The following is a 72,089-nucleotide window of genomic DNA, read 5'->3' on the forward strand; positions in this document are numbered from 1 at the left end:
GTACCGCACGGTGCAAGGAAGCTTGGACGTGGGCAAGACCTTTGGTGGTCATAATTTGCAATTTCATGAAGTTTGATATGTCACATGATATGCTTCCTTGCATACTCCGGAATTGTCCCCCAGTGGCCAGCGGCAACTGGTTCCAGCGTAACCAGGCTGGGTCACAGGATAGCGGCATGACCTTAGATGGTCATTATTTGCTATTTCATGAAGTTTGATATTGTCATACTCTGGCAACACTGTGCGCCGGGAGTGTCACCACCAGTTTGACACCACCTTGACGGTGCGCTCCGCGACCGAGTTGCCGCGCTGACAAACGTCATTCTCACAACAACCACAAGCAGAGCAACAACGTGGAATTTACTCTTTATACTTAAACCTAGTTTAATAAATGTATTAATAGTTAGTTGCTTGTTAATCTTTGCTGCCATCCGTCCCGCCTTGCCTCCGCCACCCTCGGATACAACAGATATGTCGCATGATTTGCTTCCCTGCATACTCAGGAAGTGTCCCCCAGTGGCCACCGGTAACCGATTCCGGCGTGACCAGGTTGGGTCATAGGATATCGGCATGACCTCAGATGGTCGTAATTTTCAATTTCATGAAGTTTGATATGTCGCATGATATGCTTCCTGCATACTCCGGAAGTGTCCCCCGTGGCCACCGGTAACCGGTTCCGGCGTGAACAGGTTGGGTCAGAGGATAGCGGCATGACATTAGATGGTCATAATTTTCAATTGCATGAAGTTTGATACGTCGCATGGTAGGGTTCTTTGCATACTCCGGAAGTGTCCCCACTGGCCACTGGTAACCGCTTCCGGTGTAACCAGGTTGGGTCAGAGGATATCGGCATGACCTTAGATGGTCATAATTTTCAATTTCATGAAGTTTGATATGCAACATGATGGGTTTCTAGCGATACCATTATTGGAACCGTTTTGGTGGTACCCTGGAACCGGTTCCGGATTGGCCACAGTTGGCCGGAACGATCCCAAACAGTCAGGGTAGTTTGTTGTGTACGTATGTAATAATTTACAAAAAATCCGGTTGAAAAAAATTACTAATGTGTTGATTTTATAACAAAAGCTGTAAAAATCATGTTTTTCGGATGTTCCGGGTTAACGGAACCGGTGTCCACTTTTGACAAATCATCTCTACGGGAGCTTAAAGTTGAGGTTATTACCCGTCAAATGCAACTGGAAGCAACCCGCTATGTGTTATCGTTCCGGAGATACAGGTCCTCAAAGTCGGGGCCACAAAAAGGACTTTTTTCGGTTGTAGCAGGTTCCCGGTAGCCACAGTGCCCAAAAACGGTTCTGCCAGTCGGAATCGCAAAGTAGACGTTCTAACCTTTCATTTGCGGCCAAGACATCCAAAATCGGTCAAGATTCCGAATATTGGCAGCCAAAAACATTTCTGGGTCATAGAAATCTGGAACGATCTGGAATCTGGAAGCAAACTCGCGTTTCACGTCCAAGATGGCATTCGTCACAAATCTGCTCCGGTCGGAGCAAACTCTAACGTTGCGGCCAGTACCGGTCCCGACCGCCGTACCTCCAGATGTTTTCGTCGGCGTACGTACCCCACCTCTGCGGTCCTTCATTCTGCGCTGCGTGGCCGTTATTGTGTTCAACTCGCTGCGTGATTTGAAAACACGGAAGTGCCCTGCCAGGTGAGAAGTTGAATCCGCTGCGGCCGGTTCAAAATAGCTGCTTATTCCACCTCATCCTGTTGGTTCCAGGAGCTGGGGCCACCGAAGTCACGCACGGACAATTCAAACTGCATATTCCGTCGAACCAAGTAATATTTTTCCGCCGGAACACTTCAATCCGCAATCACCGACAAAACCCGAAAAATCAAGCCAAACTCTATCTAGTTTGTTTTGAACTTTGACAGTTCAAAGTTTTAGTTGCGTTGCTAGCGTGTTGCCAAATATGGTAACTCGCTCCCAACCGAGGCGTTACGTTTTAGTTTAGCAACGCATTTGGCAACGACCGGTGTGCGAGCAAAGTTACTATCACGCGTTACAAAACCTTAAAACCTGCCTAATACTCACGCTGGTAAGGTTGCTCTAAGACACGGGGAAGTGTATGGGAATGTTAGCCGATACTTGAGTGATGGGACCGCCAAATCGACTGCGTCTCCGACAAAGTATCACATGAGTTTTGAGGGGTTAGTAAGATGGGTATGAGGTCAGGATTCACTGTGGTAGGTGATGCGACCATGAGCAATTTGTTTATCGGTTGAAATTTTAAAAATCTTAGGCAGCTGGCTGCGGAAAGATACCTATCAAGGGATTTAAATATAGTATTAATTCGACCGCGATTCTCCAGAAATTCTCCGTCGGCGTGCCTTCCGATCAACGGTGATGTAGGAAGGGCTTCATTCATTAAAATTATTTTATATCATAAGCCTTAAAACAGATCCGTCGACGTGCCTTCCGATCCTCGATGATATGGAAAGGACTTAATCCAGCAATACGACTTGCTTGTCTCAAAAATCGGATCGTTTCTATCGAAAACTATATAAAGAGAACAAAAATAAAATTCATCGGCCAACGAACGCGCGAACAAAAAATAAATGAAAAAAGAAGAAGAAGAAATCCAATCACCCCATGTACACAAATAGCGCCACAAAAGAGACGAAAAAAAAACGAAAAAAAAACAGGACTGCGCGTCCACACAGGCACCGCACTACTGATGCCATTATTTAATTATAATGACCAATCACCCCATGTACTCGAACAGCGACACAAAAGAGACGGAAAAAACACGAAAAAACAGGACTGAGCGTCCACACAGGCACCGCACTACTGATGCCATTATTTAATTATAATGACCAATCACCCCATGCACTCGAACAGCGACACAAAAGAGACAGAAAATAACACGAAAAAAACAGGACTGAGCGTCCACACAGGCACCGCACTACTGATGCCATTGTTTAATTATAATGACCAATCACCCCATGCACTCGAACAGCGACACAAAAGAGACGGAAAATAACACGAAAAAACAGGACTGAGCGACCACACAGGCACCGCACTACTGATGCCATTGTTTAATTATAATGACCAATCACCCCATGCACTCGAACAGCGACACAAAAGAGACGGAAAATAACACGAAAAAACAGGACTGAGCGACCACACAGGCACCGCACTACTGATGCCATTATTTAATTATAATGACCAATCACCCCATGCACTCGAACAGCGACACAAAAGAGACGGAAAATAACACGAAAAACAGGACTGACTACTGATTCTAAAATTCTAAAATTCTAAAATTCTAAAATTCTAAAATTCTAAAATTCTAAAATTCTAAAATTCTAAAATTCTAAAATTCTAAAATTCTAAAATTCTAAAATTCTAAAATTCTAAAATTCTAAAATTCTAAAATTCTAAAATTTAAAATTCTAAAATTTAAAATTCTAAAATTCTAAAATTCTAAAATTCTAAAATTCTAAAATTCTAAAATTCTAAAATTCTAAAATTCTAAAATTTAAAATTCTAAAATTCTAAAATTCTAAAATTTAAAATTCTAAAATTCTAAAATTCTAAAATTCTAAAATTTAAAATTAAAATTCTAAAATTCTAAAATTCTAAAATTCTAAAATTCTAAAATTTAAAATTCTAAAATTCTAAAATTCTAAAATTCTAAAATTCTAAAATTCTAAAATTCTAAAATTTAAAATTCTAAAATTTAAAATTTAAAATAAAATTCTAAAATTCTAAAATTCTAAAATTCTAAAATTCTAAAATTCTAAAATTTAAAATTCTAAAATTCTAAAATTCTAAAATTCTAAAATTCTAAAATTCTAAAATTTAAAATTTCTAAAATTCTAAAATTCTAAAATTTAAAATTCTAAAATTCTAAAATTCTAAAATTTAAAATTCTAAAATTCTAAAATTCTAAAATTCTAAAATTTAAAATTCTAAAATTTAAAATTTAAAATTCTAAAATTCTAAAATTCTAAAATTTAAAATTCTAAAATTCTAAAATTCTAAAATTCTAAAATTTAAAATTTAAAATTTAAAATTTAAAATTCTAAAATTCTAAAATTCTAAAATTCTAAAATTTAAAATTCTAAAATTCTAAAATAAAATTTAAAATTCTAAAATTCTAAAATTCTAAAATTCTAAAATTCTAAAATTCTAAAATTTAAAATTCTAAAATTTAAAATTTAAAATTCTAAAATTCTAAAATTTAAAATTCTAAAATTCTAAAATTCTAAAATTCTAAAATTCTCTAAAATTTAAAATTCTAAAATTCTAAAATTCTAAAATTCTAAAATTCTAAAATTCTAAAATTTAAAATTCTAAAATTTAAAATTCTAAAATTTAAAATTCTAAAATTCTAAAATTCTAAAATTCTAAAATTCTAAAATTTAAAAAATTCTAAAATTCTAAAATTCTAAAATTCTAAAATTTAAAATTCTAAAATTCTAAAATTCTAAAATTCAAAATTTAAAATTCTAAAATTCTAAAATTCTAAAATTTAAAATTCTAAAATTCTAAAATTCTAAAATTCTAAAATTCTAAAATTCTAAAATTTAAAATTCTAAAATTCTAAAATTTAAAATTTAAAATTCTAAAATTTAAAATTCTAAAATTCTAAAATTCTAAAATTCTAAAATTTAAAATTCTAAAATTCTAAAATTCTAAAATTCTAAAATTCTAAAATTCTAAAATTCTAAAATTCTAAAATTCTAAAATTTAAAATTCTAAAATTCTAAAATTCTAAAATTTAAAATTCTAAAATTCTAAAATTCTAAAATTCTAAAATTCTTCTAAAATTCTAAAATTCTAAAATTCTAAAATTTAAAATTCTAAAATTCTAAAATTCTAAAATTCTAAAATTCTAAAATTCTAAAATTCTAAAATTCTAAAATTAAAATTCTAAAATTCTAAAATTCTAAAAAAAATTCTAAAATTCTAAAATTCTAAAATTCTAAAATTTAAAATTCTAAAATTCTAAAATTCTAAAATTCTAAAATTCTAAAATTTAAAATTCTAAAATTCTAAAATTCTTTAAAAATTCTAAAATTCTAAAATTCTAAAATTCTAAAATTCTAAAATTTAAAATTTAAAATTCTAAAATTCTAAAATTTAAAATTCTAAAATTCTAAAATTCTAAAATTCTAAAATTCTAAAATTCTAAAATTTAAAATTCTAAAATTCTAAAATTCTAAAATTCTAAAATTTAAAATTCTAAAATTCTAAAATTCTAAAATTCTAAAATTCTAAAATTTAAAATTCTAAAATTCTAAAATTTAAAATTTAAAATTCTAAAATTTAAAATTTAAAATTCTAAAATTTAAAATTTAAAATTCTAAAATTAAAATTTAAAATTCTAAAATTCTAAAATTCTAAAATTCTAAAATTCTAAAATTCTAAAATTCTAAAATTCAAAAATTCTAAAATTCTAAAATTCTAAAATTCTAAAATTCTAAAATTCTAAAATTCTAAAATTCTAAAATTCTAAAATTCTAAAATTCTAAAATTCTAAAATTCTAAAATTCTAAAATTCTAAAATTCTAAAATTCTAAAATTCTAAAATTCTAAAATTCTAAAATTCTAAAATTCTAAAATTCTAAAATTCTAAAATTCTAAAATTTAAAATTCTAAAATTCTAAAATTCTAAAATTTAAAATTTAAATTCTAAAATTCTAAAATTCTAAAATTCTAAAATTCTAAAATTCTAAAATTCTAAAATTCTAAAATTTAAAATTCTAAAATTCTAAAATTTAAAATTCTAAAATTCTAAAATTCTAAAATTCTAAAATTCTAAAATTCTAAAATTCTAAAATTAAAATTAAAATTCTAAAATTCTAAAATTCTAAAATTCTAAAATTCTAAAATTCTAAAATTCTAAAATTCTAAAATTCTAAAATTTAAAATTTAAAAATTCTAAAATTCTAAAATTCTAAAATTCTAAAATTCTAAAATTCTAAAATTCTAAAATTTAAAATTCTAAAATTCTAAAATTTAAAATTCTAAAATTCTAAAATTTAAAATTCTAAAATTCTAAAATTCTAAAATTCTAAAATTCTAAAATTTAAAATTCTAAAATTCTAAAATTTAAAATTCTAAAATTTAAAATTCTAAAATTCTAAAATTTAAAATTCTAAAATTCTAAAATTCTAAAATTTAAAATTCTAAAATTCTAAAATTCTAAAATTCTAAAATTCTAAAATTTAAAATTCTAAAATTCTAAAATTCTAAAATTCTAAAATTCTAAAATTCTAAAATTCTAAAATTCTAAAATTCTAAAATTCTAAAATTCTAAAATTCTAAAATTCTAAAATTCTAAAATTCTAAAATTCTAAAATTCTAAAATTCTAAAATTCTAAAATTCTAAAATTCTAAAATTCTAAAATTCTAAAATTCTAAAATTCTAAAATTCTAAAATTCTAAAATTCTAAAATTCTAAAATTCTAAAATTCTAAAATTCTAAAATTCTAAAATTCTAAAATTCTAAAATTCTAAAATTCTAAAATTCTAAAATTCTAAAATTCTAAAATTCTAAAATTCTAAAATTCTAAAATTCTAAAATTCTAAAATTCTAAAATTCTAAAATCATTCAACGCAGTTCGCGTTATTTTTGAAATTTCTAATATTTGACATAGCAAATTTCAAAATTTTAACATTGTATAATCCTTAAAATACTGCTAAAGTTAATAGTTCTTAAAGTTATTCAAAGATTTCTGGAGTTTTAAGAAGTCTTAAAATTTTTAGAATTCTAGAATTTTTAGACTTTTGAATATTTCTAATTTTATAATTAATAGAATTTTTCGAATTTCCAAAATATAAATCTTAAAAAAAATTGATTGTAATATTATTTTAGAATTTTTAGAATTTTAAGCTCATAATTTTAGAATTTTTGAATTCTAAACTCTAATTCAAAATATGACGAACGACATTTAGATTTTTTTTATTTCAGGAATTTTGGGAATATAAGAATTTTAATAATGTTAGAATTTAACAATTTTAGTATTTTAGAATTAAAGAATTTCAGTATTTGAGGTTTTTTCGTGGGTTTTTTTCAATTTCCAGATTTAAATATTTAAGAGTTTCAGATTTTTTAGTGAAATGTTTTGAGAACTTTAAGACCTCGAAAATTTTATGAATTATTAAATTCTATAATTTAAGAATATTATCAATTTACAATATTCCATGAATTTAAAGAAATTTTTAGTATTCGAATTCTTGCATTCAGTAATTTTGAAAAACTAGTGTTTGAAAATTAATAATGAAAAACTTTAGAATTTTACAGTTTTAGTGTTTAAGATTTTTTAAATTTTAGTAATTTATATTTTTCTTTAGTTTAGAATTATTGGGTAAAAACGTGGATTAGATAACAATTTTGATGTTTTGAGGTTTTGAATTTAATACAATACAAACACACACTTCGTTTCTAAAACATGACTCACAAGTTTCATCAGGTATGTGCCGCAACCTCCCGCGGAAAGTAAAACACAAACCGCTACCTCGATCGCAAACCGTTTCCTTCCCGTCCCGTCTTCTGGAATGAGAAGACACTAAGAAAGACACTTTGATTCGGTCACTCGCGCACCCCGGCCGGAACATTTCGGCAGCAAAAATATCACAATCTAGAACTAAATTTACCTATTATCCGTCGAAAATCGTCCAAAATCTTCTCAGCTCCTAAACCAAATACCAAAAGTAACGACAGCTGGATCGATTCGGTTGCAATCAAGTCCGAACAAGATCAACTGAAGAGAACTGTCAAACTGTTTGCGTCGACGATAATCGACGTCAAATTGAAGGAAAATCGATCGAAAAAACTATGTCGAGCATGTCAAGTGTTTGTCGTCCGTTTGTCGTTCTTTCGACGAATCTATGACATTTCCCCGAAACCCACATTCCCGAAAAGACATTTCCCCGAATGCCACGTCTCCGAAAAGACACTTTCCCGAAATTTCATTTACCCGAAAATCATTTCCCCGAACAATCCATTTCCCCGAACGGCCACATCCCCGAATGGCGACTTCCCCTTAAAAACCATTTTCCCGAATGACCACTTCCCCTAATTTTCCATATCCCTGAAAATCATTTTCCCGAATTATCATATCCCCGAACGGCCATTTCCCCGAACGCCACGTCCCCGAACCTGGTCAGTCGGCGCGCGCGGTTCAGGGCAACGGCCATACCCGCCTGACCAGGTTCGGGGAAGTAGCGATCAATAAAGTATCATGTCCACAATGGAACGTTCGAAAAATTCCGAGCTTCACTTGAATTTTGAATATTCAAATTGATGTAAGTGCGACAACTGGCCAAATGGATTTAAGGTCAAAACGTGTTTGACACGTTCAGGCCCGACTACCGCAAAAATTTGTAATTGTTCCTCGGGACCTTGGCAACTAAAATCAACCAAACTTCGGGACAATGCACAGAATGGTCAACCAAACAAAACGTGTTTGGCTCTATTTTTCGTTTATTCAAGGCCAAACATTAAAACGCGTTTTTCTCGGAACGTCAAAAAGCGACAAACGACAGGACAAAACAACAACGTCGATTTGATACATTGATCATTTCGCAAAAAATGCTTTTAGTTGAAAATCAAAATACAGTCCAGACTCGATTATCCGAAGGCCTTGTCAAAAGTTCACTACGGATAATCAAATAATACAAAAAAAATAAGTCGTCTTTTTTTTTTTGGCTGTCGAGCCCCTAAACTACTTTAAAGTGATCAAGTAATTTTAAATCTAAAATGGCGGTGATGAAATATTCAAAAAATGCATTTTGTAATTCAATAATCAACTATTTAGATTTGATTGAAAGGGTTGGTCGCGGAACTCGAATTGGACGTAAAAAAATAAAAAAAAAATGTTCATAGCCATATGCCAAAATTGATTAAGACAAATCAGTTCTGTTAAACAAAATCTAGAACAAACTGAATCCTGCGCATCGAGTCGTCGCATAAAGCCGTTGCTATTTAATCCTTACCACGTAGATACCGTTTTGGAAAATTGTCCTTTGCTGAAAATTGCCGCTACAAAAAAAATCTTTATTTTATGGAACGTGGATGATCTCAATAACCCGCACTCTTGAAGCGTCCGCGTGTTTTATGGATGGCCTTCTACGGTTATTTGTTTTTTTTTTCAATCTAAAAAAACACGTAGGAGAATTTAATATTTACGTCATACTTAAAAAAAAATATCCCTAAATAACAATATAGTTTATATCAAGGTTATCATTCGGGAAAATTGATTTTCGGTGAAGTAACCATTCGGGTGTATGTAAATTCGGGAAAACGACAGTTCGGTAAAATGGCCATTCAGGTAAATGACATTCGGGGATATGGAATTTTCGGGAAAATGATTTTCGGGGATGTGGAATTTTCGGGAAAATGAATTTCGGGGATGTGGAATTTTCGGGAAAATGATTTTCGGGGAAGTGGCACTTTCGGGGAAATGATTTTCGGGGATGTGGAATTTTCGGGGAAATGATTTTCGGGGATATGGGATTCGGGAAAGTGGGATTCGGGGATAAGGGATAAAACCCAGGGCAGGGACACTGCATTTGCGAGGGGTGCTTTGTTTACCTTAAATTGCACCCTGGAACACTAAAGACGTTATAGTTCCAACATCTCCCCGCCAAAAACGAATGTTTTTGAATTTACCGAAACGCTCTTTCACTAACGCAAGTTCCGGTGAAGACCATCCTTGTCACGGCACCAATGTTCGGCCAGGGGCCGACTCCGCTGAGGCCAGAACCACCAGCATACCGATTCTTTCCAGGTTCTACTGCAGCAAACGAAGCGAAAGATGACCAGCGGATAAAACTTACAGGGCTCGGAAACGGGTGAAATAAAACACCGAGCTTGAGTACTCCGCCAGGCGACTTGCCTGGTCGGAGGTTTGATGAGAAAAAGAACGTTTATTTGCACGAATCTTAACTCTACACTTTTCACAGGTCATAAAAGTATCACAGATAAAATGTAAACAAATAACAATACTACCCTACAATCAGATATTCACCACACTGCATTGGCAAAAGGTGCTTTGTTTACCTTAAATTGCACCCTGGAACAGCAAAACTGGCAGTGTTGCAAGCGCAAAACATACGTTGCCAGTGCCGATTTATTTTGCATCGACCAATCTGTTTCCTTTGACAATCTGTAATCCTAACAGGTATAGATCGTTAATATATGTTACCAACCTTAATTTCCAACAGCGTATTAACGTTTTGTTTTTCATCCTTCAATATTTTAATTCTGCTATTAAGAGCTTCTGTTTCCTTCAGATTTTTCTTTTCTTTTTTTTCTAGTTGCTCTATGTGGTTCTTTGCATCCAAAAGATTTTTCTCCACTATTGCAAATCTCATCACGATGATTTCTTTATCTTTAACTGCGGACTGGTGCTCTTTCTGCAACTGTACAAGTATGTGGAATATTAGTAATTTCATTGAAAACCTGTATCTGAATGAATGTATATAAAAATAATTAATCCACCCTTAGGTGGTTGGCGCCTTCCTCACATTTAAAGGGTGCCATCCAAAATGCAAAAATTGCGTAAATAACACTTAAGTGCTTATAACTTTTGATAGGGTTGTCAGATCTTCAATGTTTTGGACACGTTAGAAAGTTCTTTTGAATACCCATCCTACGATAGGTCGCATGATAGATCCGGACAATGTTTTCATCAAAATATCTGTCCAAAAAGCGTATAAATAACCCTTAAGTGCTTATAATTTTTGATAGATTTGTCAGATCTTCAATGTCTTCGACGCGTTGGAAAGGTCTTTTAAATTCCTTTCTGAAAATGTATAGCATGGCGGGTTTTCTTAAAAAATCCACCCTTTTTACAATCTTCCGGACTTTTGTTAAAATCGATTTTTTAGCATAACTTTTGAAGTACTTGACTAAACTACATAATTTTTAATAGCGACTTATGGGATCCCAAGACGGATCGAATGACGCCAAAACGGACAAAATCGGTTCAGCCAATGTCGAGATAATCGAGTGACAATTTTTTGATCAACATCCCACCACACACACAGACATTTGCTCAGAATTTGATTCTGAGTCGATAGGTATACATGAAGGTGGGTCTAGGAAGTCTAATTGAGAAGTTCATTTTTCGAGTGATTTTATAGCCATTCCTCAGTAACGTGAGGAAGGCAAAACGTTACTTAATTCACCATTAGGTGGTTGGTTGCGTTGGAAATTACGAAAATTTTGATACCAAAACATCTATAGGTCATCGCTGAAATTTTAAAGTTATCGCAGTTTTAGTGAAAAAAGTTGATTTTTTGCCGATTTCGTCATTTTCCCGTTTTTGCGCGTGAAGCGTCGAAAAACTCAGTTTTTATTTTCAAAAAATCATATCTCCGAAACGGAGTCGTGTGGTGTTCGTTGGATCGATCGGAGAGTGAATCGACGCGCGCGAATCCGCGGGAAAGTGGTAGAAAGTTCTCGAAATCATTGAAAAAGGGGTCGCGGTTTGCCCAGAGATGTTGGGCCTTCAGTCGTGTGGTGTTCGTTGGATCGATCGGAGAGTGAATCGACGCGCGCGAATCCGCGGGAAAGTGGTAGAAAGTTCTCGAAATCATTGAAAAAGGGGTCGCGGTTTGCCCAGAGATGTTGGGCCATCAGTCGTGTGGTGTTCGTTGGATCGATCGGAGAGTGAATCGACGCGCGCGAATCCGCGGGAAAGTGGTAGAAAGTTCTCGAAATCATTGAAAAGGGGGTCGAAGTGTGCCCAGAGAAGATGGGCCATCAGTCGTGTGGTGTTCGTTGGATCGATCGGAGAGTGAATCGACGCGCGCGAATCCGCGGGAAAGTGGTAGAAAGTTCTCGAAATCATTGAAAAAGGGGTCGCGGTTTGCCCAGAGATGTTGGGCCATCAGTCGTGTGGTGTTCGTTGGATCGATCGGAGAGTGAATCGACGCGCGCGAATCCGCGGGAAAGTGGTAGAAAGTTCTCGAAATCATTGAAAAAGGGGTCGCGCTTTGCCCAGAGATGTTGGGCCATCAGTCGTGTGGTGTTCGTTGGATCGATCGGAGAGTGAATCGACGCGCGCGAATCCGCGGGAAAGTGGTAGAAAGTTCTCGAAATCATTGAAAAAGGGGTCGCGGTTTGCCCAGAGATGTTGGGCCATCAGTCGTGTGGTGTTCGTTGGATCGATCGGAGAGTGAATCGACGCGCGCGAATCCGCGGGAAAGTGGTAGAAAGTTCTCGAAATCATTGAAAAAGGGGTCGCGGTTTGCCCAGAGAAGTTGGGCCATCAGTCGTGTGGTGTTCGTCGGATCGATCGGAGAGTGAATCGACGCGCGCGAACCCGCGGGAAAGTGGTAGAAAGATCTCGAAATCATTGAAAAGGGGTCGCGGTTTGCCCAGAGAAGTTGAGCCATCAGTCGTGTGGTGTTCGTCGGATCGATCGGAGAGTGAATCGACGCGCGCGAACCCGCGGGAAAGTGGTAGAAAGTTCTCGAAATCATTGAAAAGGGGGTCGAAGTGTGCCCAGAGAAGTTGGGCCATCAGTCGTGTGGTGTTCGTTGGATCGATCGGAGAGTGAACCGACGCGCGCGAATCCGCGGGAAAGTGGTAGAAAGTTCTCGAAATCATTGAAAAAGGGGTCGCGGTTTGCCCAGAGATGTTGGGCCATCAGTCGTGTGGTGTTCGTTGGATCGATCGGAGAGTGAATCGACGCGCGCGAATCCGTGGGAAAGTGGTAGAAAGTTCTCGAAATCATTGAAAAAGGGGTCGCGGTTTGCCCAGAGATGTTGGGCCATCAGTCGTGTGGTGTTCGTTGGATCGATCGGAGAGTGAATCGACGCGCGCGAATCCGCGGGAAAGTGGTAGAAAGTTCTCGAAATCATTGAAAAAGGGGTCGCGGTTTGCCCAGAGAAGTTGGGCTATCATTCGTGTGGTGTTCGTCGGATCGATCGGAGAGTGAATCGACGCGCGCGAACCCGCGGGAAAGTGGTAGAAAGTTCTCGAAATCATTGAAAAGGGGGTCGAAGTGTGCCCAGAGAAGTTGGGCCATCAGTCGTGTGGTGTTCGTTGGATCGATCGGAGAGTGAATCGACGCGCGCGAATCCGCGGGAAAGTGGTAGAAAGTTCTCGAAATCATTGAAAAAGGGGTCGCGGTTTGCCCAGAGATGTTGGGCCATCAGTCGTGTGGTGTTCGTTGGATCGATCGGAGAGTGAACCGACGCGCGCGAATCCGCGGGAAAGTGGTAGAAAGTTCTCGAAATCATTGAAAAAGGGGTCGCGGTTTGCCCAGAGAAGTTGGGCCATCAGTCGTGTGGTGTTCGTCGGATCGATCGGAGAGTGAATCGACGCGCGCGAACCCGCGGGAAAGTGGTAGAAAGTTCTCGAAATCATTGAAAAAGGGGTCGCGGTTTGCCCAGAGATGTTGGGCCATCAGTCGTGTGGTGTTCGTTGGATCGATCGGAGAGTGAATCGACGCGCGCGAATCCGTGGGAAAGTGGTAGAAAGTTCTCGAAATCATTGAAAAAGGGGTCGCGGTTTGCCCAGAGATGTTGGGCCATCAGTCGTGTGGTGTTCGTTGGATCGATCGGAGAGTGAATCGACGCGCGCGAACCCGCGGGAAAGTGGTAGAAAGTTCTCGAAATCATTGAAAAAGGGGTCGCGGTTTGCCCAGAGAAGTTGGGCTATCAGTCGTGTGGTGTTCGTCGGATCGATCGGAGAGTGAATCGACGCGCGCGAACCCGCGGGAAAGTGGTAGAAAGTTCTCGAAATCATTGAAAAGGGGGTCGAAGTGTGCCCAGAGAAGTTGGGCCATCAGTCGTGTGGTGTTCGTTGGATCGATCGGAGAGTGAATCGACGCGCGCGAATCCGCGGGAAAGTGGTAGAAAGTTCTCGAAATCATTGAAAAAGGGGTCGCGGTTTGCCCAGAGATGTTGGGCCATCAGTCGTGTGGTGTTCGTTGGATCGATCGGAGAGTGAATCGACGCGCGCGAATCCGCGGGAAAGTGGTAGAAAGTTCTCGAAATCATTGAAAAAGGGGTCGCGGTTTGCCCAGAGATGTTGGGCCATCAGTCGTGTGGTGTTCGTTGGATCGATCGGAGAGTGAATCGACGCGCGCGAATCCGCGGGAAAGTGGTAGAAAGTTCTCGAAATCATTGAAAAAGGGGTCGCGGTTTGCCCAGAGATGTTGGGCCATCAGTCGTGTGGTGTTCGTTGGATCGATCGGAGAGTGAATCGACGCGCGCGAATCCGCGGGAAAGTGGTAGAAAGTTCTCGAAATCATTGAAAAAGGGGTCGAAGTGTGCCCAGAGAAGTTGGGCCATCAGTCGTGTGGTGTTCGTTGGATCGATCGGAGAGTGAATCGACGCGCGCGAATCCGCGGGAAAGTGGTAGAAAGTTCTCGAAATCATTGAAAAAGGGGTCGCGGTTTGCCCAGAGAAGTTGGGCCATCAGTCGTGTAGTGTTCGTTGGATCGATCGGAGAGTGAATCGACGCGCGCGAACCTGCGAGAAGTAGATCGGAAAAGAATTGAAATAGAGATTCGCATCGTTGAATTATATATTATATTTTCATTTCGTTTTGAAAGCCCATCCCATAGCATCGTTGCTCGGATGGCACGCCGGCGGTAAGAAGTTAAACATAAAAATTGTACATCACGGAATAATACGTTAATTCAAAATTCATTTCGTTTTGAAAGCCCTTCCCAAAGCATCGTTGCTCGGATGGCACGCCGGCGGTAAGAAGTAAAAATACGCAATTGATAAGTCCTTCTCACAGCGTCGTAGCTCAGAAGGCAACGATTGTTTCACTCTCTGGTCATATCATCTACCAAGATGAATCCTGACCTTCCCTTTCCTTCCCCAACTAACACAATTCCCCCACTTCCCGTGATGCTTGAAGGAGATGCTTTGGATTCAACGGTCGCATGCGGTGTCAACAGGTATAGAGCGACAAACTCTGTGTCTGATGAGTCTGCAACTTCAACTATCGGACTAACATTCCTACCTTTGTTGAACTGCATCTCCTTGGGGGGGCGCCGGTATTGACTCAAAGCAGAGATCTTCAGGGGTTATACAGTGAGGATGATTAGCTCCCACTACTCATCTGTTGGTTCATTGTGTAACTTCAGCTGATCCGTCAATAACGGAGTAGCAGCTCATTGGCAGTCAACCATGCTCATGCTCATGCTCATGCTCAAAATCATATCTCCGAAACGTACGGTTCGATATCGCCAGTTTTTTTATATGTTATGTGAAATTTTTCGAGGAATCCGATAAAAATATTTTCAGACATAGGCTCTTTTGGCCAGACACGGCCAAAACGCCATTTTAAGTTTTCATGCGACTTTTTCAAATGGTAAGCTAGATTTTTGAAACTTCCTACTATTTTCACAAATAGCCAAACTCATTGTAGGGTCTGATCATAGAATAGGTATAGGTAGAATTACCACTCGTTGCTTGCCCTATATAGTCGCTTGGCGACACTGCCGACAGCGCCATCATCAGGTCAAATGGGGAACTAAAAAGTCTGCAAACTAAATGAGGTGCGCATTTTTTGGCACGCTGACATTTCTCGGGTTATTTTTCAAAAGGTCCTTAGCGCCAGTTGTTAACAAAGCGGTTTTTTAATCGGTTCTCAATCAATTTACGAATAATCAAAATCAAAAATGCTTTGAATTATTCATCTGCACTTCCTTTAAATGCTGTTTACTGAAAAGATAAATAAAAGTTGATTTGTTTTAATTGCGGAAGCTGAGTGCTACGGAGATTCAGAGCCGGAAGAGCTTATCGGGATTTCTCGCCGGATAAAAGGCTAGTACAGAGTTCGGAAGGAAAGGGGTCAAGAAACAGCATTACGAACAGCAGAACAAAGGAGAGGGAGCGATTTCTTGGAGCATTTCTTCCCCCTTCTGGCTTGCTCTCGCCGCCGCTGCTGCCCATTTGATTTTTTTCTTGACCGGTTCCTTCCGAAGTGCATATACAGCTAAAAGATTTTCAATTTTTTGTTTTCGTTGGGGAAAACCTCTGCTCGGTGGCTATCCCTAAACACGTGGCATTTCCCCTTTTTGTCATCGGTTCTTTTCGGTCATTCCCCAGAAACGCACCACAGCTAATAATTTGACAGTTGGAGAACCTAAAAGCTTTCCTGTTGCCAAGTGTGTGTGCCGGCGAAAAAATCGTTCCTGTAGCTGAATTTGTGTGCTGGCGAATAACCGATCCAAAGAACTTCGTAAGTTCTTGCAAACAGAAAAAAAGCTCTTGCAATTTTAAACCACCGGAACTTACGGAACGCTAAAGTTTGCATTTGCAAACATTTGCAAGAAATTTGAAAAATAATATTCAATGCCCACCTAACTACGATCATCTTGTATCTTGAATGCGCAGGGTAGGTTAGTTCCCCGTTTCGCCACCATCTCAATTAGGCAGCACTGTTTTGTCTCCCGGTTAGATGAATGAGTGGCAATTCTACCTATAGGGGAGAGTGGGGAGACTTGATCCCCTTTTTTTGTATCGCACATAACTCTGTCAATTTCTTACAAAACTATAAACTTTTTGCATGAATTGAAAGCTTAAACATTCATCTATGTTTGGTTAATAAGGGTATTTCATCAGATAAACTCTTCGAATCATTCCAAGCGTTTTAAAAAAATATTTTAAACCGGCATTTTAAAAATGTTAGGTGTAACTTGATCCCCCTTTCGACATTTTGGAGAAATCTTAAGCAAAATGTTTCTTATTCATCCAAACTTTTAATTTTCTATAAGTTACAGCAATTTCACATAAAACCTGTACGTTTGTGTTCAAAATATAACAAGTTTAGTATGTAAAATATTTAAAAACTTAAAATATTATTTGTTAGATAAAAATTAAGCATGTTTACAAAAGCTGGAAATTTTTGTTTACAAAACTTTTGAAAAAAGGTTCAAACTGCAGTAAGTTATGTACAACTATACTAAAGGAAACTATGTATGAAAACCCAGCCCAATTGATTAATCTTGATGCTGATTCCAGTGGCTGTAAAAATGCAGGGATCAAGTCTCCCTAAACGCACTTTTTAAAACAATTGATTGTAAAAATAGTATGACGATAAATTTAACATTAAATGCGTAAGGGTTTTGGAGTTGATAAGTTTATCAAACAATTCATGTATAAAAAATATTTTTTTGAATAATTTTTGAGTGTATAGAAACATGTATAGAAACATATCAAAACAAAGAAAAAAAGATCTCTTGGAAGTTTTTTGCAGCACGTTTTAGAAAAATGTGTGTAACTCAATCTAAACATTTTTTTTAATTTTTTTCTTTGTTTTCTTCAATGAGTTGTAGTTAATTTCGCACAACTTTCTAGAGCAAAGTTAATTGTTTTACCCACATGCTGACGAGATACAGGCTTGGGATCAAGTGTCCCCGGGGATCAAGTATCCCCACTCTCCCCTACCTATTCTATGATTATATTCAACAAAAAAATTGTTGAATCAAACCTCGTACAGGCTGATTCTACAAAATATTTTTCTGCGTGTAGGATTACAATGATGTTGACGTAGATATTCGACGCAGGATGACAATAGGTCTATTCCCGTACTTGCAGAATTGCAGAATTTCTGCAGCTTCTGCAGAATTCTGCAGCCAGCATAAGTCACTTTTTTGCAGCACGTTCCCGTACTTTTCAGCTCGCTCTCTTCATCTCTCTCTTTTGCAGAAGTTCTGCAAGGAGAGAAGCCGCAAAACTTTTGCCTGGTCCTGACTGAAAAGTTCGTCGGACATCCGTCGTTTGTCGTCCGTGCAATCGTACGACGTCGCACGACAATGTCGTGCGACTTTCGCGCGAATGTCATACGTTTTTGCACCAAAATGTCGTATTTGTCGTGCGATCGATGATCGAAATTGTACGACATTGTCGTACGACATTCGACCGACGTCGCACGGTTTTGTTATTTAGGATGTCGTGCCTTTGTCGTGTGATGTCATTTCGGGTTTTTAGGTTATGTTGCAGTAAAAAATAGATATTTTTTTTATTTTTATTTATTTTTAGATGTATTTTTTTGTAAATTTCACTTTTTCACTCGATTTAAAATACATTCATTAATTTTACTTGTGTGTCGCGATCTCCACGTAGTTTTTGGCGTTGTCTTCCAGTTGGTCTTTCAGCTCATCGCTCGGCATCTTGGCCGGAAGTTTTTGGCGTTGTCTTCCGGGTCCGGAATTTGCCAGCCATCATTTCGAGCCGACCGCCACCGTTTATGTCCCATGGATTGATGGCCACCGGAGTACGGGACAATGTCGGTTTACGTACTTCCGGAGCAGATGTTTATGCGGTCGTTACAGCTTCCGTTCAACAAACTGCGTGGGACAACACAAAGACGCTGGTTTGTTAGCAGGATCAGATTGGAAAATTTTTGGTTACCTGAAAAAAGATAACGTCATTCGGCTGAATCATCATATCCAAATCATACCTAGAGTTTTGTTGTTGAAACAAAGGGAATCTCATGACAGATATTATACTCAAAAAATCTGTGAAAATTCATAAAATAATTAATTGTGGAATATTCAAAAATTTAACTTTCAATGTAAAATTTTGAAAAAAAATTAAAAAAGCAGTTAATTAAAACTTATAATTTTTTTAGAAAATAAAGATAAAAGAAAGTTTAAGACAACAAAAAATTCTAACATTCTAAATTTCAAATTAAAAATCAACATCAACGCATGGGTTTTCTCCAAAGTTTTATGGAGAAAACCCATCTGGACCTGTTTAAATATTTTTGATTTTTTTAAATTTAAAGTGCATGTGTTTCTGAAGACCCCATAGTCTATGCTTTGAGGATGCTAAGAACTTAAAAGACTTTAAACAATTTTAAAATGTTCGAATGTTTAAATTAATCGTAAAAATTTAAAATATCTGAATAATTTAAAAAAGAAAATTAATCTTTGGCATTTTTGAAATTTGCAAATATCAAGAATTATAAGAATACACTCAAAAACCCGATGGTTTGACACCAACTGTTGTCAAACGAAAGGGGTCACTTTTTAGTTTGACACCCATTTTACAAACGAAAAAGTGACCAATCACCGGGGGCTGAGTGTAATACAATATAAAAATTTAAGAGATTAAAAATTGTGGAACCTAAATATTTCAAAATTATAAAATTTTTAGAATTTAGAGTTTTAGAACTTTAAAATTAAGAAAAACTCAAAAATCAAACCATCCACATAAACGACCCCCGGGTCTTTTGTGGTCTCTATTGCAAGTTTCTGCTCGAACCTAGGAGTCCGAAGGCTTGAATGGGGAGAGCACCCAAACCTCTTTTACTCCAAGGAACCTTCCACCCCAGTGTTTGAACTGACGACCTTTGGATTGTGAGTCCAACCGCCGCCAGCGATTCCACCGGAGTAGGCTTGGTTTGGTGTGTTGTTTGTACTTATGGCATGGAGACGACTCCTACACCTGGAATGACTTAACGGCCTAACAACCAAGGCCGGGACCGACATTTTACTTCCTCATCCGATGGAAGGTTGCAGCAGATGGGAATCGAACCCAGAATCATCCGCTTACAAAGCGGACAGCGTAACCATTCGGCCACGCACTGCCACTAAAATTCTTAAATTCTATAAATCTTTAAGTCTAAAATTTTAAAATCCTAAAATTCTAAAATTCAAAAAAAATATTTTTAAATCCTAAAATTATAAAAAATGCTAAAATTTAAAATTTGATAATTTTAGAATTTGAGAATTTGGGAATTTGAGAATTTGAGAATTTTAGAATTTTAGAATTTTAGAATTTTAGAATTTTAGAATTTTAGAATTTTAGAATTTTAGAATTTTAGAATTTTAGAATTTTAGAATTTTAGAATTTTAGAATTTTAGAATTTTAGAATTTTAGAATTTTAGAATTTTAGAATTTTAGAATTTTAAATTTTAGAATTTTAGAATTTTAGAATTTTAAATTTTAGAATTTTAAATTTTAAATTTTAAATTTTAGAATTTTAAATTTTAGAATTTTAAATTTTAGAATTTTAGAATTTTAGAATTTTAGAATTTTAGAATTTTAAATTTTAGAATTTTAGAATTTTAGAATTTTAGAATTTTAAATTTTAAATTTTAAATTTTAGAATTTTAAATTTTAAATTTTAGAATTTTAGAATTTTAAATTTTAGAATTTTAGAATTTTAAATTTTAGAATTTTAAATTTTAGAATTTTAAATTTTAAATTTTAGAATTTTAGAATTTTAAATTTTAGAATTTTAGAATTTTAGAATTTTAGAATTTTAGAATTTTAGAATTTTAAATTTTAGAATTTTAATTTTAGAATTTTAGAATTTTAAATTTTAGAATTTTAGAATTTTAGAATTTTAGAATTTTAAATTTTAGAATTTTAATTTTAGAATTTTAGAATTTTAGAATTTTAGAATTTTAAATTTTAGAATTTTAGAATTTTAGAATTTTAAATTTTAGAATTTTAAATTTTAGAATTTTAAATTTTAGAATTTTAAATTTTAAATTTTAAATTTTAGAATTTTAAATTTTAAATTTTAGAATTTTAGAATTTTAAATTTTAAATTTTAGAATTTTAGAATTTTAGAATTTTAAATTTTAAATTTTAGAATTTTAAATTTTAGAATTTTAGAATTTTAGAATTTTAGAATTTTAGAATTTTAAATTTTAGAATTTTAAATTTTAGAATTTTAAATTTTAGAATTTTAGAATTTTAGAATTTTAAATTTTAAATTTTAGAATTTTAAATTTTAATTTTAGAATTTTAGAATTTTAGAATTTTAGAATTTTAAATTTTAGAATTTTAAATTTTAGAATTTTAAATTTTAAATTTTAATTTTAAATTTTAAATTTTAATTTTAAATTTTAAATTTTAGAATTTTAAATTTTAAATTTTAGAATTTTAAATTTTAGAATTTTAAATTTTAAATTTTAAATTTTAGAATTTTAGAATTTTAGAATTTTAAATTTTAAATTTTAGAATTTTAGAATTTTAAATTTTAGAATTTTAAATTTTAATTTTAGAATTTTAAATTTTAGAATTTTAGAATTTTAGAATTTTAAATTTTAGAATTTTAAATTTTAAATTTTAGAATTTTAAATTTTAGAATTTTAGAATTTTAGAATTTTAGAATTTTAAATTTTAAATTTTAAATTTTAAATTTTAGAATTTTAAATTTTAGAATTTTAAATTTTAAATTTTAAATTTTAAATTTTAGAATTTTAGAATTTTAAATTTTAAATTTTAGAATTTTAGAATTTTAAATTTTAGAATTTTAGAATTTTAGAATTTTAGAATTTTAAATTTTAGAATTTTAAATTTTAATTTTAGAATTTTAAATTTTAAATTTTAAATTTTAGAATTTTAAATTTTAGAATTTTAAATTTTAAATTTTAGAATTTTAGAATTTTAGAATTTTAGAATTTTAAATTTTAAATTTTAGAATTTTAGAATTTTAAATTTTAATTTTAGAATTTTAGAATTTTAAATTTTAAATTTTAAATTTTAGAATTTTAAATTTTAAATTTTAAATTTTAGAATTTTAGAATTTTAAATTTTAGAATTTTAGAATTTTAGAATTTTAAATTTTAGAATTTTAGAATTTTAGAATTTTAGAATTTTAAATTTTAAATTTTAATTTTAGAATTTTAGAATTTTAAATTTTAAATTTTAAATTTTAATTTTAAATTTTAGAATTTTAAATTTTAGAATTTTAGAATTTTAAATTTTAGAATTTTAGAATTTTAAATTTTAAATTTTAAATTTTAGAATTTTAGAATTTTAGAATTTTAAATTTTAGAATTTTAAATTTTAGAATTTTAGAATTTTAGAATTTTAGAATTTTAAATTTTAATTTTAGAATTTTAGAATTTTAAATTTTAAATTTTAGAATTTTAAATTTTAAATTTTAAATTTTAGAATTTTAAATTTTAGAATTTTAAATTTTAGAATTTTAGAATTTTAAATTTTAAATTTTAGAATTTTAAATTTTAAATTTTAGAATTTTAAATTTTAGAATTTTAAATTTTAAATTTTAAATTTTAAATTTTAAATTTTAGAATTTTAGAATTTTAAATTTTAAATTTTAGAATTTTAGAATTTTAGAATTTTAGAATTTTAAATTTTAGAATTTTAGAATTTTAGAATTTTAGAATTTTAGAATTTTAAATTTTAGAATTTTAGAATTTTAAATTTTAGAATTTTAGAATTTTAGAATTTTAAATTTTAGAATTTTAGAATTTTAGAATTTTAGAATTTTAAATTTTAGAATTTTAAATTTTTAGAATTTTAGAATTTTAAATTTTAAATTTTAAATTTTAGAATTTTAAATTTTAGAATTTTAGAATTTTAGAATTTTAGAATTTTAGAATTTTAGAATTTTAGAATTTTAGAATTTTAGAATTTTAGAATTTTAGAATTTTAGAATTTTAAATTTTAGAATTTTAAATTTTAGAATTTTGAATTTTGAATTTTGAATTTTGAATTTTAGAATTTTAGAATTTTAGAATTTTAGAATTTTAGAATTTTAGAATTTTAGAATTTTGAATTTTGAATTTTGAATTTTAGAATTTTAGAATTTTAGAATTTTAGAATTTTAGAATTTTAGAATTTTAAATTTTAAATTTTAGAATTTTAAATTTTAAATTTTAGAATTTTAAATTTTAGAATTTTAGAATTTTAAATTTTAAATTTTAGAATTTTAGAATTTTAGAATTTTAAATTTTAGAATTTTAGAATTTTAAATTTTAGAATTTTAGAATTTTAGAATTTTAGAATTTTAAATTTTAGAATTTTAGAATTTTAAATTTTAAATTTTAGAATTTTAGAATTTTAAATTTTAGAATTTTAAATTTTAGAATTTTAAATTTTAGAATTTTAGAATTTTAGAATTTTAAATTTTAGAATTTTAGAATTTTAGAATTTTAGAATTTTAAATTTTAAATTTTAGAATTTTAGAATTTTAAATTTTAGAATTTTAGAATTTTAAATTTTAAATTTTAGAATTTTAGAATTTTAAATTTTAGAATTTTAAATTTTAGAATTTTAGAATTTTAAATTTTAGAATTTTAGAATTTTAAATTTTAAATTTTAAATTTTAGAATTTTAGAATTTTAAATTTTAGAATTTTAGAATTTTAGAATTTTAGAATTTTAGAATTTTAGAATTTTAAATTTTAAATTTTAGAATTTTAAATTTTAGAATTTTAGAATTTTAATTTTAGAATTTTAAATTTTAGAATTTTAGAATTTTAGAATTTTAGAATTTTAGAATTTTAAATTTTAGAATTTTAAATTTTAGAATTTTAGAATTTTAAATTTTAGAATTTTAAATTTTAAATTTTAAATTTTAGAATTTTAGAATTTTAAATTTTAAATTTTAATTTTAGAATTTTAAATTTTAGAATTTTAGAATTTTAGAATTTTAAATTTTAGAATTTTAGAATTTTAAATTTTAGAATTTTAAATTTTAGAATTTTAGAATTTTAAATTTTAGAATTTTAAAATTTTAAATTTTAGAATTTTAGAATTTTAGAATTTTAAATTTTAGAATTTTAGAATTTTAGAATTTTAGAATTTTAAATTTTAGAATTTTAGAATTTTAGAATTTTAGAATTTTAAATTTTAGAATTTTAGAATTTTAAATTTTAGAATTTTAAATTTTAGAATTTTAAATTTTAGAATTTTAAATTTTAAATTTTAAATTTTAAATTTTAGAATTTTAAATTTTAAATTTTAAATTTTAGAATTTTAGAATTTTAAATTTTAGAATTTTAAATTTTAAATTTTAAATTTTAGAATTTTAATTTTAAATTTTAGAATTTTAAATTTTAGAATTTTAAATTTTAGAATTTTAAATTTTAAATTTTAAATTTTAAATTTTAGAATTTTAAATTTTAAATTTTAGAATTTTAGAATTTTAGAATTTTAGAATTTTAAATTTTAATTTTAAATTTTAGAATTTTAGAATTTTAAATTTTAATTTTAAATTTTAAATTTTAGAATTTTAGAATTTTAAATTTTAAAGAATTTTAGAATTTTAAATTTTAGAATTTTAGAATTTTAAATTTTAAATTTTAGAATTTTAAATTTTAAATTTTAGAATTTTAAATTTTAGAATTTTAAATTTTAAATTTTAAATTTTAAATTTTAAATTTTAGAATTTTAGAATTTTAGAATTTTAAATTTTAAATTTTAAATTTTAAATTTTAGAATTTTAGAATTTTAGAATTTTAGAATTTTAAATTTTAGAATTTTAAATTTTAGAATTTTAAATTTTAGAATTTTAAATTTTAAATTTTAGAATTTTAGAATTTTAGAATTTTAAATTTTAGAATTTTAAATTTTAGAATTTTAGAATTTTAAATTTTAATTTTCGAATTTTAGAATTTTAGAATTTTAGAATTTTAGAATTTTAGAATTTTAGAATTTTAGAATTTTAGAATTTTAGAATTTTAGAAATTTAGAATTTTAGAATTTTAGAATTTTAGAATTTGAGAATTTTAGAATTTTAGAATTTTAGAATTTTAGAATTTTAGAATTTTAGAATTTTAGAATTTTAGAAATTTAGAATTTTAGAATTTTTAAATTTTTGAATTTTTTTTTATGATTTTAATATAAATATTTTTTTATTTAAAAAAAATATTTTTGCAAACCTTTTAAAAAAATACCTAATTTTTTTGTAATCTGCTTTGTTTTCAACCTTTTTTTTTTTGATTAATTTTATTTTTTTCAGTAAGGCCGTTGCAAATATTTTTCAAAATTTATGTCGCCCCCCCCCCCCCTTCAAAATTTGTCCGAAAAATCAGGGGGCAAAAAAAATATTTTTTCAAAATACTTCAAAATTTCAATAAAAACAAAAGTTAAATCAACTGAAAACAATCTAAAATGCATTTTTCTGCATTGATAATCATATTTAGCATGTTTGGGCTAGAATTACAATATTTTGAATTTTTATGGAGTTCCAATGCACCGCAAAAACTTTTTTTTTTCGCGAAAAATAAAATTTTCATCAATACTTTGATATTTTGAAAACTGATGATTGCAAAACAACTGGATAGGTGTATAATGCACTTTAAAACACTTTTTTCATTGAAATGTTGAAACCATGGCTTGTAAATTTAATTTTTAAACTTTTTAATTTTTTTGCCCCCTCGACTTTGGTCAGAGGCGAGGGACATAAACTTCAAAAAATATTTGCAACGGCCTAAAAAAAATATAAAAAAAATCTGTAAAATATTATTCAGGATGTTGGTAGTTTTTAAATTTTGAAACTCATCATCGAGATAATCCTGGCGGCGCACTTATGTTAGAGTTTTTTTATTGTACAATTCTGAAGTCCACTAATCATAACACCCAATATTAGCCCTCATACTTTCCGTCTTCCAAGCTCACTCCCGATACTTTGAAATGCGCCTCTTCCATCATTTCAATGACTTAAAGCAACAGTTCTATTGATAAAAACTTCCGGTGGATCAGAAACACCGCCACGAGATGATTATTCTGTACCCCTTTTTCTCTTACTCTTACTTTTGACACTCGGTGTTTCATCCTCCTCCTCCTTTGGAATGAACCATATCCTCCATAAGCTCGGTTCCTTCCGGTCCCGTCTTCCGCAACGAAGACCTGGCCCACCGGATTCATGCGTCTCGTCCTCCTCCTCCACCGCCACGAAGACCGAATTCTGAATATCTGGAACATAAGAAACTATAATTTGGCCACTTGCCCACTCCGGCCGGAGCTTTCCGACAGAAAAAGAAGCACAACTTACCTATCAACCGGTCAAAATCCTTCCGAAGCCCAACATCAACAATAACGGGTTCGATTCGGTTGCAATCAAGTCCAAACAAGACCAGCTGAAGAGAACTGTCAAACTGTTTGCGTCGACGAAAATCGTGACGTCGAATTGAAGGAAAATCGATGGAAAAAAAAAAACAATGTCGGGCATGTCGAGTGTTTGTCGTACGTTTGTCGTCCTTTCGACCAATCGATATCGAAACGGTAAAATCAAAACCGCGCGACAGCTTGTACGACGTGCGACATTTTTCAAACAGGGTGGGTAGCGCGTTCCAGTACTTTTTCTGCAATATGGTACACAGTTGAGTGGATTTACTCAAATTGGGTATTGAAGTTTTTTTTAATTATTTCAAAACAATTAAAAAAATGGATTGACAAAAATTGTAATTGAAAGAAGTTTACCTCTAGAACGGGGACTTATTTTTTATGCAAATCAACATTTTATCTAAAAAATCAAGCATGTACCATTTATTAAACTAGAAATTAATAATGCTTAGGTAGACATTTTATATTAGAAACAACTCAAAACTTTACATTAGGTAAACAATTTAAGAAATGAGATTGGCAGGTACGTTTAAAAAACATGATTAAAAAAAGAAAAAGGTTAAATATAGAAGGTATATTTATATGATTTATATAGACCATAAATACATGTTTAATAGCAAAATGTTTGAAAGATAACATAAATAAATTATGTTTGGATTTCACATCGAAGAACAACGGTGACGCAGCGAAATTGACAAATAAAAAAAATGAATCACAAACTCTACAATTTTGAAACTCATAAATTTATAAATCTGAAAATTAAGAAATTCGTGATTAAAAATATAAAAAGAACTATTTTCAAATTGAGGAACTTGAAAAAAATAAATCGGATATTAGAGAAATTTAAAAATGCAAATATTTATTTCAGAAAAATAACAATAAATCAGAAATTCAAAGCTTGAAAATTCAAATAATTAAAAATTAAACATTGAAAATTTAAAAAAAAATCTTAATTTTCAAAATTTGATATAAAAAAGTAAAGGTTTCTAACTTAAAAGTTCCTAAACTTAAAAATTCAAATAATTTTAAATTCGAAATAAATGAATCAAAAGTTTTCAATATTTCAAAGTTCAGAACACCAAAAATACAAAAGCTACAGTTTAAAAAAATAATAAAAAATTAAGAAACTAAAAAAAAGTAAAATTTTAAAATTCTGTACATAAAAAAAATGAAAACTCAAATATTAAAAAATTGAAACAGAAACGTACTCTATTTTCCGAAGAACTCGTCAAAATGTTCAATCTCTAAATCCTCTAAACCTGATTTTCTAACGACTCCAAAAAAATGTACTTTTTGTGATTCAAGATGGCGCATTTAAGAATTTCCGAATTTTACAATTTAAACATCCTAAAATTTAAGAATTCGACTAAATTACATCACATTTATTGGTTCAAATAAGAATACAAATTGGTAGCACCGTTAAAGGTACAATTTATTATTTGGCAATTAAATTTACCTATTATTTAAACAAACATATTTAGTCTATTCAAAAAGTTATCATTTTAACACTAAAAAAAATATCGCTTTTTCATTTACATTAATGAACTAAGCATGAAATCGTTAACACAAAAAAATCGTTCTCAATAAAACCAGACACTAGACCAGACATAAAAAAAACCTAACTACCCAAAAAATCCATCAATTCAAAATATACAAACGTCTCTTCAAAAGACTAATTCAATTTAGTAATAATAAAACAAAAAAAATATTACAGCTAATAATAAAATGCTTGATTTCACCCAAATTGCAAACTTTATGTAAGCGTGTACTCAACATCCATCACACCAACTTGCAGTCACTTTGGGAGCGTTCTTTTATTACGTAACGCGAAAAATCGGACTTTTAGACCCCCTCCCCCCCCCTCGTAACAAAATTTCCATACAAATTTTAAAAATGTTGTATGGAGCGTAAAACGGCCTCCGACCCCCCCTCCCCTACTGCGTTACGTAATAAAAGAACGCTCCCTTTTCAACAAGAAAGAGAAGAGAGAGCTTGCAGAAAAGTACGGGAACGGGTTTGCTGCAACTTCTGTCTCTCTCATTGCAGAAGTTCTGCCTGGGAAAAAAGTTACTAATGTTGCACACGCAAATTCCAGATAACACAGATCTGTGTAAAAAAATTACACAATTTGTAGAACATGTTCTAGCTGTCAAAACTGTGCAGTTTTATAACACAGATCTGTGTAAAAAGTTACACAGATTTCCGATCAGCTTTCCTTTCAAATCTGGGTAAAAAAGGAAAAGCTAAGATGGCGTCGCTCTTGCAGCAAACTTTTGTAAGTTTTTCCTCGTGATCAAAATATTGGAAAATTAATAAAATACTTCAATGTTTTTAGACTTATCAACAAACTGATCATCATATGCACCGTAAAACCATGGGGAGCAGTGATCGTACTTGAATTCAAGGTAATGTATCTCATAAATATTTGCTTGGTAATCCTAACCTAACTCAATTTTTATTCAAGTTGTCTCACACACATGTCGTAGATTTTGACCTAACCCGAGCAAAAGTCTTCTCTTTATTTCAAGATCCCACCACCCACCACTTGAAACAAGACTGCTCGCTTCTACACTAAACACCAGACTAAAGACCTCGTTCTGAACTGCGATGCACCAAAGATCCTCTCCCGCTACCAATGATCCGAAGTACACAGACACACGCAAAACCCTCTCATTCCTACCACGCGCGTCGCGCGTCTTCAACGCTCTTCAGAATCGTTGCTTTCATTCGTATCGCTTTCTCTCTTCCAACACCAACGCTTCGCGTTGCGCCGGCTACACTCGACGCTTGCGACGCACTAATACAGTCGCACACGCGCTGCTGGTAGGCCTATTTAAAAACACACCGATGTTGCTCACTTCGTGTGCGTCGTCGCCCGTTCGAAATTCGACACTAATAATGCAAATGGTCATAAATGACTTCTCTAAAATATTTCGCACTGATTCTCATATTCGAAGCTACTTCTACGAAACAATATAATGTACACGCCTTATCTGCGACATTTTCCTTCTCCTGTACTCTGTTAAATAAACTGACAGATTTTCTTAAACTTCGCAAATTTTTCACATATTATATTTTATTTCTCCCTAGAAATCCAATCAAAGGCTACAACATAAAGCCTCAGTTTCTTGGATCTTTTTATTATTCCTGCTCGCAATCTTCATCTTCTAATACTAGGAAATAAATTCTTAAACGCAGTGATTTCTCTACTACAATCATCTTTAAATTCAAAGGCTCAAACGCAAGGCGTATTACTTAGTCACTGATTCAAACCTTCGCATTAAACTAATTAAAACTATCAAACACATCATCATCTTGAAATTGTCCACAGAGATGAAATTTCAAAGCACAGCGATTTCCCACTCAGAATCATTATTCTGTAATAATCCTAAAAAAAAAATCCTCCTAGAAAACAAATCAAGGTCTCGCTCATGTCGATTGTTTGCCTGGCTATCAGCATTCTTTAAATTCACACTGGAAATCAACTCATAAGCACAGCAATTTTGCTCACAATCATCATATTTAAACACTTCCTAGAATGTCAATCAAGACACCATCGATCAAAACCAACTCATTTTTGAATTCTCCTCAGGACACAATCAATGACTCTAATACAACTCATGTTACTGACCTAAATTCATAAATACTTCGATTGTTATCGCTGAAACCCAACTTTTCCAAAATTCTCTCCAGAAATCCAATCAATGGCTCGCAATCTTCATCTTCTAATACTCACCAGTAATTAAATTCTTAAACTCGGTGATTTCTTTACTCTCAATCATCTGTAAAATCTCTCTATGCCATCAATCAAAGGCTCTAACGCAAAACGTATAGGTCATCAGGTCCTTTTTCAAATCTTCACATCAAACTAATTAACGATGCTCGAAATCCACAGATATTAAATTTTGAAACACAAATCTATGAAAATCCTCATAGAAAACAAATCAAGACTATCACTCCCCAAATTTTCGCCCTCCTCAAATCTTTGCACTAAACCAATAAAAAATCTCAATCACATCGATTATTTTGCTCACTATCATCATTCTTTAAATTCCCACTAAAAATCAAATTCTTAAGCAAGGTAATATTTGCTCACAATCATCTTAATCATCTTAAATATGACTCATAAGCTGTGAACCGCGGGTACTACGTTGAACCGCATCGGCTCGCCCCTTGTATGACAGATCAACCTGGCAGCGCTGGCCTTTTTCGATTCTGTTTTGTGCTGATTTACGCGCGCATCTTGTTTGGTTTTGTTTTGTTTGGCAATCAAGGCAGCAGGCAGCAAATAAATCTGTTCAACAGATCGCCGACGACCTCACCGCCGGATGATTGGTATCATCTCAAATCCGGTCAACTCGGTGGTCCCGATTGCCTGCGACACTCTACCCAAGGTCAGAGTTTTGGACACTAGGCGCGTGTTAGGCATTTCCACGCTGGAAATTATCCGTGCCAACACGTTCATCGGTGAGGTTGTCGACGTCGACGGGTCAACATTACGGTCATCGGAGGTCACTCCGGCGAGACCATCATCCCAGTGCATCCCAGAGCTTCCCAAGAACAAGATTGCCGCCCTGACGGAACGCATTCAAGAGGTCCTCATAGCCATGGCCAGTGCCGGAGCCTGTTTTGCCCTCGCTCTGGCCCAGAGCCACTTACTTCTCATAGCCGCTGCTGCTGGGCAAGAACAGTCTCGAGAAGAGCCTTGGTCTGTCCAAGGTGAACGACTACGAACAGGAGCTGCTGAAAAATGTTATTCCAAAGCTGATGAAAAACATCCAGAATGATCAAAAAAACAATTCATCTAGATTAAGTCGAAAATGTTTGTAATCAATTTATTGAACATAAATATTCAAGTGCATGATAAAAAGTATCCGCAACGTTATTGCTGAGGTTCGGAATGCCAAGTTGGCAGTTCAGGGCAAAGATCTTGGCCGTGTGGAGGTACGTCGAGGCCCAGATGGCGTCTGCATGAACTTTCTTGCCTTTTAGGGTGACGATTTCGGGTTGGAGGAGGTCGGTTTTCCCCGGCGATATCAAACGGAGGCGGCCCACGTCTTGACTCTAGATACGCCGACTTAGCTTGGCAAACCCGACGGTGTCCACGTGGTCGTTTTCGGAGAGGGTGATGATTAACAGATTGTGAGGCCCTTGTTGCCGTTCGAATTCCGGAATGGCCTTCAAGCGTAGGCGTTTCCACCGTTCAGCGTTCTTAAACGCAGTGATTTCTCTACTACAATCATCTTTAAATTCAAAGGCTCAAACGCAAGGCGTATTACTTAGTCACTGATTCAAACCTTCGCATTAAACTAATTAAAACTATCAAACACATCATCATCTTGAAATTGTCCACAGAGATGAAATTTCAAAGCACAGCGATTTCCCACTCAGAATCATTATTCTGTAATAATCCTAAAAAAAATCCTCCTAGAAAACAAATCAAGGTCTCGCTCATATCGATTGTTTGCCTGGCTATCAGCATTCTTTAAATTCACACTGGAAATCAACTCATAAGCACAGCAATTTTGCTCACAATCATCATATTTAAACACTTCCTAGAATGTCAATCAAGACACCATCGATCAAAACCAACTCATTTTTGAATTCTCCTCAGGACACAATCAATGACTCTAATACAACTCATGTTACTGACCTAAATTCATAAATACTTCGATTGTTATCGCTGAAACCCAACTTTTCCAAAATTCTCTCCAGAAATCCAATCAATGGCTCGCAATCTTCATCTTCTAATACTCACCAGTAATTAAATTCTTAAACTCGGTGATTTCTTTACTCTCAATCATCTGTAAAATCTCTCTATACCATCAATCAAAGGCTCTAACGCAAAACGTATAGGTCATCAGGTCCTTTTTCAAATCTTCACATCAAACTAATTAACGATGCTCGAAATCCACAGATATTAAATTTTGAAACACAAATCTATGAAAATCCTCATAGAAAACAAATCAAGACTATCACTCCCCAAATTTTCGCCCTCCTCAAATCTTTGCACTAAACCAATAAAAAATCTCAATCACATCGATTATTTTGCTCACTATCATCATTCTTTAAATTCCCACTAAAAATCAAATTCTTAAGCAAGGTAATATTTGCTCACAATCATCTTATTCAAACTTTCTCTAGAATGTCGATCCAAATCCAACTCTCTTTGAATTCTCCTCAAAACTCAGTCAAAGGCTCCAACACAACACATGTAAATCCCTTTCTCCAATGCTGATCCGAATTCATAAACACATCGATTGTTTTTCCTCAAAATCAACTTTTCTAAGATCCTCCTCAAGCTGATCCCCTGGCTGATACTCTCAAACTCACGACAATTCTTGTTTTTAATGATTACTGTAAAACGTGAAGGCTCTTAGGCCACCGTTTCTCACATCTTCGCTTCAAACTAAAATTCTCAAACGCATCAATCATTTATGCTCGCAATTATCATCTTTAAATTCTCCCAAGAAACTCAATCAAAGGCTCCAACGAAAAGCGTGTAGGCCAACACCTACCGTTTCCTAAATCTATGCATCAAACCAATTGAAACTCTCAAACAAAACTATTCTTTCAAGCTCCAAATCATCTTTTCATTCTCTCTAGAAATTAAATCATCGGTTTCAACAGAAAGGCTCCTCAGATCATCTGTAATTCTCCCTAAAAAATCAATCAAAGGCTCCAACGCAAGGCGTGTAAGTGATCAGGTCACTCTTTATCAGGTCAAACTGATTGAATCTCTCAAGCACATCGATGCTCGAAAAAATTCTCTTTTAAGTTATCGACATTGATTCAACACTCAACTGTTTCCGGCTCACAATCACCTATCAATCTCCTAACAAAACAAATCTTCATAGAAAACACATCGTTCCTTCTTGAAAACAAATAAAGACGATCAAAATACCGCTCCTCAAATCTTCACATCAAACTGATCGAAACCCTGAAACAAATCGATCATTCGGTGCGCTAAAATCATTTTTAAAATTCTCATCCGAAATCAAATTCTTAAGCACCGTGGTTTTCCGCTCACCATCATCAACATTTTTAAACTCTCCTCTGTCTCTCTGTCAATCAAATCACCCTCAATTAAAGAAAAAACCACCCTTTCTGATATATCCGCAGAACTTAATCAAAGGCTCTAACACAACTCGTGTAAGCCTTCAAGCTACCTTTTCAAAAATCTACGCCACAAACTGACCCAAATTCAGAAACACATTGATTATTTTCGTTCAAAACCAGTTCTTTCCTAAAATTTTCTCCAGAAATTCAATCAAAGTTATGTGGGTTGTAAAGCACCCGCCTTATATTACTGACTGACACTCTCACCATAGACTAATTAAAGACTAAACACTCCGAACAAAATTTTCCAAAAAATATGACTCATAAGCTGTGAACCGCGGGTACTACGTTGAACCGCATCGGCTCGCCCCTTGTATGACAGATCAACCTGGCAGCGCTGGCCTTTTTCGATTCTGTTTTGTGCTGATTTACGCGCGCATCTTGTTTGGTTTTGTTTTGTTTGGCAATCAAGGCAGCAGGCAGCAAATAAATCTGTTCAACAGATCGCCGACGACCTCACCGCCGGATGATTGGTATCATCTCAAATCCGGTCAACTCGGTGGTCCCGATTGCCTGCGACACTCTACCCAAGGTCAGAGTTTTGGACACTAGGCGCGTGTTAGGCATTTCCACGCTGGAAATTATCCGTGCCAACACGTTCATCGGTGAGGTTGTCGACGTCGACGGGTCAACATTACGGTCATCGGAGGTCACTCCGGCGAGACCATCATCCCAGTGCATCCCAGAGCTTCCCAAGAACAAGATTGCCGCCCTGACGGAACGCATTCAAGAGGTCCTCATAGCCATGGCCAGTGCCGGAGCCTGTTTTGCCCTCGCTCTGGCCCAGAGCCACTTACTTCTCATAGCCGCTGCTGCTGGGCAAGAACAGTCTCGAGAAGAGCCTTGGTCTGTCCAAGGTGAACGACTACGAACAGGAGCTGCTGAAAAATGTTATTCCAAAGCTGATGAAAAACATCCAGAATGATCAAAAACAATTCATCTAGATTAAGTCGAAAATGTTTGTAATCAATTTATTGAACATAAATATTCAAGTGCATGATAAAAGTATCCGCAACGTTATTGCTGAGGTTCGGAATGCCAAGTTGGCAGTTCAGGGCAAAGATCTTGGCCGTGTGGAGGTACGTCGAGGCCCAGATGGCGTCTGCATGAACTTTCTTGCCTTTTAGGGTGACGATTTCGGGTTGGAGGAGGTCGGTTTTCCCCGGCGATATCAAACGGAGGCGGCCCACGTCTTGACTCTAGATACGCCGACTTAGCTTGGCAAACCCGACGGTGTCCACGTGGTCGTTTTCGGAGAGGGTGATGATTAACAGATTGTGAGGCCCTTGTTGCCGTTCGAATTCCGGAATGGCCTTCAAGCGTAGGCGTTTCCACCGTTCAGCAGACACGCGGAATGTGAATCGCTAGAAATTCGACCGCCCTCGGGATTTCACTTGGGATCAAAACAAAAACACAAACAATAACATTCCGCTAAATGTCATGTAAAAGTCAGAGTTGCCAGTTGATGACATTTCGATCTGTCATTTTTTGACAGTGAACCGGCCGTGCCGAGGGGTCATAAAAAGGTTGAGTCATGGTTCAGAGCCCACTGTGTAGTCTTTTATTAGTCTATGCTCTCACAATGTCACGATATTTTCATTCGTAATGATCACCAATAAACATCTCCTTAGAAACACAATCACATGTTCCAACGCGTGAAGGATCTTAGCCACCGCCTCTCAAGTTTTCGCCTCAAGTCGACTGAAAATCTTTAAATCCTTTAAAATTTCTTCCGTTTGCAATCAGCCTCATCCACCGAACTCAACTATCATATCCAAACTCACTCTAGCAACTCAATCAAAGCCTGAAGCATGTATGTTATCAATCTACAGTCCATCATAAGTGATTGATTTCATCAAACTCGACTATTTTACTATTCCACCTCTAATTTTCTCTAGAAACTCACAGAAAAGCTCCATCGCCAAGGTTGGACTACTCCAACTAATTCCAAACCTGCAGTCAACAGCCACGATCCTCCCATGAACCTCGATTTCCGATGCAAATTAGTAATGCTCTTATCAACCTACATACTTCAGCCAACACGATACAAACTTCGTCATCTGACGTCTCAAATTACGTATATATCATTGTTACACACTGGAAACGTCTTCTCGCAAATATACGTTCTTGTGTCCAGCGAGCGAAACTTGAGTCCTTTTAGCTAACGCGCAACGTCCGTCTCATCCAGTTTCGGCCATCGAGCAATGCTCGTCTCGCCAATACACCCTTTTGGCCAACGACCAATAACGCTCGCCTTACAAACAAATCGTTAAGGTCAACGAGCCACGCTCGTCTTACAATAACTCTGTTGTTGCAACTCTCGTTTCACAAATACAAACTTGTGGTCAACGAGCAACGCTCACCTTACAAATTACCCTTGTAGCCAACGGCCAACGCTAGACACCCAAACACTCCTTTGTGACTAATCGCTCGTTTCACAAATATTCCATTGTGACCAACGAGCAACGCCCGTCTCACAAACTCTCCGATGTGGCCAACGAGCAACGCTTGTCTCACCAAATACTCTTGCAGACAACGAGTAACGCTCGTTTAACAAATACTCCGTTGTGGCCAACGAGCAACGCTCGTCTCACAAATATTCCGTTGTGGCTAACGAGCAGCGCTCGTCTCACAAACACTTCGAAGTGACCAACGAGCAACGCTCGTCTCACAAATATTCCGATGTGGCCAACGAGCAGCGCTCGTCTCACAAACCTTTCGACGTGGCCAACGAGCAACGCTCGTCTCACAAACACCCTGTTGTGGCCAACGAACAATATTCGTCTCACACACACTTGGAAGTGGCCAACGAGCAACGCTCGTCTCACATATACTCCGTTGTGGCCAACGAGCAACACTCGTCTCACAAAATACCCCTGCAGTCAACGAGTAACGCTCGTTTAACAAATACTCCGTTGTGGCCAACGAGCAACGCTCGTCTCACAAATATTCCGTTGTGGCCAACGAGCAGCGCTCGTCTCACAAACCTTTCGACGTGGCCAACGAGCAACGCTCGTCTCACAAACACCCTGTTGTGGCCAACGAACAATATTCGTCTCACACACACTTGGAAGTGGCCAACGAGCAACGCTCGTCTCACATATACTCCGTTGTGGCCAACGAGCAGCGCTCGTCTCACAAACACTTCGACGTGACTAACGAGCAACGCTCGTCTCACAAATATTCCGATGTGGCCAACGAGCAGCGTTCGTCTCACAAACCTTTCGACGTGGCCAACGAGCAACGCTGTTGTGGCCAACGAACAATATTCGTCTCACACACACTTGGAAGTGGCCAACGAGCAACGCTCGTCTCACATATACTCCGTTGTGGCCAACGAGCAACGCTCGTCTCACAAAATACCCCTGCAGTCAACGAGTAACGCTCGTTTAACAAATACTCCGTTGTGGCCAACGAGCAACGCTCGTCTCACAAATATTCCGTTGTGGCTAACGAGCAGCGCTCGTCTCACAAACACTTCGACGTGACCAACGAGCAACGCTCGTCTCACAAATATTCCGATGTGGCCAACGAGCAGCGCTCGTCTCACAAACCTTTCGACGTGGCCAACGAGCAACGCTCGTCTCACAAACACCCTGTTGTGGCCAACGAACAATATTCGTCTCACACACACTTGGAAGTGGCCAACGAGCAACGCTCGTCTCACATATACTCCGTTGTGGCCAACGAGCAACGCTCGTCTCACAAAATACCCCTGCAGTCAACGAGTAACGCTCGTTTAACAAATACTCCGTTGTGGCCAACGAGCAACGCTCGTCTCACAAATATTCTGCTGTGGCTAACGAGCAGCGCTCGTCTCACAAACACTTCGACGTGACCAACGAGCAACGCTCGTCTCACAAATATTCCGATGTGGCCAACGAGCAGCTCTCGTCTCACAAACCTGTCGACGTGGCCAACGAGCAACGCTCGTCTCACAAACACCCTGTTGTGGCCAACGAACAATATTCGTCTCACACACACTTGGAAGTGGCCAACGAGCAACGCTCGTTTCACAAACACCCTGTTGTGGCCAACGAGCAATGCTCGTCTCACACACACTTGGATGTGGCCAACGAGCAACGCTCGTCTCACAAATACAATGGAGTATTGCCACCGTGCAGCAATCGTCTCACGGTTCTTTGCATTGCTAACCTGTAAAAACGGTCGTCGCAATCATTTAACTCCAAATTTTCATTTAAAAACACAAAATAAATCACAAACCATCAAATCCGAACGACATCGATCCGCTGCCTCTCGAAAACAAAGCAGGAAAAAAAGTCTTGAAAATATATCCTCAGTTCTCGGCCAACTTGAAACAACCCAGACAAAAATCATATATTTCGGCACGATGTCGACCTAACATCGGCCCGACATTGGCATAGGCATGCACACACCGGTTGACACGTCGGCTCTACACTCACTCGACTCAGCACAAACATACCACTCTGGGTTTCAAAAATTATACAGTGTTGTCGTCTCTTCCAACTGCCCAACACACAAAACTTACCGGTTGCTTCTCGTCATCCCTCTCGTCTCGATTATCGCCATTTACACTTTTCGTGGGTGGGGGATCATAAAGCACAGATTATTTCGAAGGTATTCTATTTTAATTAAACAATCTTACCAACTACGTCATTGTCGTAGATTTTGACCTAACCCGAGCAAAAGTCTTCTCTTTATTTCAAGATCCCACCACCCACCACTTGAAACAAGACTGCTCGCTTCTACACTAAACACCAGACTAAAGACCTCGCTCTGAACTGCGATGCACCAAAGATCCTCTCCCGCTACCAATGATCCGAAGTACACAGACACACGCAAAACCCTCTCATTCCTACCACGCGCGTCGCGCGTCTTCAACGCTCTTCAGAATCGTTGCTTTCATTCGTATCGCTTTCTCTCTTCCAACACCAACGCTTCGCGTTGCGCCGGCTACACTCGACGCTTGCGACGCACTAATACAGTCGCACACGCGCTGCTGGTCTATTTAAAAACACACCGATGTTGCTCACTTCGTGTGCGTCGTCGCCCGTTCGAAATTCGACACTAATAATGCAAATGGTCATAAATGACTTCTCTAAAATATTTCGCACTGATTCTCATATTCGAAGCTACTTCTACGAAACAATATAATGTACACGCCTTATCTGCGACAACACACTGAATTCCTCAGACGTGGTGCTTTAACGGAACCTCGGAAGTCCAGAGCCCCGGAACTCGAGCCCGCGCTAACCATTTTCCCAGTTCCGGTTCCGAGCGGAGAGTTCCATAGACAGCACTAGTAAACGGACACTGTCAGCTTTTCCGGGCCGGGGTAGTACGCTGAGTGGTCAAATATTTAGTTTATGTTGTCTTATGTATAAAACCCAAAACAAAGATTAATAAATGATATTATATTTTTTACTTGTATTGGCCTGAAAAATCAAAATTAGATTCTGATTTTTTTTTTTTAATTTTTACCCGGATTCTGTGCAAAATTTTACCCAAAATCTGTGTAATATTTTACCCAGAATCTGTGTAAAATTTTACACAGATTTGACAGACAACGGTTGTACACAGTTCTGTGTACAAGGCTTTTACACAGATTCTGTGTATTCCAGGTTTTGAGCGATCTGTGTCAAATTTTACACCGATCTGTGTTATTTGGATTTTCGGTGCAGAAAAGTACGGGAACGCTCTGCTGCCGATTTCGTGCAGAATTGCAGAATTCTGCAGTACGGGAATAGACCTAATGATTTTGACTTTTGATTTGATTTTGTTTCAACGAAGGACTTACTTCAATTTGTACATAAAGTTCAGTTCCAGACTTTTTTTGAAAAGGACCAATAAACTATTGTCTTTCATATGTTAATAGGACCTAATCAAAAATAAACTTAAGAGTTAATTTAACGTAGTGCTACCATTATTTTGACGCAGAACTATAAGGTTTTTTTTTTGACGTGGGAAGGAAATAAGTTTTAAATTGAGTTACGGTACTAGTTGAAACAACAAAAGACGAGCTTACATGTGGAGCGTGAAGAGATGGATGATATTTATTCCGGGTTTAGACAGTCGTTGGCTAGTCAGGCACCTAGGAAAATGTCCCTGATCAAATCTAAATAGTTGATTATTGAATTACAAAATGCATTTTTTGAATATTTCATCACCGCCATTTTAGATTTAAAATTACATGATCACTTTAAAGTAGTTTAGGGGCTATACTTAAGCTCGACAGCCAAAAAAAAAAGACGACTTATTTTTTTGTATTATTTGATTATCCGAAGTGAACTTTTGACAAGGCCTTCGGACAATCGAGTCTGGACTGTATTTTGATTTTCAACTAAAAGCATTTTTTGCGAAATGATCAATGTATCAAATCGACGTTGTTGTGTTGTCTTGTCGTTTGTCGCTTTTTGACGTTCCGAGAAAACGCGTTTTAATGTTTGGCCTTGAATAAACGAAAAATAGAGCCAAACACGTTTTGTTTGGTTGACCATTATGTGCATTGTCCCGAAGTTTGGTTGATTTTAGTTGCCAAGGTCCCGAGGAACAATTACAAATTTTTGCGGTAGTCGGGCCTGAACGTGTGTCAAACACGTTTTGACCTTAAATCCATTTGGCCAGTTGTCGCACTTACATCAATTTGAATATTCAAAATTCAAGTGAAGCTCGGAATTTTTTGAACGTTCCATTGTGGACATGATACTTTATTGATCGCTACTTCCCCGAACCTGGTCAGGCGGGTATGGCCGTTGCCCAGAACCACGCGCGCGTTCGGGGACCCAGGCCCAGGTTCGGGGACGTGGCGTTCGGGGAAATGGCCGTTCGGGGATATGGTCATTCGGGAAAATGATTTTCAGGGATATGGAAAATTAGGGGAAGTGGTCATTCGGGAAAATGGTTTTTAGGGGAAGTCGCCATTCGGGGATGTGGCCGTTCGGGGAAATGGATTGTTCGGGGAAATGATTTTCGGGTAAATGAAATTTCGGGAAAGTGTCTTTTCGGAGATGTGGCATTCGGGGAAATGTCTCTTCGGGAATGTGGGTTTCGGGGAAATGTCATAGATTCCTGGACTGAATCTATGACATTTCTCGGAAACCCATATTACCGAAGGGACATTTCCCCGAATGCCACTTCCCCGAAAAGACACTTCCCCTAATAGTCATTTCCCCGAATTCCATTTACTCGAATTTCCCATTTCCCCTAATCGTCCACATCCCCGAAAGCCATTTTCCCGAATAGGCCACAATCCCGAATGCCACTTACCCGATTAGTCATATCCCTGAATAGTTATTTCCCTGAATGCCATTTCCCCGAACGCGGTCAAGCGGAAATGCCCGGTGCCCCGGAGCGCGCGGCAATTTTTATCACATCAAATACTTCTACATATAATATTTCCTGAAAGGTTCGTATTGGCCTTGAATGATCAACTTTCTTTTTGGATTCACTCAGAACAGACGTAGCATTTTAGGGGGGAAATGGTGTTGAAAGGTTTGGTACTATTCATTCAAAAACAATGAATATTGTTACAGACTTTTTGTTATATATTCTCAAACCAAATACAGTAGTTGTTCGGTAACTGGGCTGAGAACGTAGCCCAATCATCGAATGCTGTTCGCTAACTGGGCTGAACGAAAAATAACGAGGGGACTACCAATGCATAATATTTATTTGATGAAATATAAAAATAAAAGTTACTCAAATTTGTTTACAATGATTACTTTTCATATTTCTTTAATTGTGACTTGAAATTACATAAAAGTTTGAAAAAAGTTTTTTTATTTGTTGACCATGATTTTTGCATCCATTAACTCCTCGGTGATTTCGGTTTGTTTTGGTTTTTTGACGTTTGTCTGCTGTCCCTTGCGATCTAGTGGACTGTAACTTTTTTCTCGGGGTAGATTCGGATTCACGCGGAACGGCTAAAATCGGTCTTTCCAAAGTCAAGCAAACGCGTGTTTCTTCTCTTGACAATGGAGCTTAACTGTTTTTATTTGATCGGCTCAAAAACTAAAACTAGTGTGTGTGTTCTCTCTCCCTCTCTCTGGCCGCTGCAGCACAGGGTGTGCCACAAGCTCGTCGTTGCGGTGCGCGCTAGGGGTGCGCAAGTCACCTAACATCCTCCCCGGCGTTGAAATGACGATTTCAAATCTCCTACTCCAGCGGCAACAGACAAATCTCTGTGACCGCCCGCTTGAACTCTCCTCCGTTCGCCGTCTTCACCGTGACAACGCGTGTCACGCCGTCGTTTCCCGGGTGGGTTGCCACAATCCGACCGAGTGGCCACTGCAGTGGCGGTGCGTTATGGTCAACCAGCAGCACCAGCGAGCCCTCCTTGATCTGCTTCGTCTTCAACCACTTCGTTCGCTGCTGAAGTTCTGGTAGATACTCAGCCGTCCAGCGTTTCCACCAGTTGGCACCAGCTGCCATCTCGAGAGCCGATTCTCCTTCAGGTCGGTGTAGTCCGGCTCAGCCACGGCCTGCATCTCGCGCCCGATGAGGAAGTGTGCAGGAGTGATAGCTGTGTAATCGTTGGGGTCATCTGAAACCGGCGCGAGGGGCCGGGAGCAGGGATGCCACTTGGTTTTTTTAAAATGTCTGTAAAAAAGTCTGTGTATGTCTGTGCATTTGTCTAAAATTCAAATATATCAATTCACAGTCATTGAAATCCATCAGAAATTGCGTTTTTAAGCATTTGAAGACTAACGAAATAAGTTTCGACAAAAAAGATTACTAAATATTAATTTAATGAAGTTTTTTAAAAGTCTGTTCACCTCAAAAAATGTCTGACACAAGCTCAAAAGTCTGTGAAACACAGACAAATCTGTGTATCTGGCATCCCTGGCCGGGAGTTCAGCACAGCTTCAATCTGCGTTAACGTCGTGTACAGCTCTTCGTACGACAGCTTCCGGTCACCGACGATCCTCTTGAGGTGGTGCTTGACCTGCTTCACGCCGGCCTCCCAAATGCCGCCGAAGTGCGGGCTTCGCGAATGAACGACCATTCAATCCCCTTGTCGGTGCAGTAGCTGGCGATCTTCTTGGTAGCGCGCTGATCCTGGAGCAGCCGCCACAGCTCGTTCAGCTCGTTCTTGGCTCCCGCGAAGTTCGTTGCGTTGTCCGACCGCATCGTTCTCGGACATCCACGTCGGCTTGTGAAGCGTCTCAAGGCCGCCAGGAACGCGTCCGTCGTCAGGTCGGAAACCAGCTCGAGGTGTATGGCACGGGTCTGCATACACACAAAGTGACTCACGTAGGCCTTCGTGACCTGCGGCTTGCGAGTTGCGGAAGACGACTTAATCCAAAAAGGTCCGGCGTAGTCCACTCCGGTGGTCGAGAAGACCGGAGCAGGTCGAATGCGGTACGATGGCAGATCGCCCATCATCTGCGTCGTCTTCAGTGGGTTCGCCTTGAAGCACCTTACGCAGTTCCGGATTACCTTGCGGATCGTGTTCTTGACGTTCAGTGGCCAGTAGCGCTGTCGGACGATCGCAAGCAGCCCCTTCTGGCCGATGTGCAGGTTGTCCAGGTGCAGCTCTCGGACGAGAGCTTCGGTGATCGAGTGTTTGGCCGGCAGCAGCATCTGGTGACGGCTATCGTACGGAATAATGGCTCGTTTGATCCGTTCTCCAACTCGCAATATGCCGTCCTCGGAGTCCAAAACGCATTCAGCCCGCACAGCCGGTGTTTCGTTTCCGCGCCGTCCATCAGCGCGAGAATCTCTGGTTGGAACGTTTCACGCTGGACCAGTCGCATGATCTCGAGCGTTGCAGCTCGCGTCTCCTTGGCAGTGAGAAATCCCTTCACCAGCTCCTTCTTCTTGGACATGACGTACTTCGCAAAGCGCATCAAGTAGGCCATGTTACGAACGACTTCTGTAAAACTGCTCACCTTGTCAAACATCGGGAATCGTTCAACAGGAACAGTCATCGCCAGTGCAACACCGGCTCGCATCTCCGGCAGCTCCTCGTCCGGAATCTCGAGTTCGTCTCCAGTCTCGACAACGGGGGTGCGTGGCGGGCCCCGCCACCACTTCTTGGACGTCATCAGCTTCTTCGGGTGGATTCCTCTCGAGATCAGGTCGGCCGGGTTCTCTTCTGACGGAATGTAGTGCCAAAAGAAGTTTTCCGTCAATCGCTGAATCTCGCTCACCCGATTCGAGACGAATGCAGCAGATGCGGGAGTTTCCTGAGCCACGCGAGCACAATCTTCGAATCGCTCCAGAGGTGGACCGCAGCAAACTTCAGTTCCGTCGCGCTCAGAAACTTGACTACCATCCTTGCGAGCAGCAGTGCTGCCAGTAGCTCGGCTCGCGGGGTCGAGATGGCCTTTTCCTTCGCCTTGCGCTTCTTCGGTAGGATGCGAGACTTGCTGTAGATGAGTCGCATCTCGGTTTTCCCGTCAGCGAAGAAGCCCTCCACGTGCAGACAAGCCCCGTACGCCAGGTCGGACGCGTCGGCGTATCCTTGCAGCTCCAACTTGAGTGCTCCCTTCCAGGAGATCCACCTTGGCAACCGCACCTCCCTCAGAGCGGTCATTTCGATGCGGAAGTTCCGCCACTTTGAGCCGACGTCGGGTGGAACCGGGTCGTCCCACTCAATCTGCAACTCGCCGACCTCTCGCAGGATCAGCTTCGCGTAGGTGATCACAGGGCCAAAGAATCCCAGCGGGTCGAATATCTTGGCCAGCTGACTCAAGAGCTTCCTCCGGGTCATCTCGTCCAGTTCGTCGAAATCAGGCACCGACACAGAGAACCAGTCTTCGAAAGGGTTCCAGGTTACGCCCAGCGTCTTCACGGTTGTCTTCGCGTTGTCGTCGGTGACTTCGAACGAGTTTCCTCGTAGCTCTTCGGGGACTGCGCGCACAATGTCGGAATGGTTCGCGCACCACTTGTGAGCGCCGAAGCAGGCCTTCGCCAGCAGACCCGTCACTTCTCGTTGCAGCTCGCAAGCTTCTTCTAGCGTATCGGCACCCGTCAGGATGTCGTCCATGTATGTCCCCTTCTCAACGACTTCGGCAGTCCTCGGGAACTCGTCTTGGTGGTCGGCCGCAGCTTGCTTGAGCGCCATTGTCGCCTGGAACGGCGAGGGTCCCAGGCCGTACGTCACAGTCTGCAATTCCCAGACGCTTAGCAGATCGTTCCGATCGTACCGCCAGAAAATGCGCTGGTACTTCGTGTCCTCGGGATGCACGCCCACCTGGCGGAACTTCTTGGGAATGTCCAGCGTAAAGACATACTGGAATCCCCGAAAGCGGAGCAGAATCGCGGTGAGGTCGTTCTGCACTGTTGGCCCAGTCATCAGAACGTCGTTGATCGAGACGCCGTTCGATGTCCTCGCTGACCCGTCGAATACGACTCGCAGTTTCGTCGTCGTACTGGTGGGCCTCAGCACACAGTGGTGTGGCAAGTAGAAACCTGCTCCCGGATCTTCGTTTGGCTTCTCCTCGATCTCTCGCATGTGTCCGAGCTGCGCATACTCCCGGATGAACTGCGAGTACTGCTCCTTCAGTTCCGGTTGCTTGTCCAGCTTCCGTTCGAGCGCAAGAAAGCGCCGCAGCGCCATCTCCCGTGAATCGCCCAGCTCCAGCTTCCGTTCGTTAAAGGGGTGCCGCACAACGTACCGTCCTTCCTCGTTTCGTTCGTGTGTGCGCCGGAAGTGCTCCAGACACACCTCGTCTTCCGCCGTCGCCGATGGGCAAAACTCGTCGCAGGCCTCCACCTTGTAGAAGCTCTTCAGCAGCTCGATGAGCGGCTCGTCGTCTGCGGTCTGGCAAAAAGTACGCGCGACGACCCGTGCGTCGCTAGCGACCACTCCTCCAGCGATCCATCCCAGTTTCGTGTTTCTCAGCACTGGCAGGTTCGGGCCGAGCTCGAGTCGGTCATCCTCCAGCAGATTCCAGAAGTATTCAGCGCCGATCAGCATGTCGACGCGTCCTCGCCTGTTGAACGTCGGGTCAGCCAGCGCCATCTCGTTCATGATGGGCCAGTTCGTGACATCAAAGATTTCACCGGTAGGTCACCGGTGATCCGGGGTTACCAGCAGATCCAGGCTGGCCGAAAAGTCTCCGAGGCGAGACTTGTCCGTCGTTCGAGTTTTATTGCCGTTCAGGCCACTGACCGTGAAGTCAGCGCGAGTCGTTCTTAGCGAGAGGAGGTTGGCGAAACGGTCCGTCACGAAGTTCATCTGCGAGGCAGAATCCAACAGCACTCGGCACGGGTAGGGAGTGCTGCCCACGCCGTCGACCAAGACAACGGCAGTCGAGAGGAGGGTTTGCTTGTCGGCGATAACAGCGCTTGCGCACAGCGTCGTAGACGTTCCTGCTGGGGTGCTGGTCACCTGGTTTCCGGACTTCACGACTGGTGTCGTGACTTCTGCTGGTTTCGTGGAAGTCGCACTGCTGGAGGTCTGGCTTGACGTGTCCTCGGTATGGAGCAACGTGTGGTGCTTTCGTCCGCACTCCTGGCACGTCCTCGACGAACACGCCCTGGTTCGATGGCCTCTTGCAAGGCAGTTGAAACAGGCTCCGCACTTCTTCAGTACTTCGTACTTGTCACTCACACTCTTTTGCTTAAAAGCATCACACTTCCAGAGTTCATGGTTTGCCTTGCACACAGCGCACTTCAGTTCACTTTTCGTTTCACTTGTCACCAGCGTGTGGCTCCGCGCCACCGCTTTCGGTTTAGCACTCTCCATCGCGGGTTTCGTGTCGAACTTCTCGTAGATCCGGCACTGCTCCTGCAGGAACTCCATCGTCGCGTCGTACGTCGACAGCACGTCTTTCTTCTGGCGAGCTTCCCAAGCGACCCGCAGCTTCTTGTCCATCTTCGCAGCGATCAGGTTCACGAGCATCTGTTCGCCGAGCCAAACGGCCAGCAAGTTCTGCTTCTTCAGCACCTCCACGTTCTTGGTGCAGACGTTGATCATCTTCCGCATGTTGGTCGCGCTCTCTTGGCTGATCCTCGGCAGGTTGAACAGGTTGTCGACGTGCTTGTCTACGATTATGTGCTTGTCCTCGTACTGTTGTTTCAAGAGCAGCCAGGCGGCATCGTAGTCGTTATTGTCGATAATTTCTTGATCGATGATCCCCTCCGCCTTGTCGACCAGACAGCGCCGTAAATGGTACAGCTTCAGGGCCGGTTCTTCGTGCTGGTAACGGTTCATGATCGTGGTAAACATCGCTTTGAAGGAATACCATTTCTCATACGACCCGTCGAAGGTCGGCAGCGGGACTTGCAACGCCGGAAGGTTGAGGCGCTCGGCTTGTCGGAGGGCGACCGCAGACGCGTTCGGCACAGGAGCTGGAACCGGCTTCGTGGCACGCTCGATGAGTGTACTCAGCCTGACCGCCGTATCCGTGTACAGCGATTCGAACTCAACGTACTTTTCTTCGTGCTCCGTACGTAGATTATCCGAGAGAGGAAGCGCGTGAATCAAGTTTTGGAAAGTATTGTACTCGTCATAGCATCGCGTCACTATGTCCATATGAATTTGCAAAAGTGCAAGTTTTCAATGTTCGGATTCGGTCTGGCAGCACTGTGCTCGAGAGCAGTGCGCACTCGGGTCAACTTCCCCTTCACGGCCCCTCTCTGATGAACCAACTTTTTCAGTTCTTCCTCCATTTTCCTGGCCTTTTCTTTCCTCTTCTGTGCTGCAATTTGCTCACTAATCGTTTTCACTGGTGTGCGTGGTATTTCTCTTCCTTTAGGTGGCGGCGTAAACACATTTCTCCACATTCTCTGCTTCCACCGTGCCCATTTTCACCACACAACCGCGACCCCAAATTCACCACACAGCCAGGCAGCGAACCCTGCCAACAGTTTTTCACCACCGACGCCGTCAATTTTGGAACTTTCCGTGCTGAGCACGCCGCCAGCAGAAATTCACCACCGACGCCGTGGAATTTTCCACTCTTCGCGGCATTCACCGACTCCCGTTCGCGGGTGTTCTTCTTTTTCACTGAATCGGAACCCACTGGGGGGCTTCCGTCGGGGGTTTTCAGAATCGGAAAGCCGTTGCTTCCGTCGGAACAGGAATCTTCCCGCTGGAATCTTCCTTCACTCTTCGTCACTAACACCCGCACGGCCACGGCACGAACGGACGCTCAATCTTTTCGGAATCACGGAACTTTTCCGCGAGAATCGAGTCTGTGGTTGACAGAGCAGCGAGTCAGACGTGCGTCCCTCACACACCAAAAAAAGTGCTAAAAAGTGCTAAAATGCCTCATGGCAAGAAAAAGAGGCGGTCCTCACCAGCAGGATCGGCAGATTTGAAGAAGCTAAAGAATGCCGAAGCGCTACCTGCAAACCCAGGCAGTTTGGGCAAGGACGCTCAAAATTCGTCTGGAAACCAGTTTGCTACCCTCCCTGTGGACGTGAGCGAGAAGGAAGAATTTGAACGACGGGAAAAGTTGCCATCCATTTTTGTGAAAACATCGTCATCGGATTCGGTGCGAAAGTGGCTGACCGGATTTATCAAGTCTGGTGCTTTACGAGCTTCCATTCGGTTGTGTGCTGATGGACTCAAAATTCTGCTACCTACCAGAAAGGATTACAACTACGTTCGGGATTTCCTGAACAACACAAAGATTGAATACTACAGCCATGACGATCCAGGTAAACGCCCCATGAAACAGGTCCTCCGAGGCCTGTACGACATGGATGTGAGTGTGCTGAAAGAAGAGCTCAAAACTCTGAAGTTGAACGTGATCGAAGTCTTCAAAATGACGAGACACAACAAGGACATCAAGTATCGTGATCAACTGTACCTGGTTCATCTCGAGAACGGATCGACAACGCCGTCTGAGCTGAAGGCAGTTCGGGCAATTTTCAACATCATCGTGACTTGGGAACGTTATCGACCAGTGCACCGTGACGTGACACAGTGTTCGAACTGCTTGCAGTTTGGGCATGGTGGAAGGAACTGTTTCATCAAGAGTCGTTGTGCAACCTGCGGAGGTGAACACAAAACTCAAGCTTGCGAAACAATCAACGAGAACATCGAAGCGAAATGCTTCAATTGCGGCGGCGACCATTCTACCAAGAATCGAAGCTGCCCAAAACGAGCTGAGTTTGTAAAAATTCGGCAGCAAGCGACGACGAGGCATCAACCAACTCGTCGCAAAACACCACCAACTTTCACGGACGTGGATTTTCCTGCTTTGGCGTCACCTGGAGCGGGATCTGTTCGAGTGGTTCCAAATCTGCAGCCATTGCCGTTGAATCAGTGGCAAAAAGTTGCAGAGAACACAACACCTCCTGGCTTCAGTCAGCAACCGAGGGAAAACTAACCAACATCAACGGATGAAGGCAGCAGTGACCTGTTTTCACCACAAGAACTTCTGAACATTTTCATCGAGATGACAACAACACTGCGTGGGTGCAAAACTCGCCAAGAACAAGTAAGAATGCTTGGAGCATTCATCTTAAAATACAGTTCGTAGTTTACTCGTTCTAGTGATTTTGAATATTTCAATGAACCGTCAGTGGGGGTGACTATGGGTCAAAAAACGAAACACCTCTCGAAATTTCTTAATAACAAAAACAATTTAAATAACATCGAAAATCTTTTAACGTAGATTTGTTCTTCGATAGTTTACTAACATTTTCCCAAAATATGGTCGATTTTGATGAACACTACCTTAAATGCCAATTGTTTGAAAATTGACCCAATCTCACCCCTTAGAGGGGGTGACATTGGGTCAAATGAAACTAAAATGATGCTGAAATACAAAGATATGGTAAAAACAAGTCATCCAACAGCGTTTCTTGTTCGAGGGAATCGTATTGACACGCTACAATGTTTGAAGTGGAGATTTTCAAACACTTGGGTAGTTTTCGAGCAATTCTAACAAAAATATTAGAAAAATGATTTTTCGAGAGGTCATTTTGGCCAAAAACGTACCCCAACTTTAGACATCTGCCAAAATAACAGGATATGTTCTAGGAACGAATTTTTTTCAGCGAAGTCATCTTAAGATGTCCCCTACACAACCCTTTTAACAGAGTTCAGTTTCATTGAAAAGAATCTGAGAAATGGTAAAATCCGTAAAAAATCACTTTGACCCAATCTCACCCCCCAGACCCAATGTCACCCCCACTGACGGAACTTATTTTTTTAGTTTTAAGTTAGGATTAGTTGTTAAAGTGATTTTTTTCTTTTTTTACCCAAATGTATTCGATTAAATGCAAAAATGTAAAACAATTTGAAATAAATGAATGAATGTGAACAGTAATAATAAAACGAAAAATACAATAAAGATGAAGAGCATTTGGCCATAACACTTATAATGTAAATGAAATGTAATTATTATAAGAAAGTTCAATAAAGACATATTTAATTTCAAAAATTCCGCGAGAATCGCGTCGATTTCACCGATTTCCCGAATCCGGCTGCAGAAGGACCACGATGTCCCTTGCGATCTAGTGGACTGTAACTTTTTCTCGGGGTAGATTCGGATTCGCGCGGAACGGTTAAAATCGGTCTTTCCAAAGTCAAGCAAACGCGTGTTTCTTCTCTTGACAATGGAGCTTAACTGTTTTTATTTGATCGGCTCAAAAACCAAAACTAGTGTGTGTGTTCTCTCTCCCTCTCTCTGGCCGCTGCAGCACAGGGTGTGCCACAAGCTCGTCGTTGCGGTGCGCGCTAGGGGTGCGCAAGTCACCTAACATCTGCTTTTTAACTGGGCTACGGCCCAGTTATCGAGCGCCCAGTTAAAAAGCAGCCCAGTTAAACAACGCCAAGTTACCGAACAATTACTGTACTTTTTACTTATAGACATGATAATAACAATGCAATAGAAGTTTTGTTATTTTTTATGATTCAGAAAACATACCGTGCGATTTTCGTAGTACAGAACCCCGTTCACACTGATCATTTTATTCACATTGCTAGTTTTGGATTTGGCGAAAAGTATAATCAACAAAAACTTAAATTAAAATGTGTACCAGCCTTATATACCTATTTCTTCGATTTTGGGTTCTTGAACACACAACAACTCGATTATCCGAAGGCCTCGGGAAAATTTCCCTTCGGATAATCGAACTTTGGATAATCGAAACTTCGGATAATCGAGTCTGGACTGTGATTGGGTCCTAAAATTAAGCTGATATTAGTGTTCACAATGATAAAGCTTATTTTTCTAAGTACAATGACCCTTTGAACGACCGAAAAGGATTTAAAATGGATTTTTAATTCAATTTTTAAAAATTCACTCCCAGCCCTTCTTGGCAGAAAAGCTCTTACTTGACAGCTCGTTCCAAGGGGACCATAGTTGATCCATCGAAAAAATGTTGTCTTGTCAATAACTTTTTTTTTGCATAAAAATTAAATATAAAAACGTTATCAGAAATGGTTTTAATCGTGTTTCTTACCGTTGTCTAATCTAATCTAATCTAATCAGACCCTAGCGCAGCCAATCTTTCGAAGGGATCCTGGAGAGTGCCTTAGGTTAGATGACGCCTAGCACTCTTCTTGTCATTTATTGACATTTGTAGTGCGCCATTGCATTAGAATGCATTGAAACATCACAAGCGTTAAACCGGCCAGGCCTACTGCGTAAAGCCTATCGCAGAGATGACTCGTAATTGGGTTGAGTTTGAGCACTGAGTGTTCGAACAACAACACAATTCTGAGTCGACAGGGGAGGAAGAAGCGTGGGGACACACCACCATACGCTCCGAGATTTGGTTGTATTCGTTGGGAGCACCATGCAAAGAAGGTTTGGTACTCCGGGACCCCTATATTTCCACGAATGCCCTGGACACTATTTGCCGTGGTTATAGCGCCACAACTCGCCTTCTGTAACAGTATTCCTAATTCCAGTCCACGCTCACCAAGTCGTCATGGCCTAGTGGTTAGCATTTTTGCTTACCAATCCAAAGGACGGAGGATCGAACCCCGTCTCGAGCGACTTTGATTTTCGTTCATATTCATCATTTCAAATTTATGTGTTCTTGACTTTCTCGTTGGGAGCAGATGGGAATCGAACCCAGAACCATTCGCTTACAAAGCGAACACCGTAACCATTCAGCCACGGCCGCTCCTTTAATCGTGTTTCTTACCGTTGTTCATAAAAATTGGCAAAGGGCTTTACTACCCAATTTACAACATTTAATCAACAGCATACCCGAAAAAGCTGTTTGTTCGGTAAAATTGAGAGAAAATAACTGTTAGTCATGGAAAAGGCTTTAGCGAAAATAAAGATTAGGGAATATGAAAATTCAGGAAAATTTAAATTTAAATAAACGGCAATTGGCGTAAGTGTCACTTCGGGAAATGGCCGATTAGGGAAATGGCATTCGGGGATATAGCCGATAATGAAATGATATTCGGGGAAATGGCATTCGGGGATGTGGCTGATTAGGGGAAGTGGTATTCGGGGATGTGGCCAATTAGGGGAAATGATTTTCGGGGAAATGGCATTCGGGGAAATGAGCTAGACCCATCTGGACTATGCGGTAGAAGCCCTGACTGAAAAGTCCGTCGGACGTCCGTCGTTTGTCGTCCGTGCAATCGTACGACGTCGTACGACAATGTCGCGCGACTATCGCACGAATGTCAAACGTTTTTGCACCAAAATGTCGTATTTGTCGTGCGATCGATAATCGAAATTGTACGACATTGTCGTACGACATTCGACCGACGTCGCACGGTTTTGTTATTTAGAATGTCGTGCTATTGTCGTGTGCTGTCATTTCAGATTTTTGGGTTATGTTGCAGTTGAAAAAACTGTTGTTTTGTTTTTATTGATTTTTTTTTATTCCAGCTGTCAAAATTTCACAAAAATATTTATTGTACACTTAATTTCACTTGCGGATCGCCGATTCTTCCCTAACTTGGCTTCCTTCTGGATTTGCCTTGACCGCAGCTACCGGCTTGGGTGTTGGTGTTCTTCTGAGGCGGCCGTGGCAGCATCTTGGTCGTGTTGGACATTTGTTCCTCGACGAGCTGATCAAAACACGGATGCGACGCCTTGGCGACGTTCTTGGATCTCCGACGGATTGATGTTTACCGGAGTACGAGGAAACGTGGGTTTTGTGGAGTACGAGTACGAAAAAAACGGGGCTGCTTCCGTGGATTCTACGGAAGCCACGAGTTGCCTGAAAAAAATATATCAAAATCAAATTCAGATTTCAATAATAATAATAATTATAAAAATTTCAATTCAATAAAATTTCAAATATGTTGTGAACTTTCAAAATTTAAACATTTAAAAAATAATTATAAATGACAGATGTCTAGATAGATTATAGATTTAAATTTAAAATTATTGCAATTAGTTTTGAAATCCGAGAATATTATTATTTAAAAATTGTACCTGATTTAAGAATGCTAAAAAAATCTCAAATTCTAAAATTTTAAAATTCTAAAATTTTAAAATTCTAAAATTCTAAAATTCTAAAATTCTAAAATTCTGAAATTCTGAAATTCTGAAATTCTGAAATTCTAAAACTCTAAAATTCTAAAATTCTAAAATTCTAAAATTCTAAAATTCTAAAATTCTAAAATTCTAAAATTCTAAAATTCTAAAATTCTAAAATTCTAAAATTCTAAAATTCTAAAATTCTAAAATTCTAAAATTCTAAAATTCTAAAATTCTAAAATTCTAAAATTCTAAAATTCTAAAATTCTAAAATTCTAAAATTCTAAAATTCTAAAATTCTAAAATTCTAAAATTCTAAAATTCTAAAATTCTAAAATTCTAAAATTCTAAAATTCTAAAATTCTAAAATTCTAAAATTCTAAAATTCTAAAATTCTAAAATTCTAAAATTCTAAACTTCTAAAATTCTAAAATTCTAAAATTCTAAAATTCTAAAATTCTAAAATTCTAAAATTCTAAAATTCTAAAATTCTAAAATTCTAAAATTCTAAAATTCTAAAATTCTAAAATTTAAAATTCTAAAATTCTAAAATTCTAAAATTCTAAAATTCTAAAATTCTAAAATTCTAAAATTCTAAAATTCTAAAATTCTAAAATTCTAAAATTCTAAAATTCTAAAATTCTAAAATTCTAAAATTCTAAAATTCTAAAATTTAAAATTCTAAAATTCTAAAATTTAAAATTCTAAAATTCTAAAATTCTAAAATTCTAAAATTTAAAATTATAAAATTATAAAATTATAAAATTATAAAATTATAAAATTATAAAATTATAAAATTATAAAATTATAAAATTATAAAATTATAAAATTATAAAATTATAAAATTATAAAATTATAAAATTATAAAATTATAAAATTATAAAATTATAAAATTATAAAATTATAAAATTATAAAATTATAAAATTATAAAATTATAAAATTATAAAATTATAAAATTATAAAATTATAAAATTATAAAATTATAAAATTATAAAATTATAAAATTATAAAATTATAAAATTATAAAATTATAAAATTATAAAATTATAAAATTATAAAATTATAAAATTATAAAATTATAAAATTATAAAATTATAAAATTATAAAATTATAAAATTATAAAATTATAAAATTATAAAATTATAAAATTATAAAATTATAAAATTATAAAATTATAAAATTATAAAATTATAAAATTATAAAATTATAAAATTATAAAATTATAAAATTATAAAATTATAAAATTATAAAATTATAAAATTATAAAATTATAAAATTATAAAATTATAAAATTATAAAATTATAAAATTATAAAATTATAAAATTATAAAATTATAAAATTATAAAATTATAAAATTATAAAATTATAAAATTATAAAATTATAAAATTATAAAATTATAAAATTATAAAATTATAAAATTATAAAATTATAAAATTATAAAATTATAAAATTATAAAATTATAAAATTATAAAATTATAAAATATAAAATTATAAATTATAAAATTATAAAATTATAAAATTATAAAATTATAAAATTATAAAATTATAAAATTATAAAATTATAAAATTATAAAATTATAAAATTATAAAATTATAAAATTATAAAATTATAAAATTATAAAATTATAAAATTATAAAATTATAAAATTATAAAATTATAAAATTATAAAATTATAAAATTATAAAATTATAAAATTATAAAATTATAAAATTATAAAATTATAAAATTATAAAATTATAAAATTATAAAATTATAAAATTATAAAGATTTAAAATTAAAGAATTATATAAATTATAAAATTATAAAATTATAAAATTATAAAATTATAAAATTATAAAATAATAAAATTATAAAATTATAAAATTATAAAATTAAAAAATTAAAAAATTATAAAATTATAAAATTGTAAAATTATAAAATTAAAAAATTATAAAATTATAAAATTATAAAATTATAAAATTATAAAATTATAAAATTATAAAATTATAAAATTATAAAATTATAAAATTATAAAATTATAAAATTATAAAATTATAAAATTATAAAATTATAAAATTATAAAATTATAAAATTATAAAATTATAAAATTATAAAATTATAAAATTATAAAATTATAAAATTATAAAATTATAAAATTATAAAATTATAAAATTATAAAATTATAAAATTATAAAATTATAAAATTATAAAATTATAAAATTATAAAATTATAAAATTATAAAATTATAAAATTATAAAATTATAAAATTATAAAATTATAAAATTATAGAATTATAAAATTATAAAATTATAAATTTTTTTTTTTTTGTATTTATTTAGGACCTTTTAACTATGAGTCTTTCGGGTCCTGTTAATGAATCTTTACACTTTTCCATACATGTCAGTAGCCTTTAAAAATTTCAACACATTTTTCGCCATATCTCGATCATCAGCCAAGGCTTCCCTGACGTTGGATGGTACTCCAGCTCGGCGTCTCTGCTCTTCAAACTCAGGGCATTCCGCTAATATGTGTTTCACCGTCAGCGCCAAATTGCACCTTGTGCAACGCGGCGCACTGTCCTTCTCCAGCAGATACTGATGGGTTAGCAAGGTGTGTCCTATCCTGAGTCTTGTCAGAATGACGTCTTCCTTCCTCGATCCAACAAATACATCTCGATAAGGTAGTACCGAGTTCTTCACCTCTCGTAGTTTGTTGCCCACCTTTCTGCTCCATTCCGCATTCCAGCGCCAAACAGTCCTCTTCTTGATCACCGTCCTGAACTCCTTGAATTCTACGCTTCTGTCCCAGATGTTTCTGTCGTTCAATGACTGCTTCGCTTCTTCATCTGCCTTCTCGTTGCCTGCTATTCCTACATGACTTTTCACCCACATGTAGATTATCTCCGTGCCATTACATTCTGCCTGATTGTGTAGGATGTTGATCTCATCCTTCCATCTGCATTTGGTTTTTCGTTTACCCAAGGCCGTGATGGCACTCAAGGAATCTGTACAGACGAGGTAGGTCCCCACGCGATTCTGACCAATTATCCACCTGAGCGCTTCAGTGATCGCACCACACTCCGCAGCAAAGATACTGCTCAGGTCACTGATTCTTCTTCGAACAACCAAGTCCCCTCTAACCATCGCGTAACCAACCCTGCCATCTTTCTTTGATCCATCGGTGAAAATTGTTTCACACAAGCGATATTCCGTGTTCCTTCGGGACACGAAGAGCTCCTTCAGTTGTGTTGAAGTTGCTCCGGCTCGTTCAGCTTCGAGTAATGTTTTGTCTATCCGGATCCGTCTGCGTTCCCAGGGGGGACACAATGGTAGTATGAATATCTTCAGCTCGGGTAACGGTAGTTCCAGCTCTTCAAGTATCGCCTTTCCTCTTGTCTCAGCAGTTTCCACTCCACGTAGCGGACCTCGATGCCTAGTCGAATTCCACTCCTCTCCTGAACTGTTGCTATCGTAGCTGCTCTCGGTACTGCTTCCTGCTGATTGTGAGTCGTCTTCTGCTGGCTGGGTTCTGTTCTGTGCTGATATGGCTGCTTTTCTGGCGGCGTAGATCGCTGTCCGCTGTTCAAAGAACACTCTCAGGCTCGGGATTCCTGTTTCAGCTTGGAGACTATCTACAGGGCTGGTACGGAACGCACCACAGATAGCTCTCAAGCCTGTGTTGTGTGTTGGCTCGAGGATCTTCAGGACGTTGTCACTGACGGCAGCTGTTATAGGTGCTGCGTACAGGATTTTCTCCAACACTGTGGCTCTGTACAGCTTGATTAGAGTCTTCCTATCACCACCCCATGACCTACATGCTACACAACGGATAAGCTGGACTCGTTGTCGGCAAGCCGCTTTCACTTCCTCGCAGTGTGTCTTGAACAGTAAATGTTGATCCAGGATAACGCCCAAACATCGGTGCTGCTTTTTGGTTGGGATCAGGGTCCCATTCAGCTCCAGTGCAGCTCTGCTCGGTGGTTTCCTCGTTCCGTAGCTTCTAAAGATGACAGTAGCGCTTTTCTCCGCAGAAATTTTAAATCCCGTTGAGCTCTGCCAGCATTCCACCGCCTTCAGTGCAGCTTGCAAGTCGTTCTCAACTTCTTCAACATTTCGTCCACTGGCCAGCAGTACAACATCATCTGCGTACAAGAGTGTTGTTATGCTGGGCGGCATCCGTGCTACCAATGTGTTGATAGCCACCAAGAACAAGGTGACGCTCAGTACTGATCCTTGGCAGAGGCCTGTTTCCATGATCTTGCTCTGCGACAGCTGGCCGTTCACAAAAACTCTAAATGAGCGATTTTCCAGCATTCGGTCCAAGAATTTCAACATCAGACCTTCTATGTTCCAGTCACGCAGTTGGTTCAGGACCAGTCTTCTCCAGGTGGTATCGTACGCCTTGGTCACATCCAGAAAAATCCCCTGAACGTACTCCTTCTTGTTCCAGGCTGCTCGTACCACTTTCTCGAGCTCAGCCAAGTGGTCAACGGTAGTTTTTCCTTTCCGGAAGGCAAACTGGTGAGGATGCAGTAATCTTCTTGTCTCGATGATGTGAACTAGACGATTGTTGACCATTCGCTCAAACACCTTTCCCAGGCAACTGTTTAAGAAGATTGGCCTATAGTTACGAGGATTTGCTTTTTCACCACAATTTTTGAAGATAGGGATCACCAGCGATTCCGTCCATTCGGGTGGGTATACTGAACCGAGCCACAGCCGGTTGTACGCGTCAAGAAGCTGTCGTTTGCAATCCAACGGTAACTTTACGATCATGGAATAGTGGACAGTGTCAGGGCCTGGTGATGAGCCACGCAAACCTGCCGTTGCCTCTTCAAATTCAGTGAATAAAAAGGGCTTGTTGTACTCAGCACTCGTGTCAGCTGGGATTGACAGAGGAGTTTGCTCAACCTGATCCTTGAATGCGCGAAACTCGGGGCTGTAAGCATCGTTACTAGAGATGGAAGCGAAAGAGCTAGCCAGCGCCTCAGCAATATCTTCATCTTTAGACACAGTACCTCCTTCGGCTGTTATTGCACTGATACGGTTCGTTTTGCGCTTGCCTTGGATCCGACGGAAGTTCTCCCACACTTCTTTAACAGGTGTTTGCACTGTGAAGTCGTTGACGAAGTTGATCCACGAGGTCCGTTGTGCTTCCTGGATGACTTTGCGTGCATGAGAGCGGGCTGCTCTGAATTCTGCTGCAAGAGCCTCTTGATTCTCCAAGTTGTTCCGTTTGGCTGATTGCAGTGCACGCAAGGCTTTCTTCCTGCTCTTGACAGCGGAGGCCACCTCTTGGTTCCACCAAGGCACCGCCCTCTTGTTCACCATCCCCGTCGTTTTCGGTATAGTTTGTTCCGCTGCTTCAAGTATTTTCTGGGTAATGCTGGAGATTTGTTGTGTAGCTGTAGGCATGAGGGGGAACTGCACTGTTGTCTGGAATGTCTCCCAGTCTGCTTCCTCGATCTTCCATTTGGGTCGCGTTCGGATGGCATGGGCCGTGTCAGGGAGAGTTAGCAAAAGTGGTAGATGGTCACTACCGTAGGCGTCTTGTAGTACAGAAAAATCTAGTTGGTCTATTATTTCTGTTGAGCAGCATGCCACGTCAATACTCGTGAGAGTTCCGGTCGCAACACTAATGTGGGTTGGATCTGTTTTATTCAGGACCACCAGGTTGCATTCGTTCAATACTTCCTCGAACATTAGTCCTCGGGCGCTGAACGTTTCCGATCCCCACAGTGGGTGGTGGGCGTTTATATCTCCCACGAGTAGGCGTGGCTGGGGACTTGGTTTATCAGGTGTACAATTTCCGAGGCTTGTATGGCTTGCCCCGGTGGCAGATATATATTGATAATGGTCAGGTTAAATGGGGACCTACCTTAACAGCGATGGCTTCCAGGTTGGTGTCCAGGTCGATTTCTTCACTGTCCAGTTCAGGTTTCACTCCAACCAAAACTCCTCCGGCTGCACGGTCGCCACCAACTCTCGGTCGGTAGTATATGCTGTAGCCGTTGATGTTCGCCTGGTCCTTAGATGAGCACATGGTTTCTTGGAGGCATAGTACAGATGGGTTGATTTTGCTGCATAGTATTTTCAAGTTTGGTTTACTGGTTCTAAGTCCTTGGGTGTTCCATGAAATAATGTTCGAGGAGTTCTTGTTCATAGCTGGTTCTTTGTCCTTGGTTTTGTTTGTTGTGCTTAAATCCATGGTTAAGTGGAGTGCATTTCTGCATCAAACTTTCCTGGTTCAAGTGTTGGAGTTTTCCGTGGCCTTCCACGACCACGGCGGGGGTTTTTCTCGGGCTGGGAGCTGATGTTGTCCTGCAGTTTTCCTGCTTGTCCTTTGGCGAATTTAGCTTGCTTTGGCGATCCTTCTTTTTCTGAGCTGTCTTTATCCGATTCAATTTCGCTGTCGTTTTTGGCAAATTTGTTTTCGCGCAACTTCTTCATCAAGGCGCTTGACAGTCTCTTGGTTTGCTCGAGTTCATACCTTAGAGAGGTGATGACTTCGTCCTTGTTTTTGTCCATAGCAGTGTTCTTCAATTTCTCAATTTCTTCCTTGAGAAGGCGAATCTCGTTGTCCTTTTCGTTATCTTTACCAATGGCTTCCAGTCTTTTCTGGGCGCCAACAACTTCAGCGTGGGTGGGTAATCCATGTGCTTGGTTACGCTTTTCATACTCTCGTCTCGCTTCCGCGAACGTGACTCCCGTTTCTACCTGGATCTTGATTATTGCCACCTCCTTTTTGTACTTAGGGCATTCCTTGCTGGTAGCTGGATGAGCCCCCTTACAGTGCTTGCAATATGGGTCCAAAATGCATCGTCCACCTTCCGACGGCTCAACGGTGTGCTGCAAGGAGCAGTTGAAGCAAACGGCTTCTTTCTTACAGTTCTTGCTTGTGTGTCCATAGTCACTGCAGTTAAAGCACAGCATCGGTGATGGATAGAACAACCTTGTAGTTATTCTGAGCGGTCCAAACCAAATGTGTTTGGGGACCACAGTACCATTCAGAGTTAGGCAGACTGTTGCGGTGTTCACTCTGTTATTACCCTCTCTTTTGTGAATCTGCGCGCATTCACCACTCCTTGTGCCGAAAGTTCCGTGACCAATTCGTCCTCGCTGAGTTCGATAGCTTCTCTGCAAACGACGACGCACCTGCATACGTTTTGTCTGGGGTGGGTAACCACTTCCACTTTGGTACCATCTATGAGCTTCGTCATCGCCAGCAGCTTTCTTGCTTGATCGACGCTTCGAGTTTTCAGTGCGTATTTTGTACCGTTTTCTTCCGTGTTTGCTGACTCGATTTTTCCGCAGGTTTGTTCGATCGATTTGCCGATTACGAATGGGTTGTTTGGTAGCATGCTTGTTCCTGTCGGTTGCAGGAGCAGAACAATACGTTGCCCAAACATTCCTTGTCGATCCATCCATTCCGGCATTGTCCTCGCGTTTACGTTTGTACCACTAGGTCCAGCATTCCCATCCGGAGGATCCCGGGAGGAGTGGGTTCAGCGCGGCCATGGCCGCAATAGCGTTGCAGCTCACTTTAGAACCAGTACAGCGTTGCGTTCTTGTCTGAACAAGGAACGACTACCCTTTCACCTTCACACCAGATTCACCCAAGGGTTAAAGGTCCAGGTGATCGGTTTTGCGACACCGCCTAAGCAAGTGACGACTACCCTTTTACCTCAATTCAGACCCACCCAAGGGTTAAGGTCCAGGTGGCCTGTTTTGCGGCCCCGTCGGAACGGAAGACGACTACGCTTTACCCTATTCACTCTACAACGACCAAGCGTTAGAAGGTCCAGCCGTGTAGTTCGATTTCAGCTTCTCACTTTTTGGGACACGCTAGTGTAGTCCGTATACTGCAGTTCAGTTGATGTGCGTTTCTCCACCAACGGACGACAGGTGCGTTTCCAATGAAACGAGCTGTTGATGATGGAGATCCAGTAGAAGCTAGCAGATGTAGCAGTAGAAAGCTTGCCTGCACGTTTAAAGAGGCAAGCTTGCGGTGCTAGCTTTCGCTCTCTCTCTTGGTAACACCACTCTGCTGATCTAGCACTTGCTCCGTCGTCTGTTCGGTTCGAATATCAACAATCCAGATTCTGCTCGATATTCGCACTAATCCGTAGTTTTGCTGCTGTACTCGATATTCCACCGATTGTCCGTTCACTTATGCTTCGACCGATACGAAAACTATTCGAGAACCGATCCGATTTACGCTAGGAAAGCGATACTAATCCGAGACTCAAGACTTGGTATAACTATACTGCCGTTCTACGCATAATTGTCCATTATAAAATTATAAAATTATAAAATTATAAAATTATAAAATTATAAAATTATAAAATTATAAAATTATAAAATTATAAAATTATAAAATTATAAAATTATAAAATTATAAAATTATAAAATTATAAAATTATAAAATTATAAAATTATAAAATTATAAAATTATAAAATTATAAAATTATAAAATTATAAAATTATAAAATTATAAAATTATAAAATTATAAAATTATAAAATTATAAAATTATAAAATTATAAAATTATAAAATTATAAAATTATAAAATTATAAAATTATAAAATTATAAAATTATAAAATTATAAAATTATAAAATTATAAAATTATAAAATTATAAAATTATAAAATTATAAAATTATAAAATTATAAAATTATAAAATTATAAAATTATAAAATTATAAAATTATAAAATTATAAAATTATAAAATTATAAAATTATAAAATTATAAAATTATAAAATTATAAAATTATAAAATTATAAAATTATAAAATTATAAAATTATAAAATTATAAAATTATAAAATTATAAAATTATAAAATTATAAAATTATAAAATTATAAAATTATAAAATTATAAAATTATAAAATTATAAAATTATAAAATTATAAAATTATAAAATTATAAAATTATAAAATTATAAAATTATAAAATTATAAAATTATAAAATTATAAAATTATAAAATTATAAAATTATAAAATTATAAAATTATAAAATTATAAAATTATAAAATTATAAAATTATAAAATTATAAAATTATAAAATTATAAAATTATAAAATTATAAAATTATAAAATTATAAAATTATAAAATTATAAAATTATAAAATTATAAAATTATAAAATTATAAAATTATAAAATTATAAAATTATAAAATTATAAAATTATAAAATTATAAAATTATAAAATTATAAAATTATAAAATTATAAAATTATAAAATTATAAAATTATAAAATTATAAAATTATAAAATTATAAAATTATAAAATTATAAAATTATAAAATTATAAAATTATAAAATTATAAAATTATAAAATTATAAAATTATAAAATTATAAAATTATAAAATTATAAAATTATAAAATTATAAAATTATAAAATTATAAAATTATAAAATTATAAAATTATAAAATTATAAAATTATAAAATTTTAAAATTATAAAATTATAAAATTATAAAATTATAAAATTATAAAATTATAAAATTATAAAATTATAAAATTATAAAATTATAAAATTATAAAATTATAAAATTATAAAATTATAAAATTATAAAATTATAAAATTATAAAATTATAAAATTATAAAATTATAAAATTATAAAATTATAAAATTATAAAATTATAAAATTATAAAATTATAAAATTATAAAATTATAAAATTATAAAATTATAAAATTATAAAATTATAAAATTATAAAATTATAAAATTATAAAATTATAAAATTATAAAATTATAAAATTATAAAATTATAAAATTATAAAATTATAAAATTATAAAATTATAAAATTATAAAATTATAAAATTATAAAATTATAAAATTATAAAATTATAAAATTATAAAATTATAAAATTATAAAATTATAAAATTATAAAATTATAAAATTATAAAATTATAAAATTATAAAATTATAAAATTATAAAATTATAAAATTATAAAATTATAAAATTATAAAATTATAAAATTATAAAATTATAAAATTATAAAATTATAAAATTATAAAATTATAAAATTATAAAATTATAAAATTATAAAATTATAAAATTATAAAATTATAAAATTATAAAATTATAAAATTATAAAATTATAAAATTATAAAATTATAAAATTATAAAATTATAAAATTATAAAATTATAAAATTATAAAATTATAAAATTATAAAATTATAAAATTATAAAATTATAAAATTATAAAATTATAAAATTATAAAATTATAAAATTATAAAATTATAAAATTATAAAATTATAAAATTATAAAATTATAAAATTATAAAATTATAAAATTATAAAATTATAAAATTATAAAATTATAAAATTATAAAATTATAAAATTATAAAATTATAAAATTATAAAATTATAAAATTATAAAATTATAAAATTATAAAATTATAAAATTATAAAATTATAAAATTATAAAATTATAAAATTATAAAATTATAAAATTATAAAATTATAAAATTATAAAATTATAAAATTATAAAATTATAAAATTATAAAATTATAAAATTATAAAATTATAAAATTATAAAATTATAAAATTATAAAATTATAAAATTATAAAATTATAAAATTATAAAATTATAAAATTATAAAATTATAAAATTATAAAATTATAAAATTATAAAATTATAAAATTATAAAATTATAAAATTATAAAATTATAAAATTATAAAATTATAAAATTATAAAATTATAAAATTATAAAATTATAAAATTATAAAATTATAAAATTATAAAATTATAAAATTATAAAATTATAAAATTATAAAATTATAAAATTATAAAATTATAAAATTATAAAATTATAAAATTATAAAATTATAAAATTATAAAATTATAAAATTATAAAATTATAAAATTATAAAATTATAAAATTATAAAATTATAAAATTATAAAATTATAAAATTATAAAATTATAAAATTATAAAATTATAAAATTATAAAATTATAAAATTATAAAATTATAAAATTATAAAATTATAAAATTATAAAATTATAAAATTATAAAATTATAAAATTATAAAATTATAAAATTATAAAATTATAAAATTATAAAATTATAAAATTATAAAATTATAAAATTATAAAATTATAAAATTATAAAATTATAAAATTATAAAATTATAAAATTATAAAATTATAAAATTATAAAATTATAAAATTATAAAATTATAAAATTATAAAATTATAAAATTATAAAATTATAAAATTATAAAATTATAAAATTATAAAATTATAAAATTATAAAATTATAAAATTATAAAATTATAAAATTATAAAATTATAAAATTGTAAAATTATAAAATTATAAAATTATAAAATTATAAAATTATAAAATTATAAAATTATAAAATTATAAAATTATAAAATTATAAAATTATAAAATTATAAAATTATAAAATTATAAAATTATAAAATTATAAAATTATAAAATTATAAAATTATAAAATTATAAAATTATAAAATTGTAAAATTATAAAATTATAAAATTATAAAATTATAAAATTATAAAATTATAAAATTATAAAATTATAAAATTATAAAATTATAAAATTATAAAATTATAAAATTCTATAATTCTGAATTTCTTAAAAATGTTAAGTTCCGAAATTCGAAATTTTTTAAAATGAAAATTTTCTGAATTATAAAATTTTTGATTTTTAGGGTGCCTCAATACCAAAATCATTTATTTCAGTTCGTGATATTTTTTAAAATTTTGACCTTGTAAAATCCTTGAAAATTTTCAAAAGTCAATAGATTTAAAAATTTAAGAATTTGACGAATTTTTTTTCTGAATTTTTAAAACTTTTAAATATAAAAAAAAACAATTTTTAAAACTTAAAACAAAACTTGAATTTGTTTTTTTTAATTTTGTAATATTTATTTTTTTAATTTTAGTTTGTTAAAGTTTTTTAAATTTGTATTTTATTGAAAATTTAAAAAAATAAGATCTAAAAATCAGTTTTTTTATTTTTAAAATTTTAAGAAACTTATTATGTTTTCAAATGCGTAGAATTAAAAATAATAATCTTTGAAATTTTAGAATTCAAAAAAACAATTATTTCAATTTTAGAATTTACAGAATTAACAATTTTGGAATTTTTTAACTCATAATTTTTAGAATATTAGAATTCAAAATTCCAACTCGTGCGTCCAACGTTTTGGGAAATTAAGAACTTTATAATGTTAGATTTTTTGTATTTATAAATTGAAGAATTTTAGTACTTAAGAATTAAGGAATTTTAGTGTTTAAGTTTTTGTCAATTAATTTTTTTTTCTTATTTTTGAATTTCAATTTTTTTCAAAAATATTTGAAGACTTTGAGAATTTGAAGAAAAAATTCTAGAATTTAAGAAAAGAATACTAACAATTTGCACAATATCAAGAAATTAAATAAATTTAGAATTTTCGAATTCTTACATTTTCATGTTCTGAAATGCTAGAATTTTACAACATTACAATTTCAGCGTTTAAGTTTTTTTTAAATTTTAGTATTTTTGATTTTTTTATTTTTCAGTTTGGAATTATTGGATTGAAAAGTTGAGAATTTGTTATGTTCCATTCATCCTATTTTTAATTTCGATTGTCCAATCGCACTTCCAGCACACCTCCATCGTTTCTAAAACATGACTCACCAGTTCCATTAGGTATGCGTCGCAACCTCCCGCGGACGGTAAAACACCAAACACCAAACACCAACCGCTTCCACGATCGCAAACTGGTTCCTTTCCGTCCCGTCTTCCGGAATGGCCGGCCGAGTAAACCATATTTCCCGTCCTCCTCCTCCTCCGCCACGAAGACCGAAATCTGGAATACAAGACACTTTGATTCGGTCGCTCGCCCACTCCGGCCGGAACTTTGCGGCAGAAAAAGTAATTGAACCTAGTAAACAACTTACCTATTAACTTCCAAAATCCTCCAAAAGCCTAAAAGCAACAACAACTGGTTCGACTCGGTTGCAATCAAGTCCGAACAAGATCAACAGAAGAGAACTGTCAAACTGTTTGCGTCGACGATAATCGACGTCGAATTGAAGGTAAATCGATTGAAAAAACCATGTCGAGCATGTCGAGTGTTTGTCGTCCGTTTGTCGTCCTTTCGACCAATCGATATCAAAACGGTAAAATCACAACCGTGCGACAACTCGTACGACGTGCGACATTTTTCAAACAGGGAGGCAACTACTGCTATCTGGGCGTGTAACAAAATGCTCGGCAAAACCTGGGGACTCAAACCGAAACTTGCATTCTGGTCTTACACCACCATCGCTCGACCTAGAGAAACCTATGCGTCGACCGTTTGGTGGCCGAAGACTGAACAGAAGACATGTCAGTCGAAGCTGACCAAGCTCCAACGACTGGCATGTCTCTCTGTAACGAGTGCAATGAAAACAACCCACATCGCGGCTATGGAAGCCATGCTATGCATTCTGCCTTTACATTTACATGTGAAGCAGGAGGCAGCGCTTTGCGCTCTACGACTACAACGGTGTAACAACTGGGTGGAAGGAGATGGAACGGGTCACTTGCGGATCGTGAAGGCTTTTAACATTTTCCCCCTTGCAACTTCAGTCTCGGACTGCATGGAGATGAGGCCCAACATGGACATTCCATATGAGGTGATTGAAACAAATCGCCAAATGTTGAGTAATGGAGGACCTACACTTCCAGAAGGAACGATTCGTTTCTTTACGGATGGTTCAAAAATGGGCACTTCTACTGGAGCTGGAGTCTTCGGTCCTCGAACCAGGGAAACCATATCTATGAGAAAGTGGCCTACCGTTTTTCAAGCAGAAGTGTATGCCATACACATGTATGCGAGGACGTGTATTATGAGAAATTATAGACACGCAAAAATCGGTATTTTCTCGGATAATCATTAAAATCCTCTAAATGCGAATCCAAACTTGTTTGGCAGTGCGTCGCTTCCATCAGGGAACTTGCTGCTCGGCATAACAGAGTCATGTTGTTTTGGGTACCAGGGCACTGTGGCATTGAAGGCAACGAAATGGCTGATGAACTTGCCAGACGAGGCTCATCAAACATCTTCGTGGGTCCCGAGCCGTTCCTTGGAATCTCAAAAAGTGCCGTGAAGCAAGAAATAACTCATTGGGGACAATCGCAAATCGGGGGCGAGATGCGAGGATTGAGACAAGCTAAAACTTTTATCACTCCAAGTCCTTCAATTGCCAAGAAACTTCTTGGCTTAAACCGTAGGGAACTATACGAATACTTTTGTTTAACTGAGCTGGAATGCTCAGCACATTTACTCTGCTTCTGCGGAGCACTTGTGCCTCGAAGGCTGCGGTTCTTTGATCGCACCTTCTTACGCCGTATGATGTATGGCACCACACCCATCCCAAGAAGGTCATACAGTTCATCGACTGTATTGCGCCGAATTGGGATAAACCATATCTGCAAAATATCCCCTCGTCCTCCGATCCAATGGATACGAGTTATTTGTAGTATGGACAGTAACCAGGGTACATCACAAAAGATAGCCTTCTCAGGTGGTCGCAGTGAACTTAACATTGGGCAACAAAAAAAAAACGGAACACTTTGGTTTTTTCGATTCTTTTAGTAATAATGTTGTGGCAGTGCTTGGCCGAATGGTTACGCTGTCCGCTTTGTAAGCGGATGATTCTGGGTTCGATTCCCATCTGCTCCAACCTTCCATCGGATGAGGAAGTAAATGTCGGTCCCGGCCTTGGTTGTTAGGCCGGTAAACCATTCCAGGTGTAGGAGTCGTCTCCATGCCATAAGTACAAACAACACACCAAACCAAGCCTACTCCGGTGGAATCGCTGGCGGCGGTTGGACTCGCAATCCAAAGGTCGTCAGTTCAAACACTGGGGTGGAAGGTTCCTTGGAGTAAAAAGAGGTTTGGGTGCTCTCCCCATTCAAGCATTCAGACTCCTATGTTCGAACAGAAACTTGCAATAGAGACCACAAAAGACCCGGGGGTCGTTAATGTGGATGGTTTGATTTGATAGTAATAATGTTTTCAAGATTTGTATCGAATTCTGCATCTCTTTGGCCACGATGGATCCAGAAAATTACACCCCTCTTCATCGGTAGTGGTGTTGATCACCAAACTCTTGACCTCGAGAAGATCGTTGTTGTTGAGACCTTCAGCAGCCTAGTTACATCTCCCCCCGCTAGAACTGCCAAGCGACTCTGGAGTGGTAGCAGTTATATTCAACACATCATCGCTGTCGGGTCCAACAGTAGTAATGGTATCTCGATCAGGCGAATCGTGTCTTATTCCTTCGTTGCTAATGTTTGTAGAGGCTTCATGGTGTTTGTAGTCAGTGTCCTCGCAATATTCTGACAAATGACGACCAGCATAGTAATACAGTTGCTGCATCTGTCGTGAAGTGTCGTAGTGACCAGAAATGATAAGTCAGGTAGTGATGGTATCACAAATGACATCCGGTGCAGCATCCCGATGAAGTACAGGGCCATTTTAGACCATTGGCCCTTTCGTCGATACGTTTCGTACAGAAACTCTTCCATCACGTGTCGCTGAACGTCGTCGCTCCAGAACCTCCGCAAGAAGGACAATTTTACGTCCTCGTAGGTCCAATATTTGTTCCCGAAAACTTTCGCCCAAATTTTCGCATCGTTTTCGAGGCAGGATAAAAACACACTTCGCTTGGTCCACTGGTTTACACGGTAGCTGAACTGCACCAATTCGATGTAATCTTCGAAGTCCTGAATGAATTCAACCACCGGGTAGTTGAAGATGTTGCCGTTGAATTTAGGTGCGCACGGTTTGGAAAACCATGGTTTGAATCTACTGTAGCTCATGTTGTTTTAGTTGGATTTATCCCGGTTGAGCCTCCAAGTTGTAATGGTCAACCGGGATTTCTTATAGCGATTGAAACAGGTAGGTTAGCTTTTTATTATAATTATTAGCAGTAATAGCTGTGAGTAATGCCGCGCGTAAGGCACGTGAACAGACTATCAGACTGGAGCAAAAAGGTTCGGTTTCCAGCTTCAGGGCGACACAGTCGTGATTGGCACTCTGAGGCTACAGCTCATAGCCGTTACAATCGATTGTTAAATTTTAAATGAAATGGTTTAATCTTAGACAGCCGGCTTTGGAAAGATAGAACCAAAATCATTTGTTATTTAAAAAAAAATGAAGGAATAAACAGTGTTATTTTTAACTTGAGAGGATTTCACGAGTTTTAAATGATTGATGTTTAGTGAGGTACTGATTAACTTTGCGAACGACGAGTTACGATGTTTATCGAGGTGAAATGGTATGATTGGGTTTTGTTTTTGTTGCACACCGCGACGACCGCGACGGACACGAAAAATCTTGCGACCCGACGGAAAGGCATCGCAAAGCGGACCCTGCACAATTGCAAACAAACATAACCATTCGCTCGCACTGATGAAATATAATTCTGTATGATTCTCGAAGGAGGACGAATTGCTGGAAAACGATTTCTGTCCAAGGACCTCATCAGCCTCAAGTACCGGATGCGCTTCCAGAACCGGGAACTACCCGTTTAGGCGTTTCGGTTCCTCGCTAGAAAAACGTCGACTTCCCTTCCGGAATCAATAGCCAATGGCCAACTCTTTCAAGCCTGTCCTGATGAAAGCCGGCAACGAGACCACCCTGTTCTCTACATCGCTATCGCGCTCCAAATGAAGGCTGCGATACTGCTGCGCAACGAAACGGTCATCCGGATCCGGCTCAGCCTGGGGTCTTCGGACGTGACCGGTGACGTACCATAAGAATCGAGGACGCGGAAGTTGGCCAACCATAAGCTGAAGCGTTAAATACAAAAAACGAAAATATACTGTTTTAATATTAACATACAGCCATTCCACGTCAAACAGGAAGTCTCCGAATCAAAAGTGCTCCGATTTGGCTAAATCATATCTCCGAAACGTGTTAATGGATATTCGCAATTTTTTTATATGTTATGTAAAATATTTTCAATTCAATTCAATTTATTTTAATCAATTAACAATTCCGTATTTCTTATAACCTAATAGAGTTTTGGAGTTCCTTTCAACTATGATTTGAACTATAATTCATTTTGATATGATTGGATATTCTAACAATGGATTTGGAAAGAGAAGGAAAAATAAAAAAACCTTCTAGAGTTATGTAAAATATTACAAGGAATCAGGGGAAAAAATCAGACATGGGCTCTTTGGTCCCGAGACCTTGAAATCGGCAAATGAAATTTTCATTGGACCTTTTCAAATATTCAGCTAGTTTTTTTGGACCTCAACATATTTTTCCTCAAAAGCCCAACTTTCTTTTGTATTGTGGCGCTCCTAAATTGGTTCAGCCGTTCCGGAGATATGATTTTTTTAAATGTGGTTTTTGCGAAAATCGACGGAAAACGCAATTTTTTGGATCACCCTATTTCGGATAGGACCACTCTAATCGCCAAACCAAAAAATACGGGTCTAATCTTGGGTCTAATTATTTGGGCCAAAGAACCCCCACTCCAAATTTTAGCCAAATCGGAGCAATTTTGATTTGGAGACTTCCTGTTTGACGTGGAATGGCTGCATATTGAAATAAAATCGATCACATTTTCGAAAATCATTACTGTAATGTTAAATGTTATTTATTCTTGCTATTAAATGTTTCTTCTTATATTAGAAGTGAAAACTCTTACCGATACAACGATTTTGTTCCATAAATGCATGGTAGTATCAAAAACTTTCCAACTTTTAAATTAATTTTTTTTAACATTCTACGAATATTTACCAACGCGAACTTTTAATAAATTAAGAGTAATTTTTCTTTGTGTGAACCCAAAATTATCCGCTTACAAAGCGGACAGTTTCATGTAATTTTTAATTAGAGCAACTTTAATTTTTATGACCCGGCAAACGTATTTATATGCTTTCCATTTCAAGAGGGCACATAAGTTTGTAAACAAAGAGCGTCCTTCCCTTTTACACTTTAAGTAATATGTGTATATGTGATTTGAGTGAAAGGAATACACTAGATAATAAAGCTTCGAAATGTTAGGTTTCAGTTTATTTTTTCTACCAAAATCTTTTCTCCGTCCAATATGTTTTTCCTTGATTAATAATTTTATCAAGTCATCTTTCTGTTCTGACGTTTTTACTAAAAACGTATATTTGTTCCTAATTTCATTGATCTGAAGATGCAGTTGATCACTATTTTCCGTTTGTAACATTGCATCGACTTTCGTTACACTAGGTTCTGTTTCTTCCATTATCAAAATGATTCAAAACAAAAATAACCAACCCTAATTACTAATTGTATTTGCGTATGTTCTCACTGGTACGAGTTTTACCTAAGCCAGGTTGTAAAACACCCGCTGTCAAAGTAAGCATCAAACTCAAGGCTGTATCGAGAAATAAAAAGTGAGAGAGTGTGAAACATGGAGTTAAACTTTTCAAAGTGCTATGATAATCTTCACAGCAACTTCACAGAAATTTTAACTCCATGTTGCACACACTCTCACTTTTAATCTATATATCATGAATCATGACAGCCATGCATTCAACTTCAAAAATTCCAGTGACAGCAAACACGGAACCGTTTGTTGTGTTTGAAACGGAATTCGTATACGATTTGTATTAAATTCCGTTTCGGAATTCGAATTGAGTTGACTGGGTCACGCCATGGCGGAAGGTAATTATTATTGGAATTGAATGATTTGCGCCTTTCAGCAATTATGTTTTACGCCGACTCGATTTGGAGGTTAGAAAAGGGTGCACCGAGGGGCGTGACATTGGCCTTAATGAATTAATTTTTGCATTTAATATATTAAGGAATTAAATTTCTCGTGTCATTTGATATTTGACAGCACCACACCTGCTTTGAAAACATTGATATGCCTCGTGTCACTTTCGCTGGCAGAACTGTCAAGTTTGTTTTGATTAAGTTTTAGAAAGAAAATAGGTCGCGAGCAAGGTCGCGAGTTTAATTTAAAAATTTTATGAAAACTTGCGATTCGAGGTCGGTGCCACAATTCTTTTGCTTGGAAACGCATCTAGTGGAGGATTGCGGAGGCGAAGGCATCGGCAGTATGCCGGACGATTTGGAGTTCGACGCGCTGAACGAGTGGGAAGAGTGCACGAGGATTTGGACCGGTTGAAACAGAGGGAAGCGAGGTTGCAGCTGGAACTGAACGTGTTGATGATGCCGAACATGCCAGAAACGCAGAGGCCGCAGCATCCGACGTCACATCCGGCGATGTAGCAGCAACATTTGGAGAGTTCGCAGCAGCGGGGAGAAAAGTAAGGAGGGGATTTTGAATGATGGGAGATTGTTGATTAATTTTATGTTTATTGTAGGTGGTTTCTTCATCGGTCTTCCGCCAAACTTTCCGTTGTCGAATCCGGCTTAGATGCGTATCTGTTTGACGGACGATTTCCCGGCATATCGAACCAGCCGACGTTGACGATTCCAGTAAACTCCTCTCCGCCGTTTAACATGGTTGCCGCCGTTACACTTTAACCAGCGGCTGGTTCAGGAGGTTCAGCAAAATCATCCGGTGTTGAATCACCAACGTTATCATCAACAAAAGCAGCAGGGTCAGAATCCCTGCCAGCAGCAGCCCAAAAACTGCAAAATTACCAGCAGAACCAGAAAAAGATGCAGCACCACGATGGCAGGCTGAACCACTCCGGGGAGTACGAAGCGTACGCAAACATCATTTTTGTAAATAAATACAAGTTATTTTAAACCTTAGTTTATATTTCAAAGCAATTTTATTCACCATATTATGGTCACCTTGATGCGATATTCGAGCGGTCGTTGAGTACCTTTAACTACCGTGGCGTTTTCCGATCGTCCGGCGCGTTGGCGAGTTTCGG

The 72,089-nt window shown here is 36.2% G+C and overlaps 3 protein-coding genes and 2 long non-coding RNA genes across 5 annotated transcripts; 1 reads left to right on the forward strand and 4 right to left on the reverse strand.

The window, feature by feature from the left end:
- Positions 1-9,848: 9,848 nt before the first annotated feature.
- On the reverse strand, positions 9,849-25,899 carry LOC119765089. The gene is made up of 4 exons (XR_005276495.1): positions 25,718-25,899; positions 25,477-25,638; positions 15,409-15,670; positions 9,849-10,399 (listed from the first exon to the last, which is right to left on the reverse strand). It is a non-coding gene; the product is annotated as an uncharacterized LOC119765089 (long non-coding RNA).
- A 7,474-nt stretch (positions 25,900-33,373) lies between these two features.
- Positions 33,374-33,851, forward strand: LOC119770149 (malate dehydrogenase-like). Its single transcript, XM_038264526.1, has 2 exons — positions 33,374-33,640; positions 33,714-33,851. Exons 1-2 carry the CDS (start codon positions 33,374-33,376, stop codon positions 33,849-33,851), a joined length of 405 nt encoding a protein of 134 aa, XP_038120454.1.
- A 7,987-nt stretch (positions 33,852-41,838) lies between these two features.
- On the reverse strand, positions 41,839-44,866 carry LOC119770152. Its single transcript, XM_038264533.1, has 3 exons — positions 43,121-44,866; positions 42,553-43,076; positions 41,839-42,481 (listed from the first exon to the last, which is right to left on the reverse strand). Exons 1-3 carry the CDS (start codon positions 44,864-44,866, stop codon positions 41,839-41,841), a joined length of 2,913 nt encoding a protein of 970 aa, XP_038120461.1.
- A 39-nt stretch (positions 44,867-44,905) lies between these two features.
- Positions 44,906-46,372, reverse strand: LOC119770154. The gene has a single exon (XM_038264538.1). The coding sequence runs from the start codon at positions 46,370-46,372 to the stop codon at positions 44,906-44,908; it is 1,467 nt and encodes a 488-aa protein (XP_038120466.1).
- An 18,522-nt stretch (positions 46,373-64,894) lies between these two features.
- Positions 64,895-65,263, reverse strand: LOC119765091. The gene is made up of 2 exons (XR_005276497.1): positions 65,159-65,263; positions 64,895-65,067 (listed from the first exon to the last, which is right to left on the reverse strand). It is a non-coding gene; the product is annotated as an uncharacterized LOC119765091 (long non-coding RNA).
- Positions 65,264-72,089: the final 6,826 nt, after the last annotated feature.

This window comes from Culex quinquefasciatus, chromosome 1 (assembly GCF_015732765.1).
Source record: "Culex quinquefasciatus strain JHB chromosome 1, VPISU_Cqui_1.0_pri_paternal, whole genome shotgun sequence".
NCBI classification, from domain to species: domain Eukaryota; kingdom Metazoa; phylum Arthropoda; class Insecta; order Diptera; family Culicidae; genus Culex; species Culex quinquefasciatus.

What these genes read in the sequence shown, in the direction of transcription:
- LOC119770152 (XM_038264533.1), bottom strand. Translation starts at nt 44,866, where the DNA reads ATGAACGAGATGGCGCTGGCTGACCCGACGTTCAACAGGCGAGGACGC. An exon ending in CGGAACTGAAGTTTGCTGCG is followed by an intron (nt 43,077 to 43,120) that starts GTCCACCTCTGG and finishes CGCGTGGCTCAG; the next exon opens with GAAACTCCCGCATCTGCTGC. An exon ending in CGGCTGTGCGGGCTGAATGC is followed by an intron (nt 42,482 to 42,552) that starts GTTTTGGACTCC and finishes TCCGTACGATAG; the next exon opens with CCGTCACCAGATGCTGCTGC.
- LOC119770149 (XM_038264526.1), top strand. Translation starts at nt 33,374, where the DNA reads ATGATTGGTATCATCTCAAATCCGGTCAACTCGGTGGTCCCGATTGCC. An exon ending in TGACGGAACGCATTCAAGAG is followed by an intron (nt 33,641 to 33,713) that starts GTCCTCATAGCC and finishes TACTTCTCATAG; the next exon opens with CCGCTGCTGCTGGGCAAGAA.
- LOC119770154 (XM_038264538.1), bottom strand. Translation starts at nt 46,372, where the DNA reads ATGGACATAGTGACGCGATGCTATGACGAGTACAATACTTTCCAAAAC.